Below are 72,089 nucleotides of genomic sequence, written 5' to 3'. Positions count from 1 at the left end.
ACACCGTCAAACCAAGCAACAAAATTGTTATTTAAGGACAATAAATTACAATCTATCAAAACATTATATTTCAACCACACAATATAGTACAATACAATTCGGTATAAAAACGATACATAATAAAATGATAGGAAACTACAATCCTAACAAACTATATTCCTAAATTCAAAATACTTACCATAACTCAGGCTTAACATTAAACCAAATCGAAGTAACTTTCTTTTTTTATTCATCTTTCAAAGTTTGTTATTATACCAAAAAATACCTCTATATTTAGATCCTTCATCTTTCTCCACATAAACGCACTCCTTCGAATCCCTCCATACAGCCTTATAAACAGGGGTTCTATCTAATTGGTAGTATTCTCCTAGTAATGGCTTGATAGCTTTGGTTGCCTCAAGTGCATGATAATGTGGTATGGCTGAGAATAAATGATGCAAAACATGAGTATCTGTAATGTGGTGGAAGACCTTATTTAGTACACTGAAGTCTCTGTCTACCGTAGCTAGAGCTCCTCTTAGCCAATCCCATTCGGATGAATCATAATGTGGCAATGAAGAGTGAGTATGGTGCAAAAAAGTGATTAACACTATGAAGCTGCTCATAATTTGGAGGGGCACCCCATAGATGCATACGAGCCAAGTTAGCCCTTGAGCCAGAGAAACGCGATACAGCACATAAGTAGCTGCAATCACGCCTGCATCTGAAATATAGATTTGTAGCCTCTCGCGATCATTATACATCGGCCCATGTGGATCATAGTGACTTGCAAAGCGACCATAAGCTCTCCCGGAGGCATTAAAGACCAAGTACAAAGGCCACCCAAGAGTGAGGGTGCAAGCAAGTCCGAGTACTCGTCCTATTGGATTGTTGTTCAAATACTTAGAGAACCATCTTAGTTCAGATTTAAGCCTGGGCACGTACACCTCATCATGCTCAAGGGAACTAGTGTTGGAGTGATGACGACGATGAGTATACTTCCACGAGAAGTATGGCGTTAAAAGTGCAGAGTGGAGGATAAGACCAACAGTGTCATTTAACCACTGGTAATCACTGAAGGCCTGGTGGCCACATTCATGGCCAATCATCCATATTCCAGTGAAAACACAACCTTGAGCGACCCAGTAAATAGGCCATCCTAGGTAATGGTACGGGGATGGAAGGACGTAGAAGTAGGTGTTGGCAGTATAATAAAAGATGGAGACAAGTATGAGATCCTGAACAAGATAGGAGAACGAGCGAACGAGAGATCGGTGAAAGCAGTGAGGAGGGAAGGCCTTCTTGATATCACCAATTGTAAAAGGGGGCTTTGAAAATGTCACTCTTTGGAGAGGATTTTTCTTCTGTTCTGTATCAGTTGTTGCATTAGACATCTTGCCACCGGCTCCCATTTTTGTTCTCCTTCGACTTCAATCCCGAATCTGCAACAATAATAATAATGATAAACTCACTGTAGCAGTTTAGTTTCCCGTTTATACTAGAAATTGAATAAGATTATTGCTAGAGGGGACTGAAATGAAGTAGAAAGCTATATGATTTCCAAGCTACTTGGCTGGTTCCTAAGTTTTTGAGACTCTTCAAACATATTGCCGCACTCATATCAGGTTCTCTAAGAATTGCAATACATTTGGAGAATCTGACACGCAACCCGCAACATTTTTAAAGAGTCCGAGCAGCATAAGTTTGGTTCTAAGGTAATTAGCTTCAGGAAATTCTCTGTTCTTCCCAATAAAAATTAAACACGTCAAAAATACCAAATCAAACGCCAATATTAGTTAATAAAACAAGAATTGAGCATATCCAAAATGCTGGTAAATAAAAATAGATTTTTGGTGAAAAAAGGAAGTACCTTAAAATTCAACAGAGACCTTCAAAGTTGATCTTCTCCCATTTTCTCTCTCTTCTTATGGAGACCGAGAAAGAGAGGCTAATGGTTTGGCCAAAGTAGTACAGATTTAGATATACACAAAAGAGGCATATAAGATTCACTACTGTCTATGTGCTTTAGATTACACCACTTTCATACAAAACCAACACTTACGTGTGTTTGGTACGACGGAAAATGTTTTTCTATTTGTTTTGTTTGGATGTACTAAGAGCCTATTTGGATGGACATAAAAAAAGCAAAAAAAAAAATAAAAAAAATAAAAAAAAATTGGGTAGCCTAACTTTTTTTTTTTTTTTGCGTATAAGTTGTTTTCAGCTTATAAGCTGTTTTACATAAGCTAAGCCAAACGGACCTAATTATTTTTTTTTGGCTTATTTTAAGCACAAAATGGCTTTAAGCTGGCCAGACAGACACTCAAAAAAGCTAAAAACAACTTATAAGCAACTTATAAGCCAATCCAAACGGGCTCTAAATATCTTGAAAAATGTTTTCATATGAAAAAATGTTGTCCATAAAAATTTAAGGAAAAACATTTTTCGGATCAATAAAACACACCAACGCATTCCCCGCACTATATCTACCCCCACCCCACCCTACCCACCTAACCCTACCCCCTCCCCCACCTACTTTCCCACCTCCCCTACCCTCCGCCTCAAAGTGTTTGCTTAATATGAATAACTGCGAATGCTAGCTCTTAAAATGATATATTCCAACTTGCATATCAAACACAAAAAAAAAAAAAAAAAAAAAAAAAAAAAAAAAAAAAAAAAAAAAAGAGTAGGAACTTATTATACGAGAAATTTTTTGTTGAAAACAATTTCCATGAAAAACAATACCGAACACACCCTCAGTTCACATGTCTTCATACGTACGAAGTATACCGTGAGGTTATTGACAATCAAACAAGTGAACAAAGTTTTAATTACTAATAGTAAAACTGGAATCTAAAGCAGATGCCGATGCATACAATAGTGCATGAAGACGACAAGCATATGACCTCTTTTGTTTACTTCTACTAGGATATTAATTTGTTTTTGTCAGATCTAAATCTACCATTTCTGAACAAATTAAAATGTTGAACACCATGGCATACAATAAGATGTATGGAATTCATTGATCGTTAATAGGAGGTCTCGAATTCGAGCCAAGGGAATAGAAAAATTCTGGTTGGCAGCAACTCCCCGTTAAATGGCTGATAGGGAGCGCTTCCCTTAAAAAAGCTCTACAAAGGGTGAATCTGAACTAGTCAGACCAACGAGTTTCAAATATAGGTGGGGCCAAGAGCAATACTCTATTGGTTCAATCTTTAAAGTTCTTAGCATCGAATCTATTATATTTTTAAGATGATGTAGAATTTCAAATATAGGCGGGTCCAAGAGCAATACTCTATAGGTTCAATCTTTAAGGTTCTTAGCATTAAACCTATTATATTTTTGAAATGATAGAATATGTATAGAAATGTATTCTATCATTTCTATGTATAGAAAATGTATCAAAAATGTATCATACGTATAAAAAAGTATCATTGTTGTATAGAATATGTATCCATACCGTATATCTATAGAAAATGTATCATAGGTTTGTATCATTGTTGTGTAATTTGTGTATAATAAATGTATCATCAACGTATACTCACTAATGATACATATATTATACATTAGTTATACATTGATTATACACTAATGATTCACATATTATACATATTCCATACATAAGTATAGAAAATGTATTATTGTTGTATAATTTATGTATAAACTATATCATTCTTGTATAAAAAAATATCATACGTCTAGACAATGTATCATACATATACAATAAATAAACGGTATCATTCTTGTATAAAAAGTGTATATAAACTGTATCATTCTTGTATAGAAAGTGTATATGAACTGTATCATTCTTATATAGAAAGTGTATATATAATTCCAGCATATGTATATAAACTGTATCATTCTTGTATAGAAAGTGTATATGAACTGTATCATTCTTATATAGAAAGTGTATATATAATTCCAGCATATGTATATAAACTGTATCATACGTATAAAAAATATATCATACATATACGTTTGGAAACCGTATCATTGTTGTATAGAATATGTACCACTACTGTATATGTATAGAAAATGTATCATACGTATATAAACTGTATCATTATGTATAATATGTTGTATAACAAATGTATAATTAACATATAATTTATGTATAATAAATGTATAATTAACGTATAATTTATGTTTAATAAATGTATAATTAACGTATACTTACTGATTCTATTAGTTTGTAGTTGATATACTTTAGTTTGTTAAGTTTTCGATAATGGTTACTTTAGTATATAAAATGTATCATTGTTGTATAGAATATGTATCCCTATTGTATATGTACAGAAAATGTATCATAAGTATTATTATACATGTTTTGAGATATTTCTTAAAGGCTCAATCAACGTATAAATATACACACATTATACATGTTTTGGAATATTTTTTGAAAGTTCAATCACTGTATAAGTATACACATTATACATGTTTTGAAGGCTCAATCTGAATTTTAACCTTTAGTGGAGACTTTTTTAATTGCCACTAAAAAAAAAAGAAGTTGATCTTTAGTGGCAACTAAAATAGTCCTTTTTTTTTTTTTTTTTTTTTTTTTTTTTTGCAGCTGACTTTTAGTGGTGACTTACAGATTTTTTTTTTTTAAAGGCGTGTGGGCTGCTGGACCGGGCAGCACTTGGGAATAGTTTGGGTCGGCCGGCCAGCTCACGGTATTAGGCCCGAATGTGGGATTACTTTGGCGTGTTGGCCATTGTATATCTTTTTCCCAATAATTAAATTAAATCTTATTCCGCAAGCCATCTTATCTATATTATTATAAAAGCATGAATATAAATGTTGGTTAATCAAAATATCCTTCAAATATTAAGCTACTTTTATGCCCTTAATAACCATTAATCATATTTTCTTTGGACATCTAAAACCTAAAAGCACGTTACTAATATTCTTTTGGGACATAGTCCTACTACTATTAGGAACTAACTATTTCATTAAAGTTGATTAGAAACTTATTCTATTTAAGCTAGAAAATCACTATGAACAAATTAATGAAAGAAGGCATGCGATGTTAGATTTTAACAAAACTAAACCTTTTTTCCAGAGGAAATGACGGGTGAAAATTCATGTGATGGATATATCACATAATCCTTTATATATAGTGATAACATTTTTATTTAAAGTGGACATAAATTTACCTAATTAAAACAATTAGCATAAGGTACTAGCCGTATAGTTGTTGTTTATAGTGGTACTCCTATATTTTAGGGTTAATAATTGTATCGGCATTCTATTCTTTATTTGAGTTGGGTTCAAACTCCTTTATTTTAGACAGTAGATATTAAATTTTATCTAATCTTCTATTTTTTTAGTTGATTTCGAACTCCTTTATGTTAGCCATTATTATTAAATATAAAAATATTATCATTTACATGTATTTCAGTCATTGACGATAGACAAGTAAATTTCACCAGTTGTTATTAAACTTTGACTTTACCACATAAAAGTCACTTTTCTATTTTGAAGTGTCATGTCATATTTTTGATACAAAATATAAAAATTCTGTGAGATTTACTATGTAGTTAACTTGCCAAAGTTGGATGGCATTTACGTAATAAAAGATAGAAAAGTAATTTTGTGTGATAAATTTAAGTTGGTTGTTTTTTACGTAACAAAAAATAAAAAAAAATGTTATTTTTGTGATAAACTTTAAGTCATATGACTTTTACCTTACAAAAAATGAAAAATTACTTTTTTGTGTGTTAAATTTTAAGTTGGATGACTTTTATGTAAAAAATAATAATAGAAAATTGACTTTTTTGTGACCAGCTCACGGGGGTTTTGGCATGGACCCTGCCCTGATTATTAAAATGCAATTTTTTTTATTGTCATTATGTGAATAATATAATTTAGTAAAACTAATAAAAATATATCATGCCGGTGGTTCTGTTTAATTCACTTCTAATTATAGAGTTCTATATCTGACATTCAAATAATGCTGAAAAAATTATTGCCAGTTTTGTCATTATCAAAGCTTTTGTCCAGTTGTGTAGTGTTCCCCATGCAGTAATGTAGTTTATTAGAAAACGAATATAGATCATGAAATACTTCTATATTATATTACAAAGATTAGTCTAATTGCTTTCTTTGTAATGACCATCCAAATTTATTGCTCAACTGACATTTTAGATCTGATTGATTCTTAGTGAGCCCCATAAAAGATTCCTCAATGTTTGACCAAAAGAAAAAGATTCTTCAATATAACATGGACGTATTATATCCTACCATTTTTCATTTTTAGTGAGGTTACATACATCTTACAAGATAATGTAAAAAATTACATCAAAAAGTAATTATACACCCTTATGAAGGTTTGTCTTTATCACATTCAGATGCAGTATGATTTTGAATGAATAATGATACAACTACGTGAATATTAGAGTATTCTTAATAATTCAAGAAGTGATAGAACTCTTGTATTTTACAGCACGATTCATAACGTTCCATTTTCGACCGAATTCATGTGTAGAGTTGTTTATAGGTTAAAAAAAGTTGAAATATATATTTGATTGTCATAGGTAGATAATACGATTTAGTAATTGATAAGAAATTATTATGTGATGTTCCTGGTGCCTACATACCATTAAAAAAAAAAAACATTTTCGAGTAGCCGACCAAGATTAAACAATGAAGTAGTTGTGCCAGTCATAAATTTGGTGGGAGAATATGCTGCGTAAGATTCCGAAAACTAAAACATATTTAAATTTAGGTTGCAAGTGTCCATAAAACAAGCTTGGTTAGATTACGTTTTATGTCTACAACAACAATCCCACATCTTGGGGTCTGGGGAGGGTATAATGTATGCAGACCTTACTCCTACCAAGGTAGGATGACTGTTTCCGAGAGACCCTCGGCTCAATAGATTACGTTTTATGTCTATTTTTAAAAATATGTATGCCACGCACATAGCCTGTACTTTGAGTTTGTTACCCGATTTATCTTATTTTTGTGTATAAACACCTTTTATATACTATTATACACTTTATACAAGGTTGATACATTATGTATAATATTTTCCCATAGATAATGTTGTATAATATTGTATAATAGGCAATGTGGCATAACAAATTTCAAAAGCGATATATTTCTGAAAATTTCCCAAAAAACTCTTAATGTTTCATGTACTCTAATTTAGTGATGGGGCATAAATAATGGATAACATGGGACTATAATTTATTCTTAGAAAATTGTGTAGAAGCCTTGGGTCCATTCAATTTAGGTAGAGTTTGTTTGGGGTGATTTACAGAAATGACTTCTAGAGTCTATGAGGTGTGGTCTTGAATTTTTGGTTTAGCTTTAAAAAAAATGATAAATTTGCTTAAGAAAAAGAGATAAGGGTCAAAAACTCACCTGAACGATCATTTTTTCGCGAGTTTCACATCTCAACTATCAGTTGTTCTATTGTTCTATTGTTCTACCTGGACTATCGACCACCATCTATGTATTAAAACACATCTAGTTGAGTAGATGGTGATAGTTCAGGTAGGAAAATGGAACAACTGATAGTTAGCTTAATAAGCTTCGAGGTGCATTTTAATACATAGGTGGTGATAGTTGAGGTGTGAAACTCGCGAAAAAGTGATAGTTCAGATGTGCTTAATTTTGATCATTATTCTAAGAAAAATCGTCGCGCAAACTTTTGTTGCTCATTGGGCATAAGTTGTGAGCATAAATTACTTTTGCCTATGACCTAAGATATCAAGACACTTAAAGAAGTCAGATACGGTAAACGTGTTTAATTTACCACAAATTTTGCCTAATAGGTAAAGGTTGCATGCATGTGTTGCTGAATTGTTCACGAATTATGATGGACGAACAAACATTGGTATCTATCGTGCATAAATTGGTCACGAGTTGTGATGTATTGGCGAAAGTTGTTTGTCTTTATTTAATTGCTTACAATTTTGCCTCCAATTTATAATGAGTCATTCTTATGATTAACAAATTAAGATCCTACACCTTTTTAACTGAACATATATGTGGTTAAATTATTGTTAAAAAATTACAATTGAATTTGGACATGATTATTTTTCGCAAAAAATGTAAGTCGGTTAATATAATTGAAAAACCCTACCCAATAGATAACACATTGCACTATATCTTTATTTTCTGTAACTTGTTGGTATTCTTGAACCCATGTCGCCAAAGCAAAATTAACTTTTGCACACATGCATTACAACAACTACTTATGTCTGATGGGCAATAAAAGCTTTGCCCGACAGAGTTCTTTAAGTTGACGAGGTCAGTTTTTTTAAAATAAAATTGTCAAGTGGGCCAAAAGTTCAATATCACTCTTTATAATATCCCATTTCCGCAATGTTTTGGTTTGTTTGTGAATTTTTCACTTGCAAATAAACATGTTTTAGTTTATAACTTGGCATTTTCCTATGATATTAAGAACAAACTAAAATTTGAAGTAGAAATTTGTTTTGCCGTCGAGGTTTTTTTTTTTATATTTTTTTTAATTTTTTAATTTTAGTATCAACTTTCACCCACAATCTTCAAATTTCACAAACTTCTTTTTTCCAATGAAAAGCTACGAAAAAAATGTCCAAATACAACCTCACAATTTTTTTTCCTAACTTCTTCAGCCATGCCTTTTTTATAAAAATAAAAAATCTGTGGTATGGTGGCGCAAACGCCAAAAGTAATTACAAAGCAGGGGGACACTGAGTCCCATCAGCTATGCCTCAATTCCAAATTAATTTGGATCAAATATATGAATTTTCACAATCCATATCGATTCATTTAGACCAGTCTCAATTAATCCAATATTTCTATGTTTTTTAGTTCTCTAACACTAGATGTTTTCAACAATTCCGACATGCATACAAATCTCTAAAAGAACCCAAAGACTCCTACCAGGTGTTGAAGTTAAGGTGTCATTTTCCGATCTCAGGGTCGTGACTGACATCCAACAATATCTCCCCTTATCACAAGAAGCCTTAATTTTGAATACAACATACGTCTGATATTCACTTCATATCTCAACAATCAATAACACCAATAACGTCATCATAATCAATATATATCACATAGTGAGCATCAGGAAAATCTAAAAAAAAAAAATCATTTTACATGGGAAAAGAAGGTAAGTTAGTTGCCCTCCATTAGTAGAACACAAGATGAAACTATTGTAATACCCAACCTCTCAATTTGAGTATTCGTGTTTTTATTGCGTTTAGAATGTGCTTGACACCAACTGTTTATGACCTGTTGGTATAATTTGAGTTAAGTCTGCAGGTATTCAGACATGTACGGGACAAGTTGAAACTTGAAACTTTAATGCACGAACAATTTCTAATTTTCGATCTGGTGCACTTCCGCGATCATTAGTGTACCCAATCATCGCAGAGTTAGGGTCGTGATCACATAGAATGTTGGCAGGGTAAACTTCCGCATTCGCGAGAAAAGCGGGTCGTGATTGCGAACTAATGGGATCGCTGGTTTGAGTTTCGACTAGAAAATGAATAGTAAAAGGTTTAGAAGACGACAAGAAAAATAACATACACAGTGTAATCCCACAAGTACTGGAGTCTGAAAAGGGTAGAATGTACGCAGACCTTACCTCTACCTATAAAAGGTTTAGCAGACCTTGGCCCAATTTTTGAGACACTGATCTACGAGATAACCACTCAAATTTGGACTTGAAAAAAAACTAGCCTTGATCACGTAACAATTTTGATGTCATTTATGATTAAATACAAGATTACACACAAGTTTTAACCTTTAAAACATGAAATTCGGAATGGTAACTTATTGACTTGATCCTTAAACCCCCTAAATTGAAAAATTAAGGATTTAATGGACTTTTAAGACTGATTGAAAAAGTAATCACATACTATTTGGACTCACCGGATTATAATTAATCCAAGAATGTGTATGAGCCTGTTTGGATGGGCTTATGCCTATAAGCTTATAAGCTAAAAAAAATAAGTTGGGTAGTCTAACTTATTTTTTTTTGCTTATAAGCTGTTTTCAGCTTATAAGCTGCTTTAGATAAGCTAAGTCCAATGAGCCCAATTATTTTTTTGAGCTTATTTTAAGCAGAAAATGATTTTAAGCTGACCAGCCAAACACTCAAAAAAGCTGAAAACAGCTTATAAGCAACTTATAAGCCAATCCAAACGGGCTCTATGTCTGGGGATTTAACTTAATTATTGACTTTTTTCGCTTGAATTTGACTTTGACTGAGATCTACATTTCAGATGCGGGTGTGATTGCAACTGCTTTTGTGTTGCTTTGTCGCAAGGGCTAGCTTGGCTTGTATGTATTTATGGGGTGCATACCACATTACCATGCAATGGAAGCAACTAAACCTATCAAGCCATTACTAGGAGAATACTACAAATTTGATGGTACCCCAGTTTATAAGGCAACGTGTAGGGATTTAAAGGAGTGTGTGTATGTTGAGAAAGATGAAGGATTTCAAGATAAAGGTGTATTTTGGTATAAAAACAAGTTGCGAAAGATGAATACAATTATATCTTGTTATATCGCATTGTACTGTATTGTCTGGTTGAAACAATGTTTGGATGAAATGTATTACTTATTATCCTTAAGGGTCTGTTTGGAAAGCCACCTAGTAATTGGATTTGGTGTAATTACTAACCTAATAATTACACAGCCTAGTAAGTACGCAGTATAGTAATTACGATGACCTGTTTGTTTATCATAGCGTAATTACATTGTAATTACTAGTGTACTGTTTGGTTGCACAAGTGTAATTACACAGTTTGATTTTTTTAAAATTAATTATCAAAAATTAAAAGTTAAAATTTGACAAATATGTGCCTTTATAAATGATAAGTATTAAATTAGATATTTAAGATACATATTATTTATTGAAAACATATTAATTAATAATCATATATTTGTAACTAATATTGTAAAAAATAATGGTATATATTTTTCATAGTACTAATAATTTAATTTAATTTAATTATAAAAATTAAAATCATACATTTTGTAAGAATATCATGGACACATTTGTAAAAAAAGTTAATATTTATAACTATAATGCCATAACATTATTCAAATATTTGACAATTTTTTTTATCAAGTCTAATTGAAAAATGAAGACCATGTAATGTGAAATAACAAGTCAATACTACTAACAAAAATAAATTGAAACTACAGAAAAATATAACGTAAGTTCAAAAAATCCAATTTTTTTTAAAATAACACTCTTATGTCAAATCCCAACAAAACAGAAAATAAGTTCCAAAATAACTTAAGTAAATATAATCAAAATAAAAGGAAAACATAAGTCTATAACCTCATTCAACAACGAAATTATAGTTTAATGACATCACTCGTTATATGTCAAGTTTGTTTACGACTCATTTTTTCTAATATTAGAAGGTGTGGTTTCAAAACTACAATAATGCGGTTACGCTAAATGAAGAAAATAAATAAGAAATTAAAAATACGAAAAATTAAATGGAATCATAAAAAGTAAAGGTTGGAAAATGAGAAGAAAGAAAATGAAAGACAAATAATGTAAAAAATATATTTTAAAATAAAAACAATTAAAATTAAAAATTAAAAAATTATAATAATAGAAATAAAAAAATTAAAATTAAAAGAAATTAAAATTATAGAGATAAAAAAAATTAAAGAAAAGAAGTTAAAGTAAAAACAAAAACAAAGAAACAAAATGTTGTCATGTAATTACATGGTGTAATTACACCCAATTCTCAAACCCACCCCCACCCCCCACCCCCCCGGGAGAATTGGAGAGTGTAATTACACCCAATTCCCCTCTGACTTGGTAATTACCTTGCCAAACAAACAGATCAAACTGTGTAATTACACCCAATTTCAATTCCCTTGTGGCTTTCCAAACAGGCTAAACAATTATTTTTCCTGTTTGGATTAACTATATTGTATTGTACAATTACATATATGTCTGCTTAAATACTCCTATTTACTGTAGATATTGGGTTTATACTTTATCAACAATTCAAAACTTAAAAAAGAACGGAAAAGGATGAAAAATATCCTGAAATAGCTCACATGCATTTACCCTCTATTTGTTTTTGGTATCAAAACTATCCTTGCCATCATGTTTTGGATCACAAATGCCTTAAAACGTCAGCCTTGCCATTGGAGTTGACATGGCAGTCCAACTATCACATGGACATATATACCATTTTTAATTTTTAATGGAGATACAACATACATCTTACGAGATTCCGGTAGAATTTTGGAAGAGCATGACAGTGCAGGCTTGGAGTGGTTGACTGATTTGTTTAATATCATTTTTAAGACATGAAAGATGCCCAAAGAATGGAGGTGGAGTACGCTAATTCCATTGTACAAGAATAAGAGCAATATTTAAAATTGCAATAATTATAGCGATATCAAGCTGCTAAGTCATACTATGAAAGAGTGGGAGAGAGTGGTGGAGGGAATCAACTCTTAGCCAATTTTTATTTTCCTTGGTGATGGATGAATTGACGCGGAAAATCCAGGATGAGGTGTCATGGTGTATGTTATTTTGCGGATGACATAGTTCTGATTCACAAGAAACGCGACGGGGTTAACGCTAAGCTGAAAGTTTGGAGACAGAACCTAGAGGCTAAAGGGTTTAAGTTGAGCAGGACCAAGACAGAATATCTAAAATGCAAGTTCAATAACGTAACGCATGAGGCCAGCATGGAAGTGAGGCTTGATGCACATGTCATCCAAAAGAGAGAAAGTTTCAAGTATCTTGGGTCTATTATCCATGAAAATGGGGAGAATCATAATGATGTCACACAGTGTATTGGTGCAGGGTGGATGAAAAAGAGGCTCGCATCCGGAGTCTTGTGTTATAAGAAGTTGCCACAAAAATTTAAAGGCAAATTTTACACAGTGGTGGTTAGACCGACTATGTTGTATAGGCCGGAGTGTTGATCAGTCTCAAGTGCAAAAGATGAAGGTTGCAGAAATAGGACGCTACGATTGATGTGTGGGTATAATAGGAGAGATATAATTAGAAATAAGTATATCCGGGACAAGGTCAGAGTGGTCGCGGTGGAGGACAAGATGAGAGAAGTGAGACTGAGATGGTTCGGGCATGTGACGAGGAGATGCGTGGATGCCCCATTGTGGAGGTATGAAAGGTTGGCTATAGAGGGTTTCAGGAGAGGAAAAGGTAGATCGAAGAAGTATTGGGAAGATGTGATTAGACAGGACATGACGCAGTTTAACTTACTTAGGACATGACCTTAGATAAGAGGTTACGGAAGTCACATATTAGGGTAGAGTTGAGCGTTGTCCCACTTATCCTTACATACATGTAGTCGTCGTATTATCCTTGTAGTTCCTTGTCCTTTGATTCTATTGTCTCTTGTACTTCGATTATCGTATTATTTTGTGGTAGTTATTGTTCCTTTTTCAGACTGCTTGTCATGCTTTATCAGGTATTGGGTCATGGCCTTTTTATTTTTCGTTAGTTCTTTTTCTGTACTATTTTGAATTGCTTTTCTTGAGCCGAAGGTCTATCGAAAAAGACCTCTCTACTTCTCAGGGTAGGAGTAAGGTCTGCGTACACTCTACCCTCTTCATACCATGTTGTGGGATTATACTGGGTATGTTGTTGTTGTAATTATACAAAGGTTTATCTTTGTCACATTCAGATGCATTAGGATTATTGAATGAATAATGATACAACTAAGTAAATTATATAATGTTCTTGATAATATAAAAGTGACAGAATTCCAGCTGTCCAGTGATTTAGGTGGAAATATGTGTATATCACTGCCCATCTTCCTTGCACTTTTTGAACATAATATTTTTAGAACTTTCTTTATTATTATCTTTAAATCAATACTTATACATATATACCTCAATATTATTACATTACTAGCTGTATAACTACCTCTAAATTAAACAATGGAGCCGTGGAGAGACCTGAGCGGAAAAGTAGTGATGGTGACAGGGGCGTCTTCGGGAATAGGGCGAGAGTTCTGTCTCGACTTGGCGAAATCCGGCTGCAGCATAATTGCTGCAGCCCGTCGTGTTGACAGACTGAATTCTCTCTGCGACGAGATTAATTCAGAGGGCCTCCGGCACGCATTCGCCCTCGAGCTCGACATCACGGCCGATGGTGCTACCATTGAGGCCGCTGTACAGAGAGCTTGGGACGCCTTCGGACATATCGATGCCTTGGTTAACAATGCCGGCCTTAGAGGTAACATGTATAATATACTCTATATAGTTTGACTGGGCACGAATTTTAAGAAAGAAAATAAGACTTTTGAAACTTGTCGTCTAAATCAAGTAATAGATATTTATATGGTAATAAATCATTTCATTAAGGGTAAAAGGAAAGTTTAAATTATATTATTTGTGAATACAGAACTGTATCATTCTTATTGGAACAGACCAAAAAGAAAAATGTATCACATAAATTGGGATAGAATGACTAGTTGCTTAATTTTGGTAAGAAGTTAAATTCAAAATTTTGTTGATTGTTTCTCATATATTTATAAATTGAGCATATAGGTAATGTGCACTATTCACTGGAATTGCCAGAGAAGGAGTGGGAACATACCTTTAAGACGAATCTCAGAGGGGCATGGTTGGTTTCCAAATATGTTTGTAGACGTATGCGCGATGCTAAACAGGGCGGAGGATCTGTTATTAACATATCTTCAACTGCTGGTTTAAATCGTGTACTAATACCTGGGGGCCTTGCGTACGCTTCTTCGAAGATAGCTCTTGACATGGTCACTAAGGTACTTACTAATATATAGCTACTGCTGTAATAGGTTTCTCAGAGTCAGATTCAGAATTTGATGTTTATGATTTCTGAAGTTTATTATAAGTACACATTCAATGAATATCTCAACAAATATACAAGGTTTGAACCAAAATTACTGGATTGCATGCTAGCTCTGTCCTGATTTTTTTGTATTGTCGAATTGTCCTGCATATTCTTTTTCTTCTGTGTTATTGTAAATTAACTATATTTGCATTAAATTAATTATACAAATAATTATGAATGGCAGATGATGGCCCTTGAATTGGGAACACACAATATCCGAGTGAACTCAATATCACCAGGAATTTTCAAATCTGAGATAACAGAGAGCCTTATGCGAAAGAAATGGTTCCATAATGTTACTATAAGAACCATTCCTCTGAGAACTCTTGGAACGACAGATCCGGCTTTAACATCAGTCGTCAGATACTTAATCCATGATTCTTCGGAATATATATCGGGCAATGTTTTCATCGTCGATGCTGGAACTACCTTAACTGGTATCCCCATTTTCTCATCACTCTAAAACTTGCTCATGATGAAGACATGAAGACGTTGAATCAGATCATTTCTCGAGAAATATACAGCATTCTATATTACTTATTGTTCATTAATTCTACTATGGTTAATTTATATATTCTCACTTTCATTTAGCTTGTTGGTGGTTATAATTGTAATTTAAAATGAAAAGAGTACAATTATGTGGTTGAATTTTCCTAACAATAGATCATGAAATACGTCTATGATGAAATAATTAATCCTATTCCGTAAGCCATCTTATCCCATTTAAACATGTCCATGCGGATCTGCTCTAATTATAACTTGATTTATTTTCTTTTACTTAATTCGAATTTTGACGAACTGTACGTAGACAAGCTTAGAGTTATTTAAGAAGTTTGTGCACTTGTATATTTCTAGATCTGAACCAAATTGTTAACTTAGTACTGAACAAATTTAAGAGGACATGTGCTTTACTTTAATTTTTGGACTATAGTCCATCTATATGTGCTCTAATTTAATTTAGATTTCAACACCTACCAAATGCGTAAGATGAGCTTCCAAACTAGGAATCAAAACTAATAGTTTAAAATCAGTGAGGCATCTTCGTGTTTCCGAATTAAAATAAGTTATTGTCACCGCCCAAGACCATGACACATATAATTCGCTTTAGGTCAACAGATCTCGTGGATTTGTCCCTTAGGCTACACCATTATTGAGCCCAAAAATGTGTGTCTTACCATGAGAACTTTTGTTATGCCGTATACATCTCTTCACTTCCCTCTCCCATTCTAATGTGAAATTTGCCACACTCCATATCTAAATTAAGCTTGTCAGCCTAGAAATCTATCAGTCCTTTTTGATCTTTTACCCATCCTCGTCGGCCCGCTCTCAGTATATGGGCGGCACATTCACCCCCTCTTAATTAGGGACGCAACGTTCTCGCTGAGATTTGTCCCACCATCACATTGAGGGAGATTTGTCATGACCCAAGCCCAGGGTGGAGGGCGGTCCGACGAAGGAGGGTGCAAAGAGAAAGACTGACAGACTTCTAGACGGGCAAGCTTCTGAAGATGGGGTGCCGCTTGTTACACATCTTAGACGAATCCCACTCGGGAATGAGAGGAAAATAATGAAGAGCTTTATAATCCATAACACAGGTTCACATGGTATGCATGTTTTTAGGCTCGGTGAAACGACGTAGCACAAGGGATGAATCTATGAGGCCTGTTGGACCAAAACAAACAATACGCGCTATGGACTTGGATTGTGATAGTTGTATCCACTGACAGTATAAAACTTTCTATACACGTACTAAAATTAAATTTTAACCTAATATAGCGTATATATATTATTTATCCTATCTTTCATGTTATGGAACAAAAAACCATGTTTGTTTACCTGGTAATTTGGATAACTTGGTATAAAGACGATATTTTACACTGTCAGTGCTAACTTAAACTCATTAATAATAGGGACTAGTTACTCCCTTATTTGGGGCAGGTATATATTGGAGTTGTATTCAAATATTGTTCAATGATGTGTTAATGTGACATGCATCTCGATTCATGTGATTTTACTTCCATCTTATTCTAATTACATGTGAAGACAGGTTGTTTACAAGTTAAAATAGAGTTTCTTATTGTCTTTTTTTAAAACAAAAATTAAGCCGCCATGGAGTGGCGGGGTTTTGGCATGGACCCTGCCCTGTTTATTGAAATGCAGATTTTTTTATTGTCATTATGTGAATAATATAATTTAGTAAAACTAATAAAAATATATCATGCCGATGGTTCTGTTTAATTCACTTATAATTATAGAGTTCTATATCTGGCTTTCAAATAATGCTGAAAAAATTATTGCCAGTTGTCATTATCAAAACTTTTGTCCAGTTGTCTGATTATTAGTGTTCCCCATGCAGTAATGTAGTTTATTAGAAAACGAATATAGATCATGAAATACTTCTATATTATTTTACAAAGATTAGTCTAATTGCTTTCTTTGTAATGACCATCCAAATTTTATTGCTCAACTGACATTTTAGATCTGATTGATTCTTAGTGAGCCCCATAAAAGATTCCTCAATATTTGACAAAACGAAAAAGATTCTTCAACATAACATGGACGTATTATATCCTATCATTTTTCATTTTTAGTGAAGGTACATACATCTTACAAGATAATGTAATAAATTATATCAAAAAGTAATTATACACCCTTATGAAGGTTTGTCTTTATCACATTCAGATGCAGTATGATTTTGAATGAATAATGATACAACTATGTGAATATTAGATTATTCTTAATAATTCAAGAAGTGATAGAACTCTTGTATTTTACAGCTGGATTCATAACGTTCCATTTTCGACCGAATTCATGTGTAGAGTTGTTTATAGGTAAAAAAAAAAAAGTTGAAATATATATTTGATTGTCATAGGTAGATAATACGATTTAGTAATTGATAAGAAATTATTATGTGATGTTCCTGGTGCCGACATACCATTAAAAAAAACATTTTCGAATAGCCGACCAAGATTGAACAATGAAGTAGTTGGGCCAATCATAAAATTGGTGGAGAATATGTTGCGTAAGATTCCGAAAACTAAAACATATTTAAATTTAGGTTCCGAAAACAATTTTCTAAGAATAAATTATAGTCCTATGTTATCCATTATTTATGCCCCATAAATTAGAGTACATGAAACATTAAGAGTTTTTCGGGAAATTTTCAGAAATATATCGCTTTTGAAATTTGTTACGCCACATTGCCCAGTATACAATACTATATAGTAGTGGGAGAATATGCCACGCACGTAGCTTGTACTTTGAGTTTGTCACCCGATTTAGCTTATTTCTGAGTGTATAAACACATTTTATGCACTATTATACACTTTATATAAGGTTGATACATTATGGATAATGCTTTATAGTAGTGGGAGAATATGCCACGCACGTAGCTTGTACTTTGAGTTTGTCACCCGATTTAGCTTATTTCTGTGTGTATAAACACATTTTATACACTATTATACACTTTATACAAGGTTGATACATTGAATAATGCTTTCCCATATATAATGTTGTATAATATTATATACTGGGCAATGTGGCGTAACAAATTTCAAAAGCGATATATTTATGAAAATTTCCCGAAAAACTCTTAATGTTTCATGTACTCTAATTTAGTGATGGGGCATAAATAATGGATAACATGGGACTATAATTTATTCTTAGAAAATTGTGTAGAGCCTTGGGTCCATTCAATTTAGGTAGAGTTTGTTTGGGCTGATTTACAGAAATGACTTCTATGAGTCTATGAGGTGTGGTCTTGAATTTTTGGTTTAGTTTTATTAAAAAAAAATGATATTTGCTTAAGAAAAAGAGATAATGGTCAAAAACACACTTAACGATCACTTTTTCGCGAGTTTCACATCTCAACCATCAGTTGTTCTATTGTTCTACCTGAACTATCGATCACCGTCTATGTATTAAAACACATCTAGTTGAGTAGATGATGATAGTTCAGGTAGGAAAAGGGAACAACTGATAATTAGCCTAATAAGCTTCGAGGTGCCTAATAAATTGATGCTTCGTTATATTAATATATTAGAAATATCATATCAATCATTTTTGGAGTAATAATTGTCCCAAAAAAAAAAAGGTATCAAAATAGCATAGCTGCCAATATCTAGCTGGTAAAATATATTCAAACTTATAGAGGTTGTAACCCCCGCTAAATAAATGAATTGCGGGGGTTTTAACCCCCGGAACATTTTTTTAATAAAAAAAATTAAATAGTCAATTTTACTAATTGCGGAGGTCAGAACCGCCGCTAAATACGTCACACAACTGCCGTAATTGTGTAGTAGCGATCGGGAAAACAACCTCCGCAAAGTGTTTGCGGCGAGCAGAATTGGTGGGGTTTAGTGGACTACCGTTACAGCAGATAGCGGGGGTTAATAATCGCAGCAATATGTGACATTGACCCCCGCAAATGTAGTTTTTTTTTTTGTAATATATCCTTCCCAGACCCCACTTGTGGGACTATATTGGGTATGTTGTTTTGTAATAGGCTCAATGCTAAAGAATATTAAGATTGAACCTATGGAGTGAAGCTCCTTCGAAACTTTATGGTCAGACTAGTTTAGATTCGCCCTGTTTTGAGCCTTTTTAAGGGAAAACGCTCCCTACCGGCCATTTAACCCGAAAACACTCCTTAATTTTTCATTTTCATAGCTCGAACTTGAGACCTTTAATTAAGGATGAATAGATATATCCCAAGGTGATTCGTATGACGAGCATTCTAATTCGTTCAAAAATGGCAGATTTAGATCCAACAAAAACAAATTAATATCCTAATAGTACATAAAAGAGACCATATGCTTGGCGGCTTCATGCACTATATTGTATTGCGTGTCCATCTGCTTTAGATTCCAGTTTTATCATTATTAAACTTTGTTCAGTTGTTTGATTGTTGGTAACCCCATGGAGTAATGTTTGTTTATTCCCTCTGTCTCAAGAATTAATATAAGTATTTCAATTTCTCAACAAAACATATTCTGACAATGTTGGGTGAGCAACATTACAAAAAGAGTAATTTCTGTAAAAAAATACTTTCATCCGGTTCAAGAAGAGTGTTTACTTATCCTTTATTTTATTATTCAAAAAAAATATTCACTAACCAAATTAAGAAAGAATTAACTTTATTTTTTCAGATTTACTCTTATTAAGTGTTAAGTGACCAAATCCTAATACCTATAGGCAATTTAGTCAAATTACCTATTTTTTCCTTGGAGTTAGTATTTTTTTAAGGGGTATGCAAATGGCTAGGTGAACACTCTTTTTGAACCGGAGGGAGTAATAGACTAATACAATACTCCCTCCATTCCAAAATAAGTAAATTTTTGAGACTTTTTCTTTTGTCCGAAATAAGTGAATTGTTCAAAATCAAAGAGGTTATTAATTAGATTTTTTCAAAGTTATTAATTCTAAAGTTAACCTTTTTTTCAAAAGTTTTTCCATATCCCAACACCAACCATTTCAACCTTTAAGAAAAGTTTAGGAAAGGAAATAGGGTAATTTAGTACACATGAAAGATTTGAAAAAAATATATAAGAAATCTGAAAAAGATTCAAATTATGAGCCCATTTGGATTGGCTTATAAGTTGCTGAAAACAACTTATAAGCTATTTTTAGTTTTTTTGACTGTTTGGCTGGCCAACTTAAAGCCATTTTGTGATTAAAATAAGCCCAAAAAAATAATTGGGTCAGTTTGACTTAGCTTATCTAAAGCAGCTTATAAGCAAAAAAAAATAAGTTGGGATAGTCCAACTTATAAGCGGCTTTTTTTTAGCCCATCCAAACAGGCTCTATATCTCGTTTCTTAAGGGATGAGCCACACAGCAAAAAAATATGCCTCTAGAGTTGTTTAATTTATTAAAAGGCAGAGGAAGCAGAGTCTTTCAATTTAGAGAACGAGAAAAGGCCATAAATAGTCTCTTATCTATGGGAGTAGGTCTAAAATGGTCCCTTAACTATATACTTACTGGTTTTAGTCCTTTAACTATCCAAAAACTTATCAAATTTGGTCTCCATCTATTTTTTTATACAAACAGCGTACAAACTCATAAACCTTCGTGAGATTAATCGTTAAACCATTCTTGAGACCTATATTTCTCTCTCCCTGCTTCTTTTTCCTCAAGTTCATTCTTTAACCTCAAATTTTTTCCTCAAGTTCTCTCTCGCGTTTCGTAACCGACAGACTGCGTCGGTTAAAACTGACCCAGTCCGTCGGTTTTGTTAAAAAAAAAACCGATGGTCTCAAGTTGGTTTTTTTTTTTTTTTGAAAATTAAAGAATGAAATGTAGGAACTTGGAGTCAACCCCGGGTATGTTCCTTGGCATTAAAGGGCTTTACCACTAGACCACTGATATTTTTTGTTCATATACTTACATTGATTTAATTTATACTGTTTTTTCGCTCTAAAAACTGACGGACTCCGTTTCCGTCGGTTTTTTTTATAAAAAAAATAAAAAATGAAAATAAAAAACCGATGGACTCCATCGGTTTATTTTAGAAAATAATATATCAAATAATTATATTTTTTCGCGCATTTTTGTGCAAAAAATAATTGACGCAGTCCATCGGTTTTCTTAAACAAAAAGATTTAATAAATATTGAAAAAACCGACAGAATTTGTCGGTTTTTTTCGTCGATTTTTACTAGTTTTTTAGTAGTGTTTGAGAAGAATGGTTACAGAAATTTTGTGCCTCAGTTTGTCTTTTCGAATTTTAGAGACTCGAGAGCAACACCAGTGCCAGAATGCTCTTTTTTTTTCCTAGCCAACCAAGGCTCAGTGTTACACATACCTGGCCCTACCAAGGCTCAGTGTTGTCCGTACCCAACTGCAGTGGTGTGCGCGCGTTACGTAAACATACATACATATACATCTATATAAATTCTACCCGGCCATATAAGCTCGGGGTTTCGTAATAGCCATGCATAGGCACACATACATATAAGCACATAAGCATCTTTACTATTATCATCACTATCATCATCGTCATCGTTATCGCTATTACCATTATAGACGTCGTCAATATCATTATCACTATTATCGTCATTCATTACATCTATCCTTATAGGCTTACTCATCATATGAGGAACTTAGTACAATAGTGGCATAACAAGAATCGTGATCTTACTAGCTCGGAAGATCGAATCATTTGAAGGATATTATAGTATTATAGAAGATTTAGACGTTTGGCCAAAGAACCATGCCTTATGAAAGAAGGGTTAGCCTTACATACCTTTCCATTCAACTATTCTACACTTGCACGTTCTCGTCCAACGCTCGCGTTTCTACCTTCATTAAAGTCATACTATCATTAGAAATCGATAGCTAGTATACATGACGAAAGTTAGAGAAAATCGGAAAACATGTCTTTTATTTATACGACATTCCTCTATAGCGTATATCAACTCTCAAACGTCAATAATACATTCACAATACTATAACAATAGCCATTATTCATCCACATTATCCACATTTCTCAATTTACTTTCAATCACCCATATCCATAGTCATAATACACACGACCACGTTCATTCACATGCATTACCTATCCCACGTTTCTCAACGTCATTTATAACATATTTACATCACAACACATCAAGAAGCATGACTCAATTCAAGCTATTTCTCAAAATGGCACTATTCCACATTCATGACCCATTTTTTCTATACCCTTCTACAATCCAAGTATTTCAACTCTCAAATACCTTAAACAACATAGAAATATCATGAATCTTACCTTAGATGTTGTAGGAACAAGACTTGGTTGATAATACTCCACTTGAGCAAAAACCCTAGTTCATCTCCATTGAGGTTTCTTGACTTGAATGATCTTTAATGGGTTTCCTTACACTTGATTCACTTGGTTTATGTTGTTGATCACTAAAAATCCTTGAATTCTTGTGGAATAAATGTAGAGAGATATTTTAGAGAGAAGGGGTGTCATGTAGAAGTGAAATGAAATATAACTTGGTCCCTTTATTTAATGAGCAAAATCTGTCCCAACCGTATATACGGACCAACATACGGTCCGTATAATTTATACGGGCCGTATGTTTAGCCGTATATTTGGTCCAGAAACTTTTGCCATTCTGGGCTGATTATACGGTCCCAAACATACGGACCGTATAATTTATACGACCAGTATGTTTGGCCATATAATCCCCAGTGGTTCCGAAGTTCGTTTTGTCGACCCGTTTGATCTCCAATCCTTGTGGAACCTTCTTAACACTTGTTCAACACTTCAATACCAATCTAAGGGACGTTATCACTCTTCTCCAAGACATCATTAAGTTCTCGTTAACATGTTACTCGTATTTCCTTTTCGATACCTATCGTATGCTTCGCCTTATCTTGGCCAACTTTCTTCCCCCATCTCAAACATCTTTGAAATCTTATCTAGAACCATCAAATGTCATCTCTTACTTACGGAAATACCGTATGCTCGCACTCTTCACTAGTCTATTCACTTGTGCATCAACGGAGGATTTTTTTTTCGAGGTGTAACATTTTTCCCCCCTTAAGAACATTCGTCCTCGAATGTTAAGCGCTCGGGGATTCTACGAAAATTTCGCCAGAGTATCCCCTATAATATGGCACTATCCTGTCACAACATCCCATAATAACAATGCCTCACAGGGCCACAACATAATAGCAATAAAATTTGGCCACACACGACCAAAAAGCATAAAAGGAAAACATACATACCTTATGACATTGACGCCTCATCTTGGATCTCTTCCAAAGGGTGAAATAAATGCGGGTATCTGGATCGCATACTTTCTTCCGCTTTTCATGTCATTTATTCTCGTTTATTGCTTCTCCATAGAACCTTAATTGAGGCCACTTCTTTGTTTCTAAGTCTCCGTACTTGCCTATCCAGTATGACAATGGGTACCTCTTCATAAGTCAGTTTTTCTGTCACTTGCACATCACTTATTGGCACGATCTTAGTAGGATCTCCAACACATTTTCGAAGCATCGAGACATGGAAAACTGGATGAATTGACTCCAAATTCGGAGGTAGATCTAATTCATAGGCCATTTTGCCTATCTTCCGTACAATCTCATAAGGTCTAATGTACCGGGGACTAAGCTTCCCCTTTTTTCCAAATCTCATATCGCCCTTCATTGGCGACACTTTCAAGAATACCCAATCTTTCACTTGGAACTCTAAGTCCCTTCGACGATTATCCGCATAGGACTTCTGGCGACTTTAGGCGGCTAACAACCGATCTTATATGAGCTTGACTTTCTCTATGGCTTGCTGGACCAAGTCTGGCCCTATCAACTTAGTCTCTCCTACCTCGAACCACCCGATTGGGGATCTACACTTTCGCCCATATAAAGCCTCATATGGTTCCATTTGAATGCTAGAATGATAACTGTTATTGTAAGCAAATTCAATGAGTGGCAAATGATCATCCCAATTACCTCCAAAATCTATCATACATGCTCGCAACATATCTTCAAGAGTCTGAATGGTACGTTCAGCTTGCCCATCAGTTTGCGGGTGAAATGCTGTGCTAAGGCTCACTTGGGTCCCTAAACCCTCTTAGAAAGACTTCCAAAAATTGGTTGTAAAATGAGTCCCTCTATCAGAGATAATAGATGCTGGAACACCACGGAGTCTCACTATCTCTTTAACATAAAGCCTCACATAATCTTCTGCCACATAGGTCGTTCTGACCGGTAAGAAATGAGCTGACTTTGTGAGCCAATCTACAATCACCCTTATAGAATCATACTTACGTCGCGAACGGGGTAAGCCTGTAATGAAGTCCATGTTAATCACTTCCCACTTCCAAGTTGGGATTTCTATAGCTTGCAACAATCCGCCCGGTTTTTGGTGCTCGATTTTCACTTGTTGACAATTGGGACATCGAGCCACGAATTCTGCTATATCCTTCTTCATCCCTTTCCACCAATAGACAGACTTAAGATTATGATACATTTTCGTCGCACCGGGGTGAACAAAATAATGGGAACAATGAGCTTCTCTCAATATTTGGTGGCGTAGACCTGCCACATCGGGAACACATAATCTGCCTCGACATCGGAGAACTCCATCTCCTGAGATATCAAATGATGACTCCTCTTTCTGAGGGGGCGTATCTCTGTAATGCATTAGCATAGGATCTTCCTATTGTCACTCGTTCACTTCCGTTACTAGCGACAAGACTGCTGAATCCTAAATAGTAGTTCCCTTGTTACCTGAGTCCACTACTCGAACTCCTAGGCTAGCTAACTGCTGGAGCTCACGAGTCATTTCCCTCTTCTCTGGTCGTACATCACATAAACTTCCCATCGACCTGCGGCTAAGAGAATCAGCCATAACATTCGCCTTTCCAGGGTCATACAAGATATCGATATCATAATCCTTTTTAGCAGTTCCAACCATCGTCGTTGCCGCAAATTCAACTCTTTCTGCTTGAAGATATACTGAAGACTCTTATGATCTGTATAAATATCCACATGAACACCATATAAATAATGTCTCCATATCTTTAACGCATGAACCACTGCAGCCAATTCTAGATCACGGGTTGGATAATTCTGCTCATGTTTCCGCAATTGCCTTGAAGCATACGCAATCACCTTACCATGTTGCATCAATACATAGCCTAGCCCAAAGCCTGAAGCATCGCAATAAACAACATATCCTTCCAATCCCTCTGGAAGTGTCAAGACTGGGGCGGAAGTCAATCTACCTTTCAACTCTTGGAAGCTACATTCACAAGCGTCTGTCCATTAAAACTTTGTTGATTTCTGGGTCAACTTTGTGAGCAGTGCAGAAATGGAAGAAAAGCCCTCAACGAATCTCCTGTAATAGCCTGCTAAGCCCAGAAAGCTACGAACCTCCGTAGGAGTTGTGGACCTTGGCCAAGTCTTCATGGCCTCAATATTTTGACTGTCCACTCGAATACCATTGGCTGCAACAATATTTCCCAGAAATGTCACTGAGTTCCGCCAAAACTCACACTTGGAAAACTTCCCAAACAACTCTCGAGTTCGAAGAACCCCAAGGACAGTACGCAAATGATCCGCATGCTCTGCCTCGAATCTAGAATACACCAAGATATCATCGATGAATACAATCACGAATAAATCCAGGAAAGGCCTGAACACATTGTTCATCAAATCCATAAACACTGTCGGTGCATTAGTTAGCCCAAATGACATTACCCGGAACTCAAAATGACCATATCTTGTTCTGAAGGCTGTCTTAGGAATATATTTCTCCCTAACTCTCACTTGGTGATACCCGGACCTCAAATCTATCTTTGAAAACCACTTGGCGCCTTGCAATTGATCAAATAGGTCATCAATCCTCGAAAGAGGATATTTATTCTTAATCGTCACCTTATTCAATTGCCGATAATCAATGCACATTCTCAAGGAGCCATCTTTCTTTCGGACAAATAATACGGGTGCTCCCCACGGGGATAAACTAGGCCTAATAAAGCCTTTATCAAGCAAGTCTTTCAACTGCTCCTTTAACTCTTTCAATTCTGCGGGTGCCATTCTATAAAGAGGAATCGACATAGACTTAGTGCCTGGCAACACATCAATAGCAAAATCAATCTCCCGCTCGGGAGGAAGGCCTGGAAGTTCTTCCGGGAACACATCCGGAAATTCATTTACTACAGGAACTGACTGAAGAGTTCGCGATTCAGCTTCTACATCTTGAACCCGGACTAGGTGGTAGATACACCATTTTGTGATCATTTTCCTTGCCTTTAGATAAGCAATAAACCTACCTTTTGGTGATGCCGTATTCTCTTTCCATTCTAAGACTCGTTCTCCCGGAAATTGGAAGCGAACCATTTTTATTCTACAATCAACATTGGCGTAGCAAGAAGCCAACTAATCCATGCCCATAATAACATCAAAATCTACCATTTTTAGCTCATGCAAGTCAACCATAGTACAACGATCACAAATCACAATTACACAATTTCTATATACTCGGCTAGCTATTACCGATTCACCCACGGGTGTAGACACCTCAAAAGGTTTGATCGACTCCGGTTCGACTCTAAATCGACCCGCAATATACGGAGTAACATATGACAATGTGGAGCCCGGGTCAATCAAAGCATATACATCATGAGAGAATACCGATAATATACTTGTGACCACATCAGGAGAAGACTCAAGATCTTGGCGTCCAGCCAAAGCATAAACACGGTGCTGAGGACCGCTGGAACTGGGAACTCTCCCTCTGCCTCTACCATGGCCGACTGGCACATGTGAACCTGGCCTCATAGGGCGCATAGAAGATGAAGATCCGGCTACTGACCTTGAAGGCTGGGTCCTACCTCTACCATGAATCGAGGGGCAATCGCGCATAATATGGCCCGGTCGACCACATGAATAACAACCTTCTTAACTCAATTAGCATTGACCCCAATGCAACTTCCCATACTGGGAACATCGTGGTACGGGTGGCCTTGCATGTCCCGAATCACCTCTGAACTGAGACCCTGAAAAACTCTGACTCTGCCCGGAACGAGTAGATCTATCGAATCTCTGGCCTGTAAATCGTGGAGGCGCACTAGTCATAGAAGCCCGAATGCCTGGAAAACTGCTGCCTCACAAGAAGAACTTGAGGAAAAAGAAACTGGGAGAGAGAAATATAGGTCTGAGGAATGGTTTAATGATTAGTCTCACAAAGGTTTATGAGTTTGTACGCTGTTTGTATAAAAAAAATAGACGGAGATCAAATTTAATAAGTTTTTGGATAGTTAAAGGATTAAACCGGTAAGTGTATAGTTAAGGGAGCATTTTAGACCTACTCCCATATATAAGTGACTATTTATGGCCTTTTCTCTTTAGAGAACACCGGAAGAAAGTTGGCCAAAGATAGCCAGAAAAAAACATGGCTTCTAAACCTTGAATCCTCACAGAATGGCCATGGACACGCCTTGGCAACTTTAAGGTATACAAACTCTTTAATTTCTTGAATTCCAACTACCTTTTTATTTGCAGTGATCAGAACATCATATTTAAAACTAAATCCGAGTGCAATATGTGTGTTTTTGTAAAAGTAGCTTATTTAATGAGATAATGGTAAAAAACACACCTAAACTGTCAATTTTTCATGAGTTTCACACCTCAACTATCGGTTATTCCCTTTTCCTACATGAACTATCATCGAACTATCATCATTTATGTATTAAAATACACTATGAAACTGACTAAGCCAACTATCAGTTGTTCCTTTTTCTTACATGAACTACACCATTTACTCAACTAGGTGTATTTTAATACATAGATGCTAATAGTTCAGGTAGAAAAAGGGAATAATTGATAGTTGCGATGTGAAATTGGGAAAAGTGATTATTCAGATATGATTTTGACCATTATCTCTTAATTAACCAACTTGCTTCTCTTCTTTTGTGTTTCTTTTTCAATCATGAAGTTACTATAGCTAGAATTCTTCTAACTTTTTTCTTTTCTAAAATAATTTGTATGGAATGAAGTACTTGCTTTTGGCACCATTTGTGAGTCACAGCATATACTCATTCTTCATGAGTAAAGATGAAAGCCAGATGGATATTGGATACATAATCATATTTCCACTTCTAGTCTCAAGAATTATCCACAACCAAATATGGATATCCATATCACGTTACAGAACTGCTAAGGGTAATAATCGGATTGTTGATAGGAGCATTGAATTTGATCAAGTTGACAGAGAAAGTAACTGGTAATTATACTTCTTACCTTTACTTTCTTTTATCCTTCTTACTTCTACAATTAGATTTCTCTATAACAACTAGATTTTACTATAATGGCCATTTTTTCTTTGGAACTGATTTTTCATGTTATTATGTTTTGTACAACAACATTTATCTAAAACAACCAAAAAAATATCTGAAAATCACCTTTTATAGAGAGGTTTTGACTGTATGCTATAATCCTACGCCTCTGGATATTGGTTATTCTGGAGGTGACTTTGTGCACACGAGTGAACGAGGGAAGCTTTGAACACTTAGGTGAATTTCTGGAAGAATCTGGAACAATTGTGCCACATCCGCGTCGCGGATGCAACACGCAATGGCAATCAGGCGTTGAGCCCGCGTCGCGTGGACTTAACGGAAAAATCAGCTGCAGGAACTTTTTCAGTCAGTCGTTGAGCCCGCGTGGCGGACTCAGCACAAATAAAAGCCGAATTCACTGAAGACCCCGCGTTGGACCCGCGACGTGTTGATACAACTCGAATGGCATCAAGACCTTTTACAAGGAGCCAAGCGAGGGAACTTCAAGCTATGCAAGCATTGTTCATGAGGAGGGACATACTTGAATACACTCTAACACCTTTCCGGGGATTGCAAGTGTTCATGATAGCATGGGAGGATGGTTTGGAGAAGAGGTTGGAACATGGTCATACTTTCAATGTGACTATTACTTGAAGATTTGCAAATTCAAGTTTTGTTCCCAAAAGAAGACACCCAAACAAGGCCCTTACTTCATTAAGGGTAAAAGTGTAATAGTGTAGTTGTCTTCTTTTGAACCTTAGTATAAGTAGTAGTCTATTTCATTTGGAAGACTTAGTCTATGTTGAATATTGATGTCTTGAAATTGTGAACTCTTTTGAGTGTTGAGAGCTTGCTAAGCTAGAGATTGTGAATCTTGTGAGAGGATTGGTTATTAGGGTATCAAATCCCTATTGGTCATCCTAAGAGTTTGGTGCTCTTTAGTTCCTAAATTAGAGGTCAAGTTAATTCAAGAACTTTGGTTGCTAATTTGGGTCTTTAGTTGTGTCAAATTATCTATCATTTATGTTTCTTGTCCTTTTTTCTTCATTTTCGTATGGAATATTGTATCAATTGGTATCAAAGCTTAGTTTAGATTTGTTCTACCAAATCTAATCTTGGGTTTTGATTCAACAAAAAAAAAATCCGAAATTAAAAAAAAAAAAAAAAAAAAAAAAAATCGAATTTTCTTGTTGATTTTGTTGAATCTAGTGTTAGATTAGAGTTTCCTAGTGTTTCTAGAGTCTAAATCTTCCATTTCAAGTCAATTTGGAGTTAGGGTTTGTGTTCCACCATTGTTGAGCTTCAAAGCTTCAAGAACTTGAAAGTGGGTCTTGTTGAAGAAGGTGAAGTTGAAGGTTGAAACCTATTGGGCTTTGTTCTCTACATTAAAGAGAACTTAAATCCGAAATTTGAGCCAATTAGGAGTTGATTTGAGGGTAGTTGAATTTTTGAAGTGTTCTTGTGTTCTTGAAGACCTTCAAATCTTCATAAGGAAGAAGGCTCTCCAAAGGGCCATTTGATCCAAAAGTTATCAAATATTTCTGATTTTTGCGGAAAAAAAAAAAAAAAAAAAAATCGAGTTGGCCCACATGCGACACAACATGCGAATCGCATGTTGAACCTGCGAGTCGCAGGTTATGTCACATCTTGTGACAGAAAGTTGAAATTTGGCTGCCTCATATGCGAGACGCATCTCACCATCGCATGTAGCACATGCGAGTCGCACATGGTGTCGCATCTTGTGACAGAGAGTTGATACCTTGGTTGCATCATCTGCGAACCGCACATCGCCATCGCATGTTTCACATGCGAGTCGCATGTGATGCACAGCCGTCGCATATGGCGCATTTCAGGTTTTTTTATTTCCAACTTTAATTCTCTTTGATTTCAATTCTCAAAACAAAAATTTCTTGATCCTTAGTTGATGATATTGTGTCCCTAATCCTTTGGTAGGAAAAAAAAATAAAAAAAAAATTCATTATTTCAAATTGATACCTTGGATCAATTGGGGCTTCCTGGTCGTGTTTTCAAGTTATCACCTACCCGGGCCCGAAATTTAGTTATTTTCCCGATTTTTGCATTCCAATTTTCTTGTGTCTCTCAACTAGTAGCCATTTAGTAGTTGTTCCTACTTGTGTTTGCTAGTTCTAGTGTCCGCATTTCTTTCGTGCCAATTCTTTCGTGCTTTTTCTCTTTTTTACTTCGTTGTTCATTTCTTGGCTCAAGTGCGTTTGTTTTATTGAGTCATCCTCGTTCTTTTTGATAACAAGAATCTATTCCGACCAAGAGTAGAATTTGAACCCTTGTGACTAGTCAACATTAACAAGCACACAATCCTTGGCGGAAGCAATTTGTGAGGCAATCAAAGGTGCGCATACTTGAGCGATTGTGAGTTGATTTTACTAATCTAACGTGTTTGCTTGCTTTGTTGAGTGTCTTAATAGGTACCATGGCTACGGAGGATGAAACTCGAGTTCCCACCGGGGAACTCACACTAGTTGATGTAATGAGAGCCTTACAAGCCTTGAACGATAAAGTGGATAGTATGGGTGGTCGAATGGAAAACTTGGGAAGTAGGGTGGAAGCAATTGAAGGAGGTAGTAGGGAGGTCTCATATTCGCCTCAAGTGCAATACCAAGGTGGCACAAGTGGAGCTACTCGAAGCACTTCACCTACAGTGTCACCCGGCACCTTCCATCATCTATATAACCCCACTTCCCAAAACACTCCTCAAAACACGACTCTTACCCCACCAAACAACATTCCCATAGGCCAACGGAACAACCTACTCCAACAAGATCAAGCTCCAAATGACCCACATCCAAATAACCCACCCCTAAATGACCCCCACCCAAATGCACCAATGCCACCCCAAAACCGTCCAAACATCCAACAACCAAATGAGGAAGGGATAGAGGAAGCTCTACTTGAGCACGAACATTATGGTGACCAAGGTTGGAGGCCACGAGGGCAAGCACAAGGAGGTTATCGAGGAAGGGGGGGAAGGCATGGTCCTAACCCTCACATGGGTAGGCAAAGAGGGTACCAAGCTCGTGAAGGGTACCAAGGTCGTGACCATCAAGGTTATGACGACGATGGAGATTTTAATAGGAATCACGGTTATGGCGGAGGGCGAGACACGAGTCTCAATTCCATCAAGGTTACTCTCCCAACCTTCAAAGGAAGTAGTGATCCCGATACATTCCTTGATTGGGTGATGCATTGTGATAGAATCTTCTTGACGAATGACATGTCCGAGGTGAAAAAGGCTTCTTACGCCATTGCTCAATTCGAGGGGTATGCCTCCACATGGTGGGAAACTCAAGTGAAAGCAAGAAGAATTATTGGACTCCCTCCCACACCTACTTGGGATGAATTGAAGGAGGCCATGCGGCGTAAGTATGTCACCGAGCGCTACAAACAAGAACAACTCAAGAAGGTGTATACCTTAAGGCAAAACAAAAAGAGTGTGGAAGAATACTATGATGAGTTTCAAATTGTCAAGATGAGAATTGACTTTGACGAGGATGAGTTAAATGCTATGACTCGGTTCCGAGCCGGGTTAAATGGTGACATTGTCTCCAAAATGAGACTCCACAACTATGGGAGCATTGAAGAAACCCTTCAAGCGGCTATTGAAATAGAGGAGGGTCTCAAGGAGGACAAAATCAATAAATCAAGGGGCTATGTGAGTTCATGGAACCATAACAAAGAACGAGGAGCTTTCTCCTCCAATTGGCAAAAGAATAAGGGCCCCATGCAAGAAGCCAAGAAACCATTTGTGAAGAATTCTCAAGTTGAGAAGCAAGTTGACAAGCAACCTACGAAGTTTGCTCCAAAAGAAGGAGGTACGAAAACTCCTATTCAATGCTTTAAATGTCATGGCTTCGGTCATAGAGCAAGTGAGTGCCCTAATCGTAGAGCGTTTATTTTGAAAGACACTTATAGTGAGGATGAGGAAGAATGTGAGGAAGGGGATGAAGAGGGCAATCATGAGGATGAACATCATGATAGTGAAGGGGATGGTGTTGAAGGTGATGATGAGCCTATTGTACCTCTATATGTGGTGCGACGAACCATGATAAGTAAAGCAATGGATGACCCAAGTCAACGGGAAAATCTCTTCCATTCCAAGTGCATCATTAACCAAAACACTAGCATCATGATCATTGATAGTGGGAGTTGTGCCAATGTTGCTAGTACCACCCTTGTTGATTTCTTGAAACTTCCCACCACCCGCCATGAAAACCCTTACAAACTTCAATGGCTCAATGAATGTGGTGAATTGAAGGTGACTAGACGAGCTATCATCAAATTCGCGGTTGGGAAGTATCATGATGAGGTGTTGTGTGATGTTGTTCCCATGCAAGCGTGTCATCTTCTACTTGGCCGACCATGGCAATATGATAGGTCCGTCAACCATAATGGGCGAACTAACCAATACACCCTTGGCCACAATGGTGCCAAACATGTCTTGAATCCCATGACCCCCTCCCAAGTGGGTGAGATCTATAACAAAATGAGGGAGTTAAAGGAGAAGGGACATGGTGCATTGCAAAAGAAGAATGTGGGGGACGAGGGAGTAGAGGAGAGTAGTTCTCAAGAGTTGAGTGGAAAGAAAGGGGAGCTTAGAGGAAAAACTAAGGTGTCGCTTTTGGCGAATTGTGGGGAAATTAGGGAGGAATTGGGGGAGCGTCACCCGGTGATTCTCCTCATGCATAGGGACTATGCATTGCACACTAATGAACTAACCCCTTCTTTTCCTAGCTCTATTTCTTCTCTTTTGCAGGAATTTGATGATGTGTTCCCAACGGAACTCCCAAAGGGGTTACCACCCTTGAGGGGAATTGAACACCAAATTGACTTTGTTCCGGGGTCTCAATTGCCAAACAAGCCAGCTTATAGAGCTAACCCGGATGACACTAAGGAGCTTCAAAGGCAAGTGGATGAGCTCCTTGAAAAGGGAGTTGTGAGAGAAAGCATGAGTCCTTGTGCTGTGCCCGTGATCTTGGTGCCAAAGAAAGATGGATCATGGCGCATGTGTGTTGATTGTCGGGCCATCAACAAGATAACGGTAAAGTATCGCCATCCCATACCCCGTCTTGATGACATGCTTGATGAGTTGAATGGTTCATGCATATTCTCTAAGGTAGATCTTAGGAGTGGGTATCATCAAATCCGGATGAAACCCGGAGATGAGTGGAAAACCGCATTCAAGACCAAGTTTGGTCTATATGAATGGTTGGTGATGCCTTTTGGTCTCACTAACGCTCCTAGTACTTTCATGCGATTGATGAATCATGTGATGAAACCTTTTATTGGCAAATTCGTGGTTGTTTATTTTGATGATATTTTGGTGTATAGCAAAACCATGGATGAGCATGTTAGTCATTTGAAATGTGTGTTTGAAGTGCTTAGACAAGAACAACTTTATGCCAATGTTGATAAATGTTCCTTTTGTGTGGATGAAGTTGTTTTCTTGGGATTTGTCGTGAGCTCAAGGGGGGTTGAGGTTGATGAATCCAAAGTAGAAGCCATAAGAAATTGGCCCACTCCAAAATCCATTGGAGATGTAAGAAGCTTTCATGGCTTGGCTAGTTTCTATAGGCGTTTTGTTAAAGGATTTAGTACCATAGCCGCTCCTTTGACCGAGGTAATCCGAAAGGACAAACCTTTTTCTTGGGGTGTGGAGCAAGCTAATGCCTTTGAAACTTTGAAACAAATGCTTAGCTCCGCACCATTGTTGCAATTACCCGACTTTGACAAAATATTTGAGATTGAATGTGATGCAAGCAAAGTGGGTATTGGAGCTGTTTTAATGCAAGACCAAAAGCCCATAGCCTATTTTAGTGAAAAACTCAAGGGAGCGACTTTGAATTACACTACCTATGATCTTGAGTTGTATGCCTTGATTCGTGCTTTGGGAAATTGGCAACACTACTTGTGGCCTAAAGAGTTTGTAATTCGGACCGACCATGAGTCCTTAAAGCATCTTAAGGCCCAAGGTAAGTTGAACAAAAGGCATGCCAAATGGGTTGAATTCCTTGAAACCTTCCCTTATGTAATCCAATACAAAAAGGGAAAGGAGAATGTAGTGGCGGATGCCCTATCAAGGAAACATGTTTTGATTAATACCTTGTCTTCCAAATTGATGGGTTTTGAAAGCTTGAAGACATTGTATCCCGAGGACCCCGTCTTTGCCAAAATCTTTCTAGATTGCGAAGAATGGGAAAGGGAGAGGTGGATTAGGGATAGGTCTTCTACTTCCTATTCCAAGTTTGATGGTTTCTTGTTCAAGAACAAACGACTATGTGTGCCCATGAGCTCTTGGAGGGAGTTATTTGTGAGAGAGGCACATAATGGGGGATTGATGGGACATTTTGGGATTGATAAGACTTTGGGGATTCTTGAGGAACAATTTTATTGGCCTCATATGCGGAGGGATGTGGCTAAGATTTGTGGCCAATGCATTGAATGTCGCGGCGCCAAGTCTAGACTCCTTCCCCATGGTTTGTATACCCCTCTCCCCACCCCTCAACAACCTTGGGTTGATATTTCAATGGATTTTGTGTTGGGTTTGCCTAGAACCAAAAGGGGTAAAGATAGCATCTTTGTTGTGGTTGATCGATTTTCTAAAATGGCTCATTTCATTGCTTGTCATAAAGTTGATGATGCTCCTCATGTTGCCTCTTTGTTTGTTGAACATGTGGTAAAGTTGCATGGTATTCCCAAAACCATTGTGAGCGATAGGGATCCAAAATTCCTTAGCCACTTTTGGAAAGAATTGTGGGGACGACTTGGTACTAAATTGTTGTTTTCTACCTCTTGTCACCCACAAACCGATGGGCAAACCGAAGTTGTCAATAGGACCTTGGGTTCTATGCTTAGGGCCATGGTTAAAGGAAAATTAACATCTTGGGAAGATCAATTGCCTTTGGTTGAATTTGCTTACAATAGAGTCATTCATAGCACTATTGGCATGTCACCTTTTGAAGTCGTTTATGGTTTTAACCCCCTAACCCCTTTAGATCTAACCCCTTTATCTCAAGATGTTGTGTTGAGTTTAGATGGAAACAAACGAGCCGAGGCCATGAAGAAGTTGCATGAGAAGGTGAGGATTCACCTTGAGAAAAAGAATCAAGAAACGGCCAAGAGAGCAAACAAGGGCCGCAAACGAGTTGTGCTTGAACCGGGTGATTGGGTTTGGGTACATTTCCGAAAGGAGAGGTTTCCCAACAAAAGAAAGACCAAGTTGATGCCTAGAGGAGATGGTCCATTTGAAGTACTTGAACGACTCAATGATAATGCATACAAAATTGATCTTCCACCCGAATACCAAGTTCATAACACCTTCAATGTGTGTGATCTCTCTCCTATGGTGGTGCAAGATGTTGATCCCTTAAATTTGAGGACAAATTCTCTTCAAGAAGGGGAGAATGATACAACTCGAATGGCATCAAGACCTTTTACAAGGAGCCAAGCGAGGGAACTTCAAGCTATGCAAGCATTGTTCATGAGGAGGGACATACTTGAATACACTCTAACACCTTTCCGGGGATTGCAAGTGTTCATGATAGCATGGGAGGATGGTTTGGAGAAGAGGTTGGAACATGGTCATACTTTCAATGTGACTATTACTTGAAGATTTGCAAATTCAAGTTTTGTTCCCAAAAGAAGACACCCAAACAAGGCCCTTACTTCATTAAGGGTAAAAGTGTAATAGTGTAGTTGTCTTCTTTTGAACCTTAGTATAAGTAGTAGTCTATTTCATTTGGAAGACTTAGTCTATGTTGAATATTGATGTCTTGAAATTGTGAACTCTTTTGAGTGTTGAGAGCTTGCTAAGCTAGAGATTGTGAATCTTGTGAGAGGATTGGTTATTAGGGTATCAAATCCCTATTGGTCATCCTAAGAGTTTGGTGCTCTTTAGTTCCTAAATTAGAGGTCAAGTTAATTCAAGAACTTTGGTTGCTAATTTGGGTCTTTAGTTGTGTCAAATTATCTATCCTTTATGTTTCTTGTCCTTTTTTCTTCATTTTCGTATGGAATATTGTATCACGTGTGGCCAACGCGGGAATGTCGAATTTTGTCCCATTTTAAGTAGGATTAGGACCCTTTTATTTGATTAACAACCCTAAACTATAAATAGCTGTTTTTCTCATTGTTAATGACGTGCTGGGATTATTCCAAGACTTGTAAGCCGTCATATTACCTTCTCTCTAAGTTTATTTTATTTTTCATCTTTTTTAACCCTAGATTATTCATGAATTCTTCTTGTTCATTAAGAATCATGAGTATCTAAACTTCTTAATTCTAGGGTTGTGGCAAAAGACATGATAGTTGGTTTGGTGACTATTTCTATCAATTAAATTTCCATATTTTGGGTTGCTTATTTATTCTTGATCTTAATTGTTTGATTATCTGGCCAATAGTTAGACACTATCTGTGGTGCGTAAATTGGACTTGAGAAAGGAAGTTCACGTACGTAATAAGAATAAATAGAGTTTGTTCGATTTAATCATTTCGCTACTGAGGATAGAGATATACCCTTTAGCCCTACTTAGTTGAATACGGAGAATCAAATGCGTTCTTGTTACCTCTGATGACCATAGAGATATAGGCGTTATAGTAACATCTACAGATAAAAATCCGCTCTTTCTCGGTTAAAGTTCATCATTTGTTTTATTTTATTTTTAGTTAGTTTATAAATATAACTTTGGATTTTACTTCTTGTTTAGATAATTAGCAATAGTTTAATTTAGTAAACAGTTAATCATAAGTCTCTGTGGGATCGATATCTAGACTTAACAGTCTATATTACTTGCACGACCACGTATACTTGCGTGTGCGTTTGGGAGCAACAAGTTTTTGGCGCCGTTGCCGGGGACTTAGAAAAATTTACTGTTTTTTCTAATTTGAGTTTGTTTTTTCTATTCAAGTCTTTACTTTTTTCGTTGTTCTACTTGTGTCACTTCGTTTCTCTGGTTTATGCCAAGCACTAGAAGCTCAGGAAAACTGTTACTTGATCTTGATCCCGAAATCGAAAGAACTTTTCACAGATAGAGAAAACTGGCTGACGATGTGGCAAGACTTGCTCTTGAACAGGCAGAAAGGGATAGAAACAGAAACGGGGACGAACCAAGTTCCAGAGCAGCTGCAAGGGCACAAGAGCAACGAATTCTCTTGTCCAGTTATGCCAGGCCTAGTCTAGCAACTATTGCTAAGGATATTGTTAGGCCTAACATTACTGGAAATTTCGAGCTAAAAGAAGGAACAGTACGGCTGGTGCAACATACGTGCTAATGTATGGGTAAGTCTAGTGAAGACCCACATAAGCACTTGATGCAGTTCATGGAGTTGAGCGAGAATTTCCAATATAGAGATGTTCCCGATGATTATGTGAAGCTGTTCTTATTTCCGTTCTCACTGATTGGCAAAGCGAGGGAATGGTTGACGAATCTATCTGCAGGTTCTATCACTTCTTCGGAGATATTATCAAATAAGTTTATCGACAGGTTTTTCTCACTCAAGAAAACAAAGGAGCTACAAGGAAGAATTGCTAACTCACTCATAGAGACTCCGAATCTCTACCACCCGCTTGGGAAAGGTATAAGGGTTATTTGCGAGATTGCCCCCATCACATGCAGCCAAAGGAGATCATTGGCAACTATTTCGTAGAAGGTCTTAACCATGAATCAAGGGCCCTGTTGAATGCTTTAGCTTAAGAGCAGATCTTAAACAAAACATATGAAGAGATGGAAGCTCTCCTTGAGATGATATCTAAGGGTCATCATGAGTATCACGAGACTAGCCGGGTGTTACCACAAAAAGCTGTTGGGGTTCTTAAAGTTGATGATGTTGCAGCTATTCGGGCTGATATAGGTACTCTTACTAACGTGATGTTGAGGGTGTTTCCTCAAGCTCAACAGATTCAACCAGTTTAACATATTCAGCAGGCAGCATGTGTAAGTTGCAGTGAGCCTCCTGATTATAACAATTGTCCATTGAATCCAGAGTCTGTCTATTTTGTGGGGCTGCAGAACCGTGGTATTGGAAATCGAGGAAACTATTATGGAAATAATTACAACACTTCATTTGGGAAGCAGGATTTCCACAAGCCGAACAATTATCAGCAACCTCAAGCTCATCCAGCTAGCAATTTAGAAGAGATGATGAAGCAGTTCATAGCCCAAAATCAAGTGACGAAGCAGCAAAATCAGAAAATTCAGAATGAGATGCATAAATCTATTCACGAGCTTAAGCGTCAGATGGGGCAGATGACTCTTATGCAGAATGTCAGACCATCAGGTGCTCTTCCTAGTGATACTAAAAAGAATCCAAAAGAGTGTAAGGCAATCACTTTGAGGAATGGTAGAGAGCTAGAAGAAGTGCCCCCGAAAAAGAAGAACATAGAAGAAGCAAAACTTATCCTTGCTAAGCGAGCTGAATCGAAGCAGACAGTCGCAGAGCAACATGTAGAGGAAGTGATTCAACCACTCCTTCCCTTTCCACAGTGACTTCAGAAATAGAAAGCAGATTCGTCTTGCAAGAAATTTCTTGAACTCTTAAAACAGATACACATCAATATACCTTTGGTGGAGATTTTGAAAGAATTTCCAAAATATGCTAAATATATCAAAGATGTGGCTGCGAACAAACGGCGTTAGATAGAGTTTGAGACTGTTGCACTTACTGAGGAGTGCAGTTCTAGGGTGAGGAGTAAAATCCCTCCAAAGTTGAAAGATCCGGGCAGCTTCACAATTTTGATTACAATTGGGAACATTGAAGTTGGGCTAGCATTGTGTGATTTGGGTGCTAGTATTAATCTGATGCACACCTCTGTGTTCCGAACATTGGGCTTGGGTGAGGCTAGGCCAACCACTATTACGTTGCAGTTGGCTGATCGATCTATTGCTTATCCTGATGGTATTATTGCCGATGTTCTTGTGAAGGTAGGCCCATTTATTCTGCCAGTTGATTTTGTGATACTTGATTATGAGGCAGATAAGAGTGTTCCTCTCATCATGGGGAGAGGATTCTTATCCACCGTTGATGCTGTGATCCGAGTGAAAGATGGGAAGATGTCCATAACAGTTGATGGACAAGAGGCGACTTTTGATGTGTTTAAAGCTACCAAGCTTCCAACCCATTATAAGGAGATGAAGATGATCTCTGTGGTGGAGCCCGAGCTCACTAATGCTGAGTTAGACCACTTTATAGCTTCGCGAGACCCGTTGGAGACAACTTTGGTGTATGGGGAAGATCTGACGATTGATGCAGAAGTTGAGGAGTGTCTTAGCATTCTTGACACTTCATGTGCTTATCTACGAGCAAGTACATCGTTTGAGGAGCTAGATAGACCAGAGTCATGGAAGAAGCCGAAACCATCTATTGAAGAGGCTCCAATTCTTGAGTTGAAGCCATTACCTCCTCACCTTCGCTATGCCTTCTTGGGTAGTGGAGACACATTGCTTGTAATCCTCTCTGCTTATTTGACTGATGTGCAGGTTGAACGTATGTTACGAGTGCTAAGAGATCGAGTCCGAGCCCTTAGATGGTCGATGGCTGATATTCGAGGTATTAGTAGCTTGTTTTGCATGCACAAAATATTATTGGAGGAAGACAGCAAACCTAGTGTTGAGTGCCAGAGGCGACTGAACCCAATCATGAAGTATGTGGTGAAGAAAGAGGTGATTAAGTGGCTTGACAGCTGCATTATTGTTACACCCCGCACTTTCAGAGCATGAGCATGACACGTATGTCACCGTAGTAATGGAGTGTCGGAGACTTCCCATGATGTTTTGGAAGGTACAAGCCATAGGAAGTATGTAACAATGAAGTAAAGGATGATTATGATCTCGTAAGTCGCAATCGGGAAAGACTGTTTTGAAATGCAAGAACATGGCCATCATCATGTATAATAAATGATAAGTATCATGTATGGAGAGTTTCGAAAGATTTCGAGATCAAGCAAATTGAAGAAAATAAGTTTGACGAAAGATTGAGAAATGTTGGGCAAAATTTTTAGTCAACTTTGGAGGAGCATATCTCCTAGTATATTAGGAGTTTTAAGGTGAAAAAAAAGCCTAAAATGAAGTTCGTCGAGTCTAGTTTATAATGAAACAAACCATTCATCGATAGGACATCGGAGTAGAGAATTATGAACGTTACAAAATGAGCTACCAACGCAGAAACAGGGCTGCAACAGTACCGCTACAGTACTGCCGACTTTGCTACTTATAAAAGGGTCAAAAATCCCTCTTTTTGGTCATAAAAACTTCTCAAAATTTCCAGAAAATTCAGCAACTTAGGGGAGCAAAAATAGAACACAAAAGTGAGAATTTTGAGCAAAATTCAAGCTATGGAATACTAATCGAAGTTTGGACAACGTGTAGACGCGATTATGATTTCAATTTGTGTGGAGTTAGCTTGGGAACAAGTAGATATGGAATATTTTGCTACCTTCATAAAAACAAGGTATGAATCATTGAATCTTTTCTTTATTGACTTTGATTAAGGAATATTTGCAAGAATAAAGGTTATAGTTTGTTGTGATGATGTTGTTGAATTATGAATTGAGGTTTGAAGTAATTTTGGATAAAATATATATATTTATCTTGTAGGATGTTGAGGATGTTGTTATTGATGTTGTTGGTATTAATTTCGGCTTCTTTACGGAAATAAAATTATCAAATAGTCGTATCACAATTTGGTTAGTTGAGAAATTTAGAAGACATCGTGTGGGATGTTTTAGGAATTATATTGGTATGGATAATGGTTTTGATGATGTTGGTATTGTTGTTGTTGATTGGTTGTTGATATAATGATTTCGGGCTAGGCATATAAACAGGGGAGATGTTGCCCGAATTTCGAAAGAACCTAAAAGAATTTTAATTAAAGGCTTAAGATGAGCGTAAGATGATGATCCTAACAATATTATGAATGGTTCTATATGTAGATTACGAGGCCACGAATGATCTTGAGTAAATTACAAGGCAGGAAGTAAGTCGGAAGTCGAGAAATTATCTTCCAGGTATGTTAAGGCTAGTCCCCTTCTTTCTAAAGGCATGATCCTTCCGTTATAAACCTTTGTGTCGTACCATAATATCATTGGTTCCGCAAATGCTAGAAGTCCACGAATTTCGTGATCCTTATGATGTTATTGAGCTTCTAAAGCATGATTCTTTTCCTACCAAACCATGTCTGAATTCCATAAAAAATTTCATTTCCAAGAATGTTAGAGATTCATGACTTTTAAAGTTTTCATGATGCTAAAGATGATTTTTTTTTTTATGATAACCATGATGATGATGATCATGAGAGATTTATTTATCCAAGCTCCAAGGCATACTGATTTCATGTTATTATGAGGTAATTGTTTTTATTCATAGAGATTTCCATGTACATGAGCTTTATATTATTATGATGACTATGATGAGAATGATTTTATGTTCAAAGGTTCCAAGTTTATGATTTCAATGACAATATGATAATATTGAGCTATCTTTTGACCTTTCTTAATTTTATTCATTGTTGTTGGTCTCACCTTATAATAATTGTTCCTTCAAGGTGAGACAAAGCGACGATGATTATTCCATAATATAATCGGAGGTTACCGACCTTACGTCGCTCCGATGTACTCATAGCTTTTATTTGGCTCTTATGCATGCTATATATATATGTATGTATTTTACTACACCGAGCCGTGCTATAGTTGGCCGGGTATGGCACCTATTGTGCAACCACTGATCAGTTGGTATTACACACCGAGTCCCGAAAGGGCCGGGTACGTTACACACCGAGTCCCGAAAGGGCCGGGTACGTTATGATGATGATATTATATATATGTATGTAAGAAATGTTTTTTTAAAAGGCTAAGCATGCATGACATCCGCCTTATGAGGAATTCAGATGTACAGGTTTCCTCTCTTATTCCTTGATACTTTTCATATCTATATTATGTTGTTACTCATGCCTTACATACTCAGTACATTATTCGTACTGACGTCCCTTCTTGTGGACGTTGCGTTTCATGCCACGCAGGTGTATACAGATGAGTAGAGGATATTGCTAGAAGATGTTCCAGCTAGATTGGCGAGCTCCATTTCCTCCCGGAGTGTTGCCGAGTCAGAGTATCTATGTTATGGTATATTGATTCATGTTAGAGACTTTGCAGACAGAGTCACGTATATAGCATGTCAGTCTTGCAAACGGCTCTGCAAGCCGATGTATCATTATGCATCATGTTACAAATTTCATACGATTACAGCTTTTACTTGATTTGAGAAAGACGAAAAGGATGTTTTTTTTAAAAGCTTTCATTATGCATTTCATTTCGTGATTTAAGAGTCCAGTGAGATTATGAATATAACGAGAACCAGCGGGTTCGCTCGGCTCTAATTAAAGGGGTCGCGTGCCCATCATGATCTATCAGGACTGGGGTGTGACAATTATTTATCCCATCTCTGACAGCAAATGGGTAAGTCCTGTACAATGTGTTCCGAAGAAATGGGGCATGATTGTAGTAGAGAATGAGAAGAATGGATTGGTGCCTTAACGAACTGTTACTGGTTGGAGAATATGCATTGACTATCGCAAGCTGAACAACGCCACTAGAAAAGATCACTTTCCTTTGCCGTTCATGGATCAGATGCTAGATAGATTACCTGGGCATGATTATTATTGCTTCTTGGATGGCTATTCGGGTTACAACCAGATAATGATTGCACCTGAGGATCAAGAGAAGACCACATTCACATGCCCATATGGTACGTTTGCATTCCGGAGGATGCCTTTCGGTCTGTGCAATGTTCCAGGTACTTTCCAGCGATGTATGATGGCTATTTTCCTCGACATGGTGGAAAAATATATGGAGGTATTTATGGATGACTTCTCTATTTTTGGGGATTCGTTTAATGACTGCTTGGACCATCTTGATGCCATGTTAGCTCGTTGTGAAAAAACGAACTTAGTACTTAACTGGGAAAAGTACCATTTCATGGTTCGAGAGGGCATCATTCTTGGGCACAAGATATCGAGCAAGGGAATAGAGGTTGACAAGGCAAAGATTGAAGCAATTGAAAAATTACCACCACCCGTTTTAGTTCGGGGAGTGCGCAGTTTTCTTGGGCATGCAGGCTTCTATCGACAGTTCATCAAAGACTTCTCTAAAATTGTTAATCCAATATGCAAGCTTTTAGAGAAAGATGTGAAGTTTGTGTTTAATGAAGCCTGTCTGACAGTTTTTGATGAGTTGAAACAAAGGTTAGTATCTGCTCCTATTATCATCGCACCCGATTGGTCTCTGCCGTTTATTTTGATATGTGATGCAAGTGATTTTGCTGTGAGAGCTGTCCCTGGTCAGAAAAGGGACAAGATTTTTCACCCTATTTCCTATGCCAGCAAGACACTTGATGCAGCCTAGATGAACTATACTGTCACAGAGAAGGAGTTATTAGCGGTTGTCTACGCCTTTAACAAATTCCGATTATATCTTGTGGGTACGAAGGTGATTGTATACACTGATCACACGGCAGTTCGTTATTTGTTTGCGAAGAAGGATGCAAAGCCGAGGCTTATTCGTTGGGTGTTACTGCTGTAATAGTTTGAAATCGAGATTCTTGATCTAAAGGGCACAAAAAATCATGTAGCAGATCACTTATCGAGGTTGGAAGATCGGGAACATGTAGATGAAACAATGGCGATTAAGGAGACTTTTCCTGATGAACAACTCTTTGCTCTACAATCAGCTGAGGTGCCATGGTATGCAGACATGGTGAACTTTATAGTAAGTGAGATTTACCCCCCTGGTGCTAATCAAGAGAAGAAGAAGCAAATTTTGCATGGCAGTCGTTTCTATGTTTGGGATGAGCCCTATCTCTACAGGGTTGGCACAGATCAGCTAATCAGAAGGTGTATTCCAGAGGAAAAGGTCCCCGCGATCCTTGAGAAGTGTCACTCATCACCCTATGGGGGACATCATGCGGGTGACAGAACAGCTGCAAAGGTACTTCAGTCCGGGTTCTATTGGCCTACTTTGTTCAAATATGCTCATAAATTTGTGCAAGCTTGCGATAGCTGCCAGAGAACCGGAAATATCTCCAAGCGTCATGAAATTCCTTTGAAAGGCATCTTAGAGATCGAATTATTTGATGTGTGGGGTATCGACTTCATGGGTCCCTTCATACCATCCAAGGGTAATAAGTACATATTGGTTGCTGTAGACTATGTCTCGAAATGGGTGGAAGCCATTGCACTGCCCACCAATGATGCTAGTGTAGTGGCACGATTTCTGAAAAAGAAAATTTTTACAAGGTTTGGGATCCTTCGGGCCATCATCAGCGATCAAGGTATGCACTTTTGCTATCGTCTCTTTGATAAATTGTTGCTCAAATATGGGGTGAAACACAAGATAGCGATTGCTTATCATCCTCAGACGAGTGGTCAAGTAGAGGTATCGAACAGAGAAATCAGGAGGATCTTGGAGAAGACTGTGAGCGTGAGTAGGAAATATTGGTCACTGAAGCTGGATGATGCTCTGTGGGCATACAGAACAGCTTACAAAACTCCGATTGGCACATCTCCCTATAAGCTCATCTTTGGTAAGGCATGTCATCTACCAGTTGAGCTCGAGCATAGAGCATATTGGGCAATCAAGAAGCTGAATCTAGACATGGTTCAACCTGGAGAAAAGAGACTGTTGCAGCTCCACGAGTTGGAGGAATTTCGCTATTATGCTTATGAAAACGCGAAGATGTACAAGGAGCGAACTAAAAGAATCCATGACAAGCACATCCAATCTCGTGACTTTGAGCCTAGGTAGTTAGTCTTGCTGTATAACTCTAGGCTGAAGATTTTTGGTGAAAAGTTGAAGAGTAAGTGGTCTGGGCCATTTGAGGTAGTTCGTGTGACCGTACATGGAGCGGTTGAGCTAAAGAAACCCAACTCGGATGAGACATTCCTGGTGAACGGATAGAGAGTGAAGCATTACTACGGGGAGGCCTCGGACCGCGCGAGGTCCTCCATCGATCTAGAAGAGGTTTGAGAAAAGCCCACGTCGTGGTGCGACGTTAAATCAAGCGCTTCTCGGGAGACAATCCGTGTGAAAAAAAATGAAAAGAAAATGAGAAAAATACAAAAACGTGTCTTGCCACGACCTTAACTAAGGCGCTGGTTGGGAGGCAACCCAACGTTTTTGTGCATATAGGTCACGTTTGTTCATGTTGCAGGAATAGGGAAGGAGAAGGACCACAAAACAAGCAAGAATGAGTTGAAATTTGTTCCAGGTTTGCTGTATGAGTTGAACCCACGACGCGGGGCCAACGCTAGAACGAAAATATCCTGCAGTTGTTTTTTCTGTTAAGTCCACGTGACGCGGGCTCAACGCCTGACTGCCATTACGTGTTGCATCCGCGACGCGGGTGTGGCACAATTGCTCCATATTCTTCCAGAAATTCACCTAAATGTCCAAAGCTTCTCTCGTTCACTCGTGTGCACAAGGTCACCTCCAGAATCAACCAAAACTGCTCGGTTTCCCGTCCTTTGTCTTCGTCGTACCTAGATACATGAAATACAGCGACATAAGCTCAAATACGATGATTTCATCATATATTAGGCGTTAAAAGTCTTAGGAATGTGATGTAAAATGACACGAAACATGATATTTGTGCCAAATATCACCCTCCCCCCCCCCCCCCCCCCCTTTTTTTTTTTTTTTTGCTACGAAAGATATAATCTATACATGACTGAATCATATTATTTATAGTTATAGATTAAAGGTCTTAGGTTCGGGCCCTGTATATGAAAAAATTCATTGTAAGGATCGCTTCTATTTTTTTTACTAGGCTTTATGCGGTGTAAATCCGAATTAATAGAGGCACTGGTACAACACCGTATGAGAACAAATAAACATTCAAAACGTTCATTTTTCCGATGAGTGTGTTTAGTATTTGAAGAAAGTTTACACAAAATAAACCAAGAGAACTTGCCCTGTTTTCTATAGTAGGACTAGCAAAGAATCCTTAACATATTCCTATACTACACATACAATTCTAATCTCTACTCTCTTAGACATAGAAGAGGACATTACCATACTTGTCAGACAGTAATATTAAACACCAATGACATTATTAATCTTTTCAACGAATATTTTGATCATGATAAAAGTAACTTAAGTTGTCACGATCCAGCTAGGGGCCGCGACGGGTACCCGGGGCTAACCACCGAGCACCGCTCATTCTACCACTTATCATACTCATTAGACATTCCTTTATCAAATTCAAGCTCAATTTATAAGAAAATCATTCCTCATTTGAAACATAAATACTTTTATAGACATAAGACTTTAGGCTATCAAAATAATATATGTATATATATTTACATAATGGAAACCTCGGGAGACCACATAACCCACACTACGTATCTACGAGCCTCTACTGGAGTGCTAGACATAAAGACGGGACAGGACCCCGTCGTGCCCAAAACATACATATACATATATACCAAAAGAATAATCAATGGCACCTCCGGAATATGGAGTGCTCTTCAAATCAGCGAGTAGCTCCTACGAGTCTAGGTCGCCTCCCTGTCTACCTGTGGGCATGAACACAGCGTCCAAAGAAAACGGACGTCAGTACGAATATTGTACTGAGTATGAGAGGCATAAACAATATTGATACATCAATAAGATAAAGGAAACATCAACAAGGAAGCAACTGTATATGACTGTCACTTATAAAAGAAATAGCACATGCAGACTTACTTCATATCCATCATCATATCATATATTGCTGCGGAACGTGCAGCCCGATCCATATATCATCATATATCAATATATTACCGCGGAACGAACGACCCGATCCATTACCCATATATCCCGCGTCCAGGCATCCCGCGTCCGGGATGATATCATAAGATACCAGCTGATCAGGTGGTTATGCATCTATAGCGCCTCACCTTTCCCCCATGTCCTCTATGTACATATACATATCATATACACATAATATACGTAACATGCATTAGATCCCAAACAAAAGTGCACTTTATCGGAGAGACGTAAGGTCGTGAACCTCCAATTACATTATGGCGTCATCCTCACCGTTACGTCTCACCTTGAAGGAACTAATATTTTGAGGTGAGGCAATAAGGACAAATAGTATCAATGAAATCAAAAGCATAGAAATATCTGCCTCATGAAGTCATCATCGTCGTCTTTATCGTTATGGAGCGTAACTCGTAAGAAGTTCTCAAAGTTCTTCAAACTTCATCTTTAGGGATGTAAGAAGGTCATGGAAGTATAGGGAAGAAATTATGGAATAAGAGTCATGCCTTTGAAGGAAAGGGAATAGCCTTACATACCTTTTTCGTTTAACTAATCTATCGCTTGTTTGTTCTCCTTTGATGCTCACGTTTCTACCTTCAAGAGAAATCGCATGAACATTATCCAATCGATTACTTAAACGTGCTTACTAAAGCTAAAGAAAATTAGGCAACATTTCCTTTGTTTATACTACTTTTCCCATGTTCTATATCAGCTCCCAACGTTCATATCAACATTCACAATATTGCAACCAACAATCATCATTTATCTACATTTACCACAATTCACCATTTCTCTTCAATTTCTCCACAATTATGGTTATAGCTCATTATCGCGTTTCCTCACATATAATACCTATTCCATAGTCTAAATGTCATTTATAACGTATTCACGATCACAACATACCATCGTTCATCATTCATCCCAACCACTATTCAACAATGACACTATTCACTCATTTATGACCCATTTTCTATGTCTTTCTACAATTTAAGTGTCTTAGCCTTCCAATACCTTAAACAACATGGTATGGTCATGGAACTTACCTTGGATGATGGATGAACAAGCCTTGAATGGAAATGTTCTTCTAGCACCAAAACCCTATTTCACTTCCCTTGGGTTTTCTTGAAGTAGATGAACTTTTACTAAGTTTCACACACTTGTTTTCATGGATTTGAAGTGGTTGATCTTGGATTTCCTTTGATTTCTTGTGGATGAGGAGTGGAGAGAATATTCTAGAGGTCTCTATGACCAAAAATGGTGAAAATATGATTTTTGGGTCGAGTTTGATCTATATATAGTGGTCCAGAAAATTCTGGACCGACACAGCATGCGGCAAGCTTTGCGAGCCGCATGTTGTGTTGCAGACCGCGCACAACACCAAATTTTCACTGTCACACTTTGCTGTGCAACTGCGTGGCCGCAAAGCGTGTTTGCTCCTCGCATGTTGCGCCGCAAAGTGCGCCATAATGTGACATTTTACCCAACTTCCACCGAAACTTAACTCCGATAATCCGACGAGTCTTAAACCTTCCCGAGGCTTACTAAACATGGTTTTTCTCCATTATATACCCAAGATGGACATATCTATCCCCATGACCTCGAAAAATTTATCCTACTTCCCAAGGCTAGTACAATTAGCATTCGGCGAAACTCAACGTATGAAAATGAGAGGTGTAACATAAGTAGCAGAAGACACACCAATATATAATTATTTATATACTAAATAAGTTTCCTTATCATTACTTCTACATTTAAGATTTTATAGATATTTTTAAAATATTCTAACCTTAATAAACTAATAAAAAAAGTTAAATACTTCAAATGTTTGTTTATAAGTATTCTATATACATTTAGAATATGTACACAATTAAATTTTAATCTTAAAACTTTCATAATAACTCAAACGCGTAATATACACGTGCGCGTGTCCAACACTAGTTATAGGATTAACTTGAGATCAATGTAGAAATTCATAAATTTCAAATTCTGAATCCGCCTCTGTCTTGGATTCAAGCTCGGAGAATAAAAACATATCTCGTAGGTAGTGCTTTCCCATTAATTATATGACTGGAATACCAAACGATTAAAAAACAAGAGTTGACCAGACCATGAGCCTCTCGTTCTATATTTCTATAAAGAAGAGATCAAGTGGGAGAAAGAAATCTCCAGCTTTCATGTAAGGCTAAAAGAAGGTCTCTTTTGAACTTTGAGGTATTTCCATTTTAACCAAAATTCTAGCTTTCTTTTGTTTTAAACCAAAAATATATCTTTATTTACCACCATTTTCAAAACTTGGAGAAATCTCCAGCTTTCAGGTAATGGCTTATTCCTGTTTTATTTACTAACGTAGGAGGTTTGATTTGGTGTTTTTTTAATGTGCTTAATTTATAAGTAGAAAAGGTGTTGTGTTATTGTTTTAATGGAAAGCATAGTTTAAGTGGAGGATTCAAATTCAAACCCCATCAGTAATCAGAATTTCTATCTGAAACTTCACAAGCTATTTGGAGAACAAAAAACTAAACCATATGTTCAGAATTACAATAGATGAACCATGATTTGAAGCAGATTAAACTTAATTGTTGCAGTTAGGATTGAAGAGGCAGTAGAACAAAAATGGGAGGAGTTGGCAATATGTCTAATACAACAACTAGAACTGAACAAAAGAGAAATCCTCTCCAAAGAGTGCCAATTTCAAAGCCCCCTTTTACACTTGGTGACATCAAGAAGGCCATCCCTCCTCACTGCTTTCAACGATCTCTCTTTCGCTCCTTCTCCTATCTTGTTCAGGATCTCATATTGGTCTACATCTTCTACTATATTGCCACCACTTACATCCACGTCCTTCAATCCCCGTATTGTTACCTAGCGTGGTCTGCTTACTGGTTCATTCAAGGTTGTGTTTGCGTTGGAATATGGGTGATTGCCCATGAATGTGGTCACCAGGCCTTCAGTAAATACCCTTGGATAAATGATATTGTTGGTTTTATCCTCCATTCTGCACTTTTAACGCCGTACTTCTCATGGAAGTATAGTCATCGCCGTCACCACTCCAACACTGGTTCCCTTGAGCATGAGGAAGTGTACGTGCCTAAGCTTAAATCCGATCTAAGATGGTACTCCAAATATTTGAACAATCCACTAGGACGAGTGATCGCACTTTCCAGCACCTTTACTCTTGGCTGGCCTTTGTACTTGGCCTGCAATGCCTTAGGTAGACCTTATGATCGCTTTGCATGTCACTTTTATCCATACAGCCCGATATATAGTGATCGTGAGAGGCTACAGATATACATGTCAGATGTAGGTGTGATTGCAACTACTTATGTGTTGTCTCGCGTTGCTTTTGCACGAGGCCTAGCTTGGGTTGCATGCATCTATGGGGTCCCCCTCCAAATTACAAACGGCTTTATACTGTTAATCACATTTTTGAACCATACTCACTCTTCATTGCCACATTATGAGTCATCGGAGTGGGATTGGTTAAGAGGAGGCCTAGCTTCTGTAGACAGAGATTTTGGAATGCTAAATAAGATCTTCCACAGTGCAACACTTACTCATGTTTTGCATCATTTGTTTCCAACTATGCCACATTATCATGCAATTGAGGCAACTAAAGCTATGAAGCCATTACTAGGAGAATACTACAAATTTGATGGTACCCCGATTTTAAAGGCAGTGTGGAGAGATTTAAACTTGTGCATTTATGTGGAAAAGGATGAAGGATCTCAAGAGAAAGGTATTTTTTGGTATAGAAACAAGTTCTAAGAGATGAATAGAAGAATTTTTTTTACTTGTCATTGGTTAGATGATTAGCTTGAGTCGTTGTAAGTACATAGAATTAAGAGTTTATTTACAGATTGTTCGGATAGTCTTTCCTGTCATCCCATCATGTATCATTTAGTACAGTATTGTATCGTACATCATTGTGTGGTTGATCCAATGTTTGTATAGACCGTAATATTTCTTATCCTTAAATAACAATTTTCTATAACTAATAAGTTTATTAAAATATGTTAATGAGATCAATTTTGTATATATAGAGCGTAACATTTAGTATCCTTCATATCTTCTATGTTGTTCAGCCTCCCATACTAGAGATCATATGGAAAAAATTTAGCTAGTTTTTTATGGTGAAATAAAGATGAGAAAATACGATTGGCGGAAAACTTGGAAAACCCTACACTTCCCCCACAATAGAAGGATTTTGTGCTTTTCACCTTCTGTCAAATAAGAACGAGAGCCAATCAGATCGATCAGTTGGTGTTGTATTCGGATCATTGTTAAGTTTTGTGATGCTTTTGCAGCAAAGAATTGGTGGGATTGTAGAACAAATTAATAGCTCTTTGTTTAAGGAGTTTTTGGAGTCTAAATACTGTAAAAGAGGCCATCTGGTTAACAAGAAATGATCAATCACACACTCATGGAGAAGACATGGATTACATTTAGTGGTGACATTGAAAGGTCACCACAAATAAGATTCAGTTAGGGGACTATCGATCCACAAGTGGAAGAAATCGTTTTATATAGTAACAGTGGTCAAATTGGCATACTATCATTATTCATTCAAATTCATAATGCATCTGAACTTGATAAAGATAAACCTTCATAAACCTGTAAAGTGTATGTCCATGTGATGTTGAAGAAGCTATATGGCGCGCTAAGAATTAATTCTTCTATCTTTTTAGAAAAGAAGTGAAGTATTATTATAAATAATGGTATTAACAAAAGTCGTTCCGTGCTAATCTGCTTCTACTTTAGATTGGATCTTAACAGCTTAGTTTGTTGGCTATCTTAACTTTCACCTTGTTGGTGGGATTCGATTCCCACTTTATAATATCTTCCCCTATTTTCACTCCCCCTACCCTAACTAATAAAAATAATTAAAGAAAAAAATATAAGCTTCTAGTTTAGGTTGAGAAAAAAAGGCACCAGGGGAAAAGGCTCACTGACATCAGGGCCAGATGTGAACAGCATGTATTATGGAAAGTTGGCCAAGGCAACCTATCCTTTTGGTGGGACAATTGGACAGGACTTGGACCCATTGCTTACCTTTTACCTACTGAATACAGAGCAAAGAGAGTGAGGGTCTCTGAATTTATATATGATGGCAAATGGAACACTCTTACTCTTTCCAATCTATTGCCTGATCATATTTGGCAACATATTGCCAAGATTGGCATTGAACCAGACAAGGATGATTATCCAGTTTGGCTACCTGATCCCAGTGGTAGATTTACTTGTAAATTTGCTTGGGATCTACTTAGACCAAGGAGAAACTACACACTTTCAGCAGCGAAAACATGGCACTGTAAGCTTCCATTTAAAGTTTCCTTCTTCATGCTCAGATTGTTACATTCCAGGCTACCTACAGATGAGAAAATTGTGAAATTTGGTGTCAATGGACCTTCTAGATGTTGTTGTTGCAAAACTTTCAAACTGGAAACTATTGAACACTTTTTTTTGTCATAGTGAGACTGCCAAGGTTTGGGAATATTTCTGTAACACTTGTGGCATTCCGTACAAAAGGATTAATGCTAGATCCTTGATTCTCCAGTGGTGGTTGACTAAACCAAAAAACAAACTTCATGAACTTCTCTTACAATGTACTCCTATTTTGATCTGTTGGGAAATTTGGAAGACAAGATGTGCTTTCAGATATGAGAATATCCCAATCTCCTATAACAGGATCATTAATCAAGTTACTTGGCTTGCTTATCTCATTATTAACAGCCAGATACCATCTCTGAATCTCAAGCCAATTTGGCTAGAGTTGTGGGATCAGGTTGAAACTATTAAACAAGCTATTGATATCAAGGTTGTTAGATGGGCCAAGCCTAATCACCTCACTATGAAACTAAACACTGATGGTTGTTGTAAAGGCAACCCGGGAGAGGCAGCAGGTGGTGGCATCCTCAGAGGCTCCAATGGACAGCTGGTGATGGCCTTTCATTCTTACTTTGGCACTACTAGTAACAATGTTGCTGAATGTTTGGCTATCTTGAAAGGACTGCAATGGTGTAATGATCATGGCTTTCACGACTTTGTGATTGAATCAGATTCTCAAATGGTCATTCACATGATCAATGGGACATATAATACTCCAATTGTGTTGAGAGATCAAATCCGGAAGATCAGGCAGACTATGTCACAAGGAAGGATTATTGCTCAACACTGCTTTAGAGAAGCCAATTTTGTTGCTGATCATCTTGCTAATATGGGACTTGCTGACAGAAGGGATAAATTCTTCACTCAAGCTATATCTTTACCACATGAAGTTAAAGCTTTAATGAAGAATGAACAAAGGGGCTTTGCTCATTTCAGAATTAAGACCAAAAAAGGGCACTACACTTTTGACAATGACTAAACTTAGCTACTGTAATATGTGGTTCTTAGTTTTTGCTTTCAACACTTTCTTTTTCATATGTAACTCAGGAAAGCAGTCCTTTCTTGATATCATCTTCTACTTGCTTGCTAGCTTTTTCAGGATGTCTAATCTCATTCTTCACTGTATCATAGAGGCTAAGGTTTACGTCCTCCTCAGTGTCTTCTTTTGGTTAAATATATGGACAAGTAGGGGTCCGGCCAAACCCCCCATCACCATAGGTTGATAACCTAGGTGAGTGGATTTAAAAAGAAAAAAGAAAAAAAGGCACCGTATTAGACTTATTTCATTATTTATTCTTTTTCTAATATTAGCAAAAGAAGAGAGAGTCCATAAAAAGAATTAAAGAAAAAAATATAAGCTTCTAGTTTAGGTTGAGAAAAAAGGCACCGTATTAGACTTATTTCATTATTTATTCGTTTTCTAATATTAACAAAAGAAGAGAGAATCCATAAAGTGTAATAAGCGAGACATGCTTTTTTAAAATTTTCTCCGTTTGGGATTTAGAGCAAATATACCCCTCTTTAAAAAGTAGCGCATATATACCCTTGCTGTTACATAAATGGTGCAATATATCCTTTTCACTGATAAATTTTGTTTAAAAGATCGTTTAGCTTATTTTTTAATTAAAAAAAATATCACGGGGCTTTAAAATAATTACTCTACCCATTTTTTTTAGTAGATTTATTTTTATAAAGCCACGAGGCAATTTTTTTCTAGTGGGTTGTCTGGTTCGTTTAAAAAAATATCTCTGTGACTTAAAATAATAAGTCTACCCACTTTTTTACACGAACCAAAACCCACCCATCAGAAAAAGAAAATTACCATGTGGCTTAAAAAAATATGTCTACCCATTTTTTAAACGAACCAGATACCACCCACTAGGAAATAATTATAACGTAGCTTTTAAAAAAATAAATCTACCCATTTTTTTAAATAAACCAGACCCCACCGACCATGAAAAAAAATTACCACGTGGCACTTTTTTTAATTGAAAAACAATCTAAATGATTTTTTTTTTAAATTACCAACGAAAAGGGTATGTTTGAGTCAGTTATGTAACGGTAGAAGGTATATGTGCACTGTTTTTAAGGAGGGGTATATCTGCTCTAAATCACAAAGTTGAGGGAGTATTTTTTAATTATATATTATTAAAAAATACTTATCTGACAATTGGGAAAAAGTTTTCATTAAAGACAAAACTGGTAATAATTTTTAAATTATGTATTATGTTGAAAAACAGATCGATGAAGAATGAGTTAAAAAAGAACCGTGATATATTTTAATCAATTACCAAATTTAAAGTTATTCACATAATGACAATGAAAGCTTTCATGAGTTTTGACCTATAAACAACCAGTTTCCACGTCAGGAAGTGATCAGATGAACATGCAAACCAATTAAAAATTCAACTCCAGACAATGTTAGCTGAGCAACATTATAAAAACGGAGTTAGATATATATTAGACTAATACAATCTCTTGGTATAATGGAGTAATATAAAGTACGTAGGAGTATATTTTTCTAAAAAAAAAAAATCTTTATTGGCTTTCTAACAAACAACATAATTGAGATTACAGTAATAATAATGTCAAAATAGTGAGGAATATATTCTCTTGATTATTATAAGTGAATTAATTAAAAGAGAACAAATCAAGTTTTAATCCATCTGTACATATAATAAGCAGCTCTATTAACTGGAGGCCATATAATAGTGCATGAAGCCGCCAAGCATATGGCCTCTTTTATTCTGATCTAAATCTGGTAATTACTTTCTTAAATAACAATAGCCTTGTTAACTTGACAAGATCTGCCATTATTGAAGGAATAAAATAGGCCAAACCATTAGCGAATAATGTTAGTAATGAATTGAGGAATAAATTAAAACTATGTTCACCTAACCATTTAAATTAAAAATAATTGGCTGATATATATATATATATATAATGGGCAAAGGTGCAAATATATCCCTCAACTTTGCGATTTAGAGCAGATATACCCCTCATTACAAAAGTGGTGTATATATACCCCTGCCATTACAAAATGGTGCAAATATACCCCTGCAGTTACAAAATGGTGCAAATATACCTTTTTTGCTAACGGGATTTAAAAAAAAAAATCATTTAGGTGATTTTTTAATTTAAAAAATGCCACATGAGTTTAAAAAAAAAGTCTACCCATTTTTTTTAATAGACATACTTTTCTAAAGCCACATAGTAATTTTTTTTTTGTGGGTCTGGTCTGATTCGTTTAAAAAAATGGGCAGACTTATTTTTTAAAAGTCACGGAGATATTTTTTTAAACTTACCAGACCCGACACACCAGGAAAAAAAAATACCATGTGGCTTTAGAAAAAAAATATCTACTAAAAAAATATAGGTAGACTTTTTTTAAAAAAAAGTCACGTGGCCTTTTTTTTAATTAAAAAATAACCTAAATGATTTTTTTTAAAATCCCGTCAGTGAAAAGGGTATATTTGCATCATTTTGTAACTGCAAGGGTATGTATATTAGTATATAAACACCACTTTTTTAACGAGGAGTATAACTGCTCTAAATCGCAAAGTTGAAAAGTATATTTGCACCTTTTCCCTATATTAATTTATAAGTATATAATTTGCGTATAATCGCAGCGTAATCTATATATATACTGGCTAGAAAAAGTAAATAGTGAATCTAGTTGGCAATGTGTAAAGATTCCGACCAATACATAAATATACTTTTAAACTTGTCAATTTTTTTTCATTAAGATACTTTAACTGTAACACTGACCTAATTACCACCGAATATAAGTGCAAAATAAGCCTATTAGACCATAACACAAAGATTGAATTTCACTTTATCTCGAGTGTGTGAACTAGGGGTGTACAAAGTAAACGATAAACCGCACCAAACCGATAAATTAAGTCAAACCGAGAAAAAATCTCGACTGGTGGTTTGGTTTGGTGTTGGAAAAAAAACCCGATCATAATTGGTTTGGTTTGGTTTTAGCTAAAAAAAGTCAAACCGAACCAAACCAACCCGACATTACATGTATTCAATTTTTAAAATATTTTATACATAAAAATATTTATTTGTAATGTAATTTATAAATATTTCTTAATTCTTTTCATAGTTTTTCATCTATTGTCATATTATTCATGTTTGAACTTAGGATTTTGAATGTGAATAAGTTTTATATCCTATGGATGTTAGTAACTCATATAAAGTCCAAACCAAAACCAACTCAACACTAATACTAACAAAAGAATTTCAATTTACCTATAGAAATGACAATAATGTTGGATATTTATTCTTTAGTTTTGCATAATTGGTTTAGAGAGTGAAAATACAGCACTTAAGTTTTTTTTTTCTTGTCATGTAATTAATACTTATTAGCCGTACTTATTTTAGCATGACTTAGTATTTTTAGATTATGGTCATTTTCTTTATGGCTTATTAATTAGCAATATTTATTTTAACCGATTTTATTATCTTTTGTTGAATATTTAATACAATGTCATCCCTCTTCTCACATTTTATGTTATTTTCTTATGAAACACCTTAATTACATAGTTGTATCTTACTAGGATTAAAGAAATATTTGACGTAAAATTTATATGTTTTGTATCAAGATTATTCCGAGAAAAAAAAAACCCGAATAACCCGAGAAAACCTGAGGTTGAAAAAATCGAATTTTATTGGTTTGGTTTGGTGTATAAATTTAAAAACCAGACGCAATTGGTTTAGTTTGGTATTTAAGAAATCCGAACCAACCCGGTCCATGTACACCCCTAGTGTGAACCCTTATTGATTTACACTTTTTTTTTTTTCCTCTTTTGGCTTCTATGGACTTTGGAAGGTCAATTAGTTCTCAACTTTTGACTCTCATAGACGAAAAATTTTATGGTGGGTGAGGCATAAATATTACTTGGCATGTGAGGGTAGTTTTTTATTAAAACAATATATAGGTCCCACTTCTATGACCCCTTCTCATTCCTAGTGCTAATTCTCTCTCCAACCTCAGCTTTCACCATCAGCATTCATCTTCGCTATGTATTTTACTCTCATTGTTTTATTTTCTAAATCAGTTTTCTGTCATAATTTTTTTTCTTCACCCAATTCTTTCTATATTCATGTATATATTTATATTGTTCATATGATGCTTGGTACGTGTAAATAAATCTGATTGATTTGAATTTTTTTATTTATTAAATCAAATCAATTGTGTCGGTGTTTTATATCTATAAAATCGAGTTTTATTGCTTTTTTGGGTTTTTATTTTTTGTTGATTCGATGTGAAATATTTTATAACAAAATTAATTTGCTTTTTGTGAAATATGATGCAACTGCCATACTATCATATCTACTCCAGTTCATGTTAATCAATTACACACAGAACTAAATTTACAATACCATAAGAAACTTGATTAAAAATGAATAAATTTTTGTCAAGGATAACAAAAACATCATAGGTGTAATGGATTCATTTAAATTAATATATGAGAGAGAGACGCGCGCGCGCAGGGATAAAATTGCAAGGTCAAATATGGTGTTAAAAATGTTAAGAAACAAAAACTATGACAAAGTGAAAAAAAAAAAGATTTTTACAAAGTAGATTATAATAAATATTTAATATATAGTAATTTTAAAAACTGAATATATATGTAATGTTAGGTTGGTTTGTTTTAGTTTGACCTTTTTCAAGTTTAAATCAAATTACGATTAATTTTTTTTCCTCATTATCAAAACCAATAAATTATTATTATTTCAGCTAGCTCAATTTATCAATTTGGTTATGAGTTATCGATTTCCTTTATATACTCCTACTTGGTATAATGTTATTTTTGTGCACTGTGTTAGTGAAATAACGAAAAAGTTACTTTAATGAATGTTTATTGTTGCACAGATGTAACTTAATAATTAAAATTCGACATTCTTATTTTTATCATTATCTTCTTCTTGTGAATGACTTTAATTAATTAATTAAATACGGAAAAACTAATTTCAAGACATTAAGTTGTCTTTTCCACTGTGTCTTGTTTTGCTATTTAATTAATATAATTAAAAGGCTTGTGTAAACAAACTAAAAAACTAACATTATTTTTGTCAAGCTTAGGCAAAGAGAGATTAGTAAGTGGAGTAATAAGTTATGGCTGGAGGGTTACGAGGGTGAATTGAAGAAAGTGGGTGAAGAGAGGAAAAAGTTAAAATGGAGTGGGACCCATAAATGTGCACTTGTCCATTAATAGACCATTAATAGAGACCCTCACACAAGTATGACATGGCATATCTCACACGCCATAAAGTTTTTCCATGACAGAGCATCTTTTCATTTTTGGGCTTGCTTTATCTTGTCGGAGCATCATGAATAGTTCATCGCCTTTAATCTCAAATTGTTGTCAGCAGGAGTCTCTTTTATGAAAATCATGTATTAGTTGCGATTTATCTTTGTTTCCATTTAATTCAGTGTTGCTCCTACTTGAATCAAGAACATCCATGATTCTTGCATAATACTACTTTGTGCTTACTCCTGCTATAACTTTCCTTCAACATAACATGAATTAGTAGTATGTGATCTCATCTAAGTCAGAGAATGTTAGATTTTCCATGAAATTTAAATAAAGTATGGTTACTAAAATTATTTTCAATTCGTAAATATTACTGTAAATAAGTACTTGATAATATTTGGAAAGGATCCAAGATTGAGTTGGTTTAGAATTCCAAACAACTAATCAAGTATGCTTTCATTATATCAGGCTACTTCAGTTTTATGAGAGATAGCTTGGAAAACAACCAGTATAGTTTCTCTTTCTCGTGTTTCAGGTTTAAGATATATATTGTGGTTGCATTAGATCACCATATAGCCGAAGGTAATACTAAATTCTCAGTTGTATTTTGCTCACTTTGAGAAATTGAACAATATTATAATACAATGAGACAAAACAAACATTCTAACTCCCTCACTCCCCCAATTTAAGTGTCCTAATTTGACTGAAAAAATAAAGGGAGATTTTTTAATCTTGTGGTCTTAAACTTGTCATGTAGAATGTTGAATTTGGAATTGAGACGGAGGGACTAATTTTTTTTTTCTAACATGTCCATATCTTGTGCACACAATTGTATATTTCTCAACAGATGGATCAGATTCAACTTTTATCTCTTCATCTTAGCTCTACAATAGCGATGTGAAAATCGGGACACCAGTTAAGGTAGCCCCGGCATCAACGATGAAAATATTGCCCGTAACATATTCCGAGGAATCATGGATTAAGTACCGGATGATTGACGTTAAACCGGGATCTGTCTGTCCAATAAATCCCAGAGGAACGGTTTTGGAAATAGCATTATGGAACCATTCCTGTTTGACAAGACCCTCTGTTATCTCAGATTTGAAAACACCTGGTGATATTGAGTTCACCCTGATCTTGTATTCTTGTGTACTCCCAATTCAACTGCCATCATCTGAAATATATTTGAATAAATGCAAATATACTTTACCATAATGGAGAAGGAATGGACAATCAATCAATTAATTTGATGATATAGAACTTGAATTTCATAATAAACGGGCAATATATATAATGAAGCAATTTGATGAGAATGGTTATTATGAAACCATAAAGTCACTTGAAAGATCTCTTACAGTTAGATTACTTCTTATGCATGGTAGATCAAGCCCCCTTTTCACTTGAAATAGAAATATACAACAAGTTTGATTCTAAATTATTTTTTTAAGGTCTCTCACTAAAGTTTTGTTCTAGGCCATTATTTCTATTGAGCCGCCACTGATATTGTATGAGAATTCTCTTAACTTCTTAATGTATTTACTTGTTTATATTTTGAGCCGTCTGTATGTACGTACCTTAGAGATCATGTCAAGAGCCATCTTTGAAGAAGCGTAGGCAAGACCCCCGGGTATTACTACTCGATTCAGACCAGCCATTGAAGAGATATTAATAACAGATCCTCTATCCTGTTTAGCATCGCGCATACGTTTACAAACATATTTAGACACCAACCATGCCCCTCTTAGATTTGTGTTTAAGGTATGGTTCCACTCCTCCTTTGAATATATTTTATTTTAGATTTGCTTTAGGTCATAGGATTAACTGCTAGGTGTGTCACTCTACCCCCACAAAGGTAGGGGTAAGGTTTGGGTCTACACCCACCCTCATGGGTGGAGTCACCTTAGGCAAAGAACGGTCAGGTGCACACCCTTCGCCGGAAAATTACGTGGTATACATAGGTTAAATGTTAATTATTATGAGTATATATTTAATTTTGCACACCCTTAAACATAAGTAAGAAGAAAATTTGCACTCTTTACCAAATTCCTAGCTCCACCACTGCCCACCCTCCCTAGACCCCATTTGTGGGTCTACATTATGATATGGCAGAGTATCATGTGATTTTGGGTGGGGGGGGGGGGGGGGGGAGAGTGATGCAGCTTACTTATTAGCTAAGTTGCTCCGACTCGGGTGCGGATATCCACTACGGGTACGGATCTGAGTGTCGGATTCGGTAAAATCTAAATTTTAAGATTCGCGGGTGCATATCCAGGTATGGATATAGGTGCCAGGATTCGGCTGAGAAAATTCAAAATTATAGAAAATAGATCACATCTTAGTTCTTCCTTCAAAAGAGAAAAATAAAGCCATTCAAGGCCTTCCAGCAACTCTTCATCTATATCGTTGCTACTGTTTACCATCCGAACTCAGAAATACATCCTTGAATTCTTGGCTTCTCTGAAACATGAAGCAACAAAAATGAGACAAAAGTACCATTAATATTGAAGGCATGTCATTTCCCTTATCTTAAATCCGTTTTATCTTTAATTTTGAGAAATCAAAATCTAAATTTTTTCCTCAAATTTGTCAATGGACTCCGGTCAAAATATCTGAAGTTGATGGGTCGTATCCCGTAGGTATCCCACTCTTGCACCCGTATCCCCCCGTATTGAGACGGGAACGGCACCAAAAACGGAGAGTCCACGCAACTTAGCTTATTGGCGTTGCTTCCTACTTAAATACAATTCGTGGCATAGACAGGAGATCGCGTTAGAAGAAGTTTTGAAGAATGAGAATCTAAACAAAACCCCAGATCCCGATGACAACAATACAACCCAAAGAAGGGAAAAAACCAGACACATACAGAGAGAAAAAAATTCATTTACTTACCTGTCAAATCTGTCCCTGAGTTTCAACAAGAACTTCTCATTATCCTCATCCGCAACTCTCACAAGCCTTTCGAGCGAGTTCTTCCTTTCTTGAAAACCAAGATCATGTATATCAACTTCAGTAGGTGCACCTTTTCTTAGACGATCAAACGTTGGAAGATTTTCAAGAGCTTCCCATTTTGCGATTTAGATCACTTTGTCCGTCTTAACAAAATTAAATTCACCCGTCTGCCAACGCTTTTAAGTCAACACAATTCCGTTAACATAGGAGCCTTAGAAGCTGAATATTCAGGTTAACATGAGACAACTCATAGCCTTTTTTCGATTTCTATGATATTTTATTTATTTATTTCAAGCTAAGAATCTTTCCTTATCAGATTCTCCTTGTATTTATTTGTAAAATTCATTTTTCTTTTGGAATTAGGGGGAAATTTCATATATATTTTTTCCATTCACGTGGTCAGATCACAGTGATAGTCCCAAAGTATTAATGAACATCACATGGTCACATCACTCTTTCAGTTTTCTTGAGTATTAAAATCTCCAAAAAGCTCAATAAACTCCTCGTCCTTTATTAACTTGTACTCCCTCCGTCTCAATTTATGCGACATCATTTGACTAAGCACGAAATTTAAGATAAAAGTGTAATACTTTTAAAATTTGTAGTCCAAAACAAAAATTAGATATTTATGTGGGTGTATATCATCTCATAAAATTAAATTGTTTCTAAATATAAAAAGATGACATTTTTTTTTAGACATATTAAAAAGAAAGTAAAAATGTGTCACATAAATTGGTACAGGTATATTATATTCCTCATGTGCATAAACCTATACCAACTTATCTCTGATCTGCTTGTTCAAAACAAAAACAAAAACAAAAACTTAGTATCTGATCTGCTCCATATATAACTCTCTGCATTACCACATTATTAGTAGTTGCATACATACCTGAATAAAAACAATGGAGCCGTGGAAAGACCTGAGAGGAAAAGTAGTGATGGTGACAGGGGCGTCCTCAGGAATTGGGCGAGAGTTCTGTCTCGACTTGGCGAAAGCCGGTTGCAGCATCGTTGCTGCAGCTCGTCGTATCGACAGACTGAAAACTCTCTGCAACCTCATTAATTCAGAGGGGCCTCGCCGTGCAATCCCCGTCCAGCTCGACATCACAGCCGACGGTGCTACCATTGAGGGCACTGTACAAATAGCTTGGAACGCCTTCGGACATATCGATGCCTTGGTTAACAATGCCGGCCTTAGAGGTAATATAATTGAACATACATTTCCACCTTGCTTACACGCTAATTTGCTTTAGGTCATGGGATTAAATGCTAGGTGTGTCACTCCATAGGTGAATTTATATATAAAATTTGGTTCACGTGAATACATGATCACTCGGATAAACTCGATATATTATGTGTATAATTTTAAACATATATCCAATATTAACTGAAGGAACATATGGTAAAATCTGGTTGGGTTAAGCATCGGTTAAAAGCTGTGAATATTTCTTCAAGGTCTCAGGATTGAACCTGAGCTTCTACACATTTTATGCTTTTATTTTCTAAAGCAGTTTTTTAACTTTCCTTTTTATATTATTCTAAGTGGGCGTTTGGCCATAAAAATTATTCACTTTTTTCCGGAGTTGTATTCCGGAATATTGAAAACAAGAAAAACTTGTTTTTCAAAAAATTTCAACTTTTTTCACTTTTTTACACTACATTTCACCAAAAACTACAATTTCAAAAACTATGGCCAAACACAACTCCAACTCCAACTCCAACTTCAAAAATTCCAAAAAAAGTGAAAACGTTTTTGGTATTTATGGCCAAACGGGCCCTAAATCTTTTTTTTTTCTATAATTCTAATTACCCAAAAATAAAAAACATGTTTCTTTTTTATATTACATCTAATGATTTTTTTCCTTTATTTATAATTACCCAAGTCTCAAAAGGCAAAAGAAATCGAAAACCCCCATAGGCGCTATGCTGCAACAAACCAAAGGCAAAAGAAATCAAAAAATCGCATAGCTAATGGTGAACCCATTCTATTGAAATCCTGAATTTGCCTCCGTGTCACTCTACCCCACAAAGATAGGGGTAAGGTCTGCAGACACCCACCATCCCAATAATTTTTTTTGTTGTTGTTGTGTCATTCTAGTAAAGAAAATTTTAATCCCCTCATATGAAATTCTGGCTACCCCACTGGTTCTGGTGTAGGGAATTTTATTGAGCATGTAAATCAGATACTTAATGTGACTAATATGTATAGGTAGTGTGAGCTCTTCACTGAAATTGTCAGAGGAGGAATGGGAACATACCTTTAAGACGAATCTCAAAGGGGCATGGTTGGTGTCGAAATATGTTTGTAGACGCATGCGCGGTGCTAAGCAGGGCGGAGGATCTGTTATTAATATCTCCTCAATTCTTGGCCTTAATCGAGGATTATTACCAGGAAGTCTTGCTTACGCTTCTTCGAAGATGGCTCTTGACATGGTCACGAAGGTAGCTAGCCAGTGTCTCTGTAATTCCGTTCTTCTTCTTCTTCTTCTTCTTCTTCTTCTTCTCTGTTATGGTAAATTAATTTATTCAAAACTATGAATGGCAGATGATGGCCATTGAATTGGGAGTAGACAATATCAGAGTGAACTCAATATCACCGGGAGTTTTCAAATCTGAGATAACAGAGAGCCTTGTGGAAAAAGAATGGTTCCATACTGTTGTTTTGAAAGTCGTTCCTCTGAGAAATCTTGGAACGACAGATCCGGCTTTAACATCAGTCGTCAGGTACTTAATCCATGATTCTTCAGAATATGTATCCGGCAATGTTTTCATTGTTGACGCCGGAACTACCTTAGCAGGTGCCCCCATTTTCTCGTCACTCTAGAACTAGCTCACGAACACATGAAGAGGATGACTCTGATCGATTTGTTTATCGAGAAATATACAATGTGATCAAGAAATGGTTATGTACGTTGGAGGAAAAAATGTTGGTTTTGTCTCATTTTTTTAAAACCATTATGTTTTAAATCTTATATGCTCCCTCAGTCTCAATAAAAAGTTTGAACTAATTAACATGGGATACACGTGCGACGAAAACTAGTATTATATATACATATAAACTGGCCATTTACCCAAACTAGATGCTGATTAGCTTACACAGCTTACAATGTATTACATATAAACAGGACAATTTCTGGATCAGCTTACACAGCTTAAAACAGATACATATACATATAAGCATACTATTTACCCAAAAGAGATCTTGATCAGTTTCCGGAGCTTGATTATATACAAAAACATGCCGTTTACCTAGTAGCAGCTTCCATTCGTCTTATACATAAATATGTCACTTCACTTCACAGCTAGATATTGCACAAAATTGACAGTTTTTTTTTCTTCCAGCCATGGTTAGAGGTGAGCCATATTTAGAACAAGCCCTCATGCCCTGTGCTTCTGCTCTTCTCCTTCAGGCACTAAATCTTGCATCATCTGCATGAAGTTTAATATGATCAACATACAAGATCTACGTGAAGGAAGGAAGTTGCCAGTTCGACAGAAATAAATAAAAATTTGATACTTAATGAAATATGTCCTAATTCATGTCTTCCAATTTATGTTAGTGTACCTTCCAATCATTGTAACCATATCTCAAGATAAACTGGTGGCGTACAGCTTCACGATGTGCACTGCTGCGCTGAACTGGAGAATGGATTCATCATATGACAGATAAAAAAGGAATCACAGAAAATTACAAGTGAACGGATGATAGCTTTTAGTCTAATGTCTTAATAGAACATCTCATTTTACCTAGCTCGCATAGAAAGCGAGAACCAGTTTCATCAGTGGAGATTGCAGCCTGCCCATCGTGTACTAAAAAGGAAAGTGCAAATAAATTCTCAACAGTATGAGCAAAGGACTTTCTCCTGAAAAACAGTTCGTCAAGCATGACACTTTTCTTCTCCTTTAAGAGCTCCGATATGGTAGACATATTCTTGTTAACATCAGGTTTGTCTTGGGCAGTTTGAGCAGCAACCTGTTGACCAAACAATGTAAAATGATTTGCAATAACAGTATAAAGTGCATGCTTCATATCATCATAAACCAATAATACATTGAACTATGTATCACCATACTGTTATAATAGCTTCTTTTTTTTCCCCGAAACACATAAGGAAGCTAAAATTATGGACCATGCTACAATAACTATAAGCTTTAGTAACAACCACCAAGAGAGCCATCGAACCTTGCCGTTTCTATAGAGCCTTGGGGCGTTTATAAGGATTTTCAAAAGCCTAAACATACATACAGAGGCCAGCATTTACATAGTTTCTGTTATGAACCGTGGGCCTAACTCAACCCCGAAATCTAGCTCAAGAGGTGATGATTGTCAAGCCATATTAAAGAGACCACCCATCCCTTAAAGGGCCGATGTGGGACTCTTCACAACCCCCCTCCACGGCCACGTATGAACATCTGGAGCGTGGATAATTTAATACAAGGCCCAACTTCAGAAATGAGAATTGGGATGCGTCCTGCTTTGATATCATGTTAAATAAATGAATCTTGGGTCTAAGAGCCCGTTTGGATTGGCTTATAAGTTGCTTATAAGTTGTTTTCAGTTTTTTTTAGTGTTTGGCTGGCCAGCTTAAAGTTATTTTGTGTTTAAAATAAGCTCAAAAAAATAATTGGACCCATTTGACTTAGTTTATTTAAAGCAGCTTATAAGCTGAAAACAACTTATAAGCCAAAAAAAATAAGTTAAACTACCCCAACTTATTTTTTTTAGCTTATAAGCTGCAAACAGCTTATAGGCATAAGCCCATCCAAACAGGGGTATATTTGGCCCTTTGCCGTTTAACAAATCTCAACAGCTTGAACATTATCTTATTCCACTAGATGAAGATTTGGCTGGGGTTGACTCTGTTTTGCATTCCTTTTCTTTTTTGTTTTGATAATTTCAAGCCAAAAGTTTTAATGTTGAAGGTCAAAAATTAACATACGAGCACGTACTTGGTAGACATTTCCTAGTCGCTCTGAATTAAGAATCTGTCACAAATCATTCCTTTCCTTGCTAACAAGTGCTAATCAAACTTGGACGGACAGGGAGTTGAATATATGCATCAAATATCATCATAATTCACCAAAGAAGATGTTCATCTCCACACTTCAAACATATGGTTCTCTTTTACCACGTAGTAATGCCCATCGCATCCCTAAAAACACAATATCCCCTCTCTTAGCCTTTTAGAGCAGTATTTATTTTGCTAATCTTGTGACATCTTTTTTCCTCTATATATAACTCAAGTTCTTTGAGGAAAGAAAATTAAAAGTAGGGAAATGACCGTACCAATTTTGGTCGAGTAAGGTAGACCTTCCTCAGAGGCTTTTTCCTATAAACTGTAATCTTGTTTGGATAAGAACGATAAACTTGAGGCTTTTGATCTCCGCTATAAACTACAGGCTGCTTCCTTGGCTTAAATTCAGTTTTTAGAACTCCAAGCCTGAGAAAGAGCCGAAAGCAAAAGGAAATTAAACAAAATTACATTTTCTATGCTCTCATCAAATTCAATATTCCAAGAATGAAAATCTTACATTGTCCTGCAACCTTTTCCTTCCATAAACACGAGTGAAGCATCAGCACCGATCTTTTCCCAATTCACAGTTTTTTGTGATTTTCCAATGACTAAATTTTGTGTCGCATTCTTTGAACATCCTTTTCGTATACCATAGCCTTTAAGCAACCACGATACGAACATAGAGGGCGAGATACTACAATTGGGACGTAATTCGAGAGATTCCACCACAGTATTTGTAAGTCCCAGTAAGGCCTCTGCATCCGCCACTTGCTCTCTTGGCCTTTTAACTGTAAAATCATACATTATTAGCTGATTTCACCGTTACCAAGAGAAAAGAAGGGGAAAATACAAAGCAACAATCTTTTGCTGCAAATCTGCAAATATTTCACGTGTGATTCATATCGAGATAAACACATTAAGAAACCACATTTATAGCTTAGGGAGATTGGTAAAGTGGTGCTCGCCTTGGAGAGTAGTACTTCAAGCAACAAACCAACATTTTAACTTATTGAAGAATAGAAATTTTAGCCTATTTTGGAACTATACCAAAAATAGGACAAAGAAAATGAGACAATTGAAATTTGAAAGTACATTTTTTAATTTTTGTATATGTACAAAATGGCTTTCGCAACTGTATGTACGCTTTCTTGAAATGTTTGGGTCCTTTACACCAGTGTGTGCGCATGTAGACTAACATGCAACCATCACTGTCAAAAACTACTGATTTATCCCTTGAATAGGCCCTTTCTATTCAAGATGTTCTTGTCAAGTGATAGAATATTAATTGACATGTCTTGTTCTCAATTTAGGATTATGAAAATGCATCTATTGCCCCCAAGATTCAAATACAAAGAGGTGAAATCACGCGAAAACTAATAATAAGAACATATTCCATCCTTAATTTTTTCATTAGCAATCCACAGAGCTGCACGTTCTAACTGCAACGAAGCACTGTGGCATATGGAGGATTTTACACAAGCAATTGTTGGCCTATTATCACAATTTGGCTTACAAATATGTTTGGGTCAAGAACTATGTTGTTTCAAAGGCTTCACTTCCTATCTCAAATCGATACTGAAACTGTACTACTGCCTCCATCCCAATTTTAGAAAGAGAGAAACTTTTGAAACTTGTAGTCTAAAACAAGCCATAAAACATTTGTATGAGGATAAATCATCTCATAAGCTTAGAATAAAAGTTTAAAGTAAAATTATTTCTAAATTAGAGAGTATGACACATGAATTATATCTATATTTTTCTTTATATATCCATATCTACACACAGTCACACACATATATAAAAGAGCTAATAAAGTCAAGAAAATATACCATTGCGATACAAGTCATCAACACTACTCAACACAACGTTGAACTTATTTGATCCTGCAGCTCCAATTTCACATTTTTTCCCTGCATTTCAAGAAACCCCAAAGAACCAAAAAAACATAAGAAACCATAAGAAAAAGAGCCTTAAAATTTGTATAATCACTTGCATGAATAGTTAAAAAAAAAAGTTAAAAATATACCATCAATGATTGTTCTAATCACAGAATACTGTAATCTAACACTACGACGAAGTGAATCAGATTGATGAGTGAAATCAGTGATCTCATTTAAAGTTGCAAGATTTTTTAGCCTATGTGACAAAGCATTTATTCTAGTAAATTCATCTCTTTTTTCTTCTTCTTGTTTAATTTTCTTAGCTCTTGTTATTGGACTCATGGCTTTGCACTATTTTTTCTTCTTCTATCTTTTTTCTTTTGATATATTTGGCTCAATATAACAAATACCATAGGATTGTGATTATGGAATGCTTTGAAAGTTGAAAGAGTGAAGCAAAAGGGCGGCTGTACTGCATTGGGAAATGTGGGAGTAGGGGAAAAAAACTAATTATTAGCTATAGGCTATAGTGTTTTTAATATGAATGTGAAAAGACTTGTAGAGTGCTCGTGTCATGCCTCTTATGTATTCGCTTTTAGGTTCAAATTTAAATTAAATTTTATAAGCTGATAGTACCATTGCATGACCTTAGAAATGAAATGGTTAAATACTTTGTGAATGGAGTTGGAAGATTGACAGATACTACCATATATATCTATTTTAATTTATGAATATTTTCTTTTTTAGTTAGTATAATATATCTATTTTAATTTATGTGAATCATTTACTATTTGAGGAGTTTACGATGTAATTTTTAATCATGTTTTTATTATATTTTTTCTAAATTATTTGAATTATAAATTATCATGATTTATAGTACTTTTAATGTAATTTCTAAATATATAAATTTTATGTTTATGAACTTCAAAAGTCCATGTCAAAATTTAAGATTTAAACTATAAAGTTTGATCCTCATGCTTCAAAAAAGTTCACCTAAATTGAAACGGAAGGAGTATTTCTTAACAACAATAATACTAATAATATACTAAGTGGTCGTTTGGCAGATAGCCAAAATTATTCCGGGATTATAATTCTGGGACTAATTTATCCTGTCTCTTGGGACTATTTTATCCCATCTAGGAGATGAGATAAAATAATTCTAGGATAAGTGGATAAGAAGGAATATCTCATCTTTTAAGTTGGAATGTATTTTATACTTTCTTTGATACAAGGTATAAATTTATATCTTCTATTAAACATGATACAAAAATTAATGCTGTAATATTTCGATTTATACCATGCACCAAATGGCCCTAAAGTAATCTCCCATAGGTGGGGGTCTGGGGACCATGGCCTTTCGATAAGACACTTGCGTCGACTTCTAACACCTCCTTTATGTTTAACGAATTTTAAAATTCAAAGTTCTCATTTATTTTTTACAATGAAAAACTTCTTTATATGATGGACAAGTCATAATTAAGATCATAAAATTAATTATTTTTTTAAAAAAAACATATTGATGTATCATACAGGAATGGGAATACCTCCTTTATATTCTCCAACATCATGACATACTTAGCGGGCGTTTGGACATGCAATTTCATGTCATGACAGCTTTTGAACATGTGATTTCATTTCATGAGATAAAATCCTAAATCATCCAAAAAGGCATGATTTGAGATTTCAAAAATTTTAAATATAAAACTTGACCTATAAGTTTATATTTTATAAAGACCCATACGTTTGTAGATAGTTTTAACAATTATTCTCACGAACTATTTACCAACCTCATTAACTTTTATCAACTGTTATATATATTCGTACCACGTGGGAGGATTATATTAAAGAGTAAGGGGTCGTTTGGTTTAAGGACTCATTAGTCCCAAGATTATAATTCCGGGACTAATTTATCCCATCTATTGGGATTATTTTATACTATCTAAAAGATGGTATAAAATAATCCCAGTATAAGTGGATTAAGAAGGTATAAGCTGGGTTATCCCAACACTAATTTTTATACCATGTTTGGTACAAGGTATAAATTTATCCCAGTACTAATTTATACCTTATACCAAACATGGTATAAAAATTAGTGCTGGGATAACCCAACTTATACCTTAAACCAAACGACCCCTAATTACATTACTATTCATGTTAAAATTTTCTTTTTATTGAACTAAAGTTTAATCAATTGATGTTGCATTTTTTACAAAAACCCTTCTAGTAGCGTATTAATTTTGTTATGGACTATGACTTGTGCATTTGGTAAAATTGTATAAACATTGGGAAAGTTTGATAGTTTTCACAACTCGTGGGTTTTTATGTTTATAAAAAAATACAACTTAAAATATTTAAATTGCATGTCCAAACATGATTTCACTCATGATTCCAAATCATGTCCAAACAGCTCCTTAGACACATAAGATGAAGCTGATAGGATACATGTTAAAGTCTTTTGAAAATTCTACCAGGAGATATCAATAAACGTAGTTTAACATAGAAGTTTGATAGAATATACGAGTCCACCAAACAGTTTAGAGAATTAGGTTTTCTATCTGTTTCCTTAAGTCAGACAGAAAGTAAATAACACAATATATTTACATGAAAATCTCCTTGCTCAAGGGCGTAAAACCATGATCCACTGCAGTAGAATTTGCTCAAACTTCACTATAAACAAGCAAACTTCCGATTACAAACTATTGCAACCTAGGAATTAAACTATTAATCTCTCCCCCTTACAATAACTCTAATGTAAGACCTTTACAATAACTCTATTGTAAAGACACACCTTGACTAACTCTAGCCAAGTGTACAACTCAGAATACTTGAGAAATGAAACTATTAAACACTTCTTGAAAGCAGTGTAAGAATACAAGTTAAAGAGCAAAAGACAAAGACTCGACAAACCTAAGGACTTAAGACATCTTCAGTGATAGGGGAATTGGTCCTTCTGTTGTTTGTTGCAGCTTTGTTCTTGATGAGAGCACTTTGATAGGCTGCTACTTGCAGTTAAGATGTGTGTGATTTTCTAATTTGCAAGCTTAAGTTTTCACTTCGAACATGTTGTTTATATAGGTGGAGCAAGTGGATAGGTGAGAAAGCGACAAGTTTCCTAGCGCGCTACAGCAACTCCGCTACTATGCTACTGCATTGCTACCAGTCGGTATAGTGTCAGCAACTTTACAGCTGTAG

General features: G+C 36.1%; 6 protein-coding genes and 1 pseudogene across 6 annotated transcripts; 4 read left to right on the top strand and 3 right to left on the bottom strand.

The window, feature by feature from the left end:
- Positions 1-45: 45 nt before the first annotated feature.
- Positions 46-1,979, bottom strand: LOC132602715 (delta(12)-fatty-acid desaturase FAD2-like). Its single transcript, XM_060315496.1, has 2 exons — positions 1,850-1,979; positions 46-1,421 (listed from the first exon to the last, which is right to left on the bottom strand). The coding sequence occupies exon 2, from the start codon at positions 1,389-1,391 to the stop codon at positions 237-239; it is 1,155 nt and encodes a 384-aa protein (XP_060171479.1). The 5' UTR covers positions 1,392-1,421; positions 1,850-1,979; the 3' UTR covers positions 46-236.
- An 11,893-nt stretch (positions 1,980-13,872) lies between these two features.
- Positions 13,873-15,352, top strand: LOC132602714 (uncharacterized). The gene is made up of 3 exons (XM_060315495.1): positions 13,873-14,176; positions 14,491-14,723; positions 14,997-15,352. Exons 1-3 carry the CDS (start codon positions 13,879-13,881, stop codon positions 15,273-15,275), a joined length of 810 nt encoding a protein of 269 aa, XP_060171478.1. The 5' UTR covers positions 13,873-13,878; the 3' UTR covers positions 15,276-15,352.
- Positions 15,353-49,911: 34,559 nt separating this feature from the next.
- LOC132602713 (delta(12)-acyl-lipid-desaturase-like) lies at positions 49,912-51,167 on the top strand. The gene has a single exon (XM_060315493.1). The coding sequence runs from the start codon at positions 50,016-50,018 to the stop codon at positions 51,165-51,167; it is 1,152 nt and encodes a 383-aa protein (XP_060171476.1). The 5' UTR covers positions 49,912-50,015.
- A 527-nt stretch (positions 51,168-51,694) lies between these two features.
- LOC132602004 (uncharacterized) lies at positions 51,695-53,766 on the top strand. Its single transcript, XM_060315037.1, has 3 exons — positions 51,695-51,793; positions 52,314-52,710; positions 52,814-53,766. The coding sequence occupies exons 1-3, from the start codon at positions 51,695-51,697 to the stop codon at positions 53,764-53,766; spliced, it is 1,449 nt and encodes a 482-aa protein (XP_060171020.1).
- Positions 53,767-59,790: 6,024 nt separating this feature from the next.
- Positions 59,791-60,771, bottom strand: LOC132602712 (tropinone reductase homolog At2g29150-like; annotated as a pseudogene).
- A 2,067-nt stretch (positions 60,772-62,838) lies between these two features.
- Positions 62,839-64,929, top strand: LOC132602711 (uncharacterized). Its single transcript, XM_060315492.1, has 3 exons — positions 62,839-63,202; positions 64,212-64,444; positions 64,548-64,929. Exons 1-3 carry the CDS (start codon positions 62,905-62,907, stop codon positions 64,824-64,826), a joined length of 810 nt encoding a protein of 269 aa, XP_060171475.1. The 5' UTR covers positions 62,839-62,904; the 3' UTR covers positions 64,827-64,929.
- Positions 64,930-65,036: 107 nt separating this feature from the next.
- On the bottom strand, positions 65,037-69,364 carry LOC132602709 (non-structural maintenance of chromosomes element 4 homolog B-like). The gene is made up of 7 exons (XM_060315491.1): positions 69,044-69,364; positions 68,847-68,927; positions 67,535-67,805; positions 67,290-67,443; positions 65,750-65,975; positions 65,568-65,641; positions 65,037-65,431 (listed from the first exon to the last, which is right to left on the bottom strand). Exons 1-7 carry the CDS (start codon positions 69,237-69,239, stop codon positions 65,381-65,383), a joined length of 1,053 nt encoding a protein of 350 aa, XP_060171474.1. The 5' UTR covers positions 69,240-69,364; the 3' UTR covers positions 65,037-65,380.
- Positions 69,365-72,089: the final 2,725 nt, after the last annotated feature.

The sequence above is a fragment of the Lycium barbarum genome, chromosome 7 (assembly GCF_019175385.1).
Source record: "Lycium barbarum isolate Lr01 chromosome 7, ASM1917538v2, whole genome shotgun sequence".
Lineage (NCBI taxonomy): Eukaryota > Viridiplantae > Streptophyta > Magnoliopsida > Solanales > Solanaceae > Lycium > Lycium barbarum.
The sequence above is the reverse complement of the archived record's forward strand: the minus strand, read 5'-3'. Positions and strand labels throughout refer to the sequence as shown.

What these genes read in the sequence shown, in the direction of transcription:
- LOC132602715 (XM_060315496.1), bottom strand. Translation starts at nt 1,391, where the DNA reads ATGGGAGCCGGTGGCAAGATGTCTAATGCAACAACTGATACAGAACAG.
- LOC132602714 (XM_060315495.1), top strand. Translation starts at nt 13,879, where the DNA reads ATGGAGCCGTGGAGAGACCTGAGCGGAAAAGTAGTGATGGTGACAGGG. An exon ending in TAACAATGCCGGCCTTAGAG is followed by an intron (nt 14,177 to 14,490) that starts GTAACATGTATA and finishes TTGAGCATATAG; the next exon opens with GTAATGTGCACTATTCACTG. An exon ending in CTCTTGACATGGTCACTAAG is followed by an intron (nt 14,724 to 14,996) that starts GTACTTACTAAT and finishes TATGAATGGCAG; the next exon opens with ATGATGGCCCTTGAATTGGG.
- LOC132602713 (XM_060315493.1), top strand. Translation starts at nt 50,016, where the DNA reads ATGGGAGGAGTTGGCAATATGTCTAATACAACAACTAGAACTGAACAA.
- LOC132602004 (XM_060315037.1), top strand. Translation starts at nt 51,695, where the DNA reads ATGCTTTTGCAGCAAAGAATTGGTGGGATTGTAGAACAAATTAATAGC. An exon ending in ACTGTAAAAGAGGCCATCTG is followed by an intron (nt 51,794 to 52,313) that starts GTTAACAAGAAA and finishes CTTCTAGTTTAG; the next exon opens with GTTGAGAAAAAAAGGCACCA. An exon ending in AGCAGCGAAAACATGGCACT is followed by an intron (nt 52,711 to 52,813) that starts GTAAGCTTCCAT and finishes TGGACCTTCTAG; the next exon opens with ATGTTGTTGTTGCAAAACTT.
- LOC132602711 (XM_060315492.1), top strand. Translation starts at nt 62,905, where the DNA reads ATGGAGCCGTGGAAAGACCTGAGAGGAAAAGTAGTGATGGTGACAGGG. An exon ending in TAACAATGCCGGCCTTAGAG is followed by an intron (nt 63,203 to 64,211) that starts GTAATATAATTG and finishes TAATATGTATAG; the next exon opens with GTAGTGTGAGCTCTTCACTG. An exon ending in CTCTTGACATGGTCACGAAG is followed by an intron (nt 64,445 to 64,547) that starts GTAGCTAGCCAG and finishes TATGAATGGCAG; the next exon opens with ATGATGGCCATTGAATTGGG.
- LOC132602709 (XM_060315491.1), bottom strand. Translation starts at nt 69,239, where the DNA reads ATGAGTCCAATAACAAGAGCTAAGAAAATTAAACAAGAAGAAGAAAAA. An exon ending in TGATGACTTGTATCGCAATG is followed by an intron (nt 67,806 to 68,846) that starts GTATATTTTCTT and finishes ATGATTTTACAG; the next exon opens with TTAAAAGGCCAAGAGAGCAA. An exon ending in GGAAAAGGTTGCAGGACAAT is followed by an intron (nt 67,444 to 67,534) that starts GTAAGATTTTCA and finishes GCTCTTTCTCAG; the next exon opens with GCTTGGAGTTCTAAAAACTG.